The sequence below is a fragment of the Piliocolobus tephrosceles genome, chromosome 11 (assembly GCF_002776525.5).
Source record: "Piliocolobus tephrosceles isolate RC106 chromosome 11, ASM277652v3, whole genome shotgun sequence".
Taxonomy (NCBI): domain Eukaryota; kingdom Metazoa; phylum Chordata; class Mammalia; order Primates; family Cercopithecidae; genus Piliocolobus; species Piliocolobus tephrosceles.
The window spans coordinates 50249866-50321954 of NC_045444.1; positions in this window are offsets into that span (position 1 = coordinate 50249866).

Here is a 72089-nt window from a genome sequence, read left to right on the forward strand (position 1 = left end):
TTCCTATATAGGACCGACTAACAGCTGGTATCCTACTGAATGGGGAAAGATCTGGAAGATCTGGAACACAACAAAGATGCCCACTTTCACCCCTGTTATTTAATATAATATTGGAATTCCTAGCTAGAGCAATCAAACAAGAGACAGAAATAAAATGCATTTAAATTAGAATGGAAGAAGTCAAATTATCCTTGTTTATAGTTAATATGATTCTATATTTGGAAAACTCTAAAGACACCACTAAAAAACTATGAGAACTCATAAACAAATTCAGTAAAGTTGCAAGATACAAACACAACATTAAAAAAAAAAAAAACAGTAGTATATCTATATGCCAAAAGTGAAAAATCTGAAAAAAAATTAAAGTAATCCCATTTACAATAGCCACAAATAAAATTCAATACCGAGAAACTAACTTAACCAAATAAGTGAAAGATCTCTATAATGGAAACTATAAAAACTGATGAAAGAAATTGAACAAGACACCAAAAATTGGAAAGATATTTCATGTTCATGGATTGGAAGAATCAGGATTGTTGAAATGTTGATACTACCTGATATGATTTGGCTGTATCTCCACCCAAACCTCATCTTGAACTGTAGTTTCCATTATCCATACGTGTCATGAGAGGGACCCAGTGGGAGGTAATTGAATCATGGGAGCAGTCACCCTCATGCTGTTCTCGTGATAGTGAGTTCTCACAAGATCTGGTGGTTTTATAAGGGGCTTTCCCCTCACTTCACTGGGCACTTCTCCTTGCTGCTGCCACCTGAAGAAGGATGTGTTTACTTTTTCTTCTGCCATGAGTAAGTTTCCTGAAGCCTCCTCAGACATGCTGAACTGTGAATCAATTAAACCTCTTTCCTTATAATTTACCAGTCTTGGGTATGTCCTTATTAGCAGCATGACAATGAACTAATACACTACCCAAAGCAATCTACAGATTCAATATAATCCCTATCAAAATAACAATAACATTCTTCACAGAAATAGGAAACACAATCCTAAAATTTATATGGGACCATAAAAGACCCAGTATAGCCAAAATCACCCTAAGCAAAAGAACAAAACTGGAGGAATCATAGTACCTGACTTAAAATTATACTGTAGAGCTATAGTAACCAAATCAGCATGGTACTGGCATAAAAACAGATACATAGACCAGTGGAACAGAATATAGAACCCGGAAACAAATTGACACCTACAGTGAACTCATTTTTGACAAAGGTTCCAAGAATATATACTGGGGAAAATACAGTCTCTTCAATAAATGGTGCTGAGAAAATTGAATATTCATAGGCAGAAGAATAAAACTAGACCTCTCTATCTTGCTATATACAAAAATCAAAATAGAAAGGATTAAAGTATTAAATCTAAGACCTCAAACTATGAAACGACTACAATAAAACATTAAGGAAAATCCCCAGGACATTGGTCTGGGCAAAGATTTCTTGAGCAATACCCCAGAAGCACAGTCAACTAAAGGAAAAATGAACAAATGGGATCACATCCAGCTAAAAAGCTTCTATAGCTTCTATACAGCAGACCACGGTGGCTCATGCCTATAATCCCAGCACTTTGGGAGGCCAAGGTGAGCAGATCACTTGAGCTCAGGAGTTAGAGACCAGTCTGGGCAACATGGTAAGACTCCATCTCTGCTAAAAATACAAAAAAATTAACCAGGTGTGGTGGTGCACACCAGTGATCCCAGCTACTTGGGAGGCTGAAGTGGGAGGATCACTTGAGCCCACGAGGCAAATGGTGCAGTGAGCTGAAATCATACCACTGTACTTCAACCTCGGTGACAGAGTGAGACCCATCAAAAAAGTGAAGACAATCCACAGAATCAGAGAAAATATTTGCAAACTACCCACCTGACAAGGCATGAATAACCAGAATATGTAAGGAACTCAGACAACTCTATAGGAAAAAAGCTAATAATCTGATCAAAAAATGGGCAAAAGACTGGAATAGACATTTCTTAAAAGAAGACATACAGGCAAGCTGGCATATGAAAAGGTGCTCAACATCATCATTGATCATCAGACAAATGCAAATCAAAACGACAATGAAATATCATCCCACCAAAGTTAAAATGGCTTATATCCAAAAGGCAAGCAATAATAAATGATGGCCAGAATGTGGAGAAAATGGAACCTTTGTACACTGTTAGTGGGGATGTACATTAGTACAAACACTATGGAGAACAATTTGGAGGCACTTCAAAATGCTAGAAACTGAGCTACCATATGATCCAGCAATCCCACTGCTGGGTATATAGCCAAAAGAAAATAAATTAGTATATCAAAGGAATATCCACATTCCCATGTTTGTTGAAGCTCTGTTTACAATAGCTAAGATTTAGAAGTAACTTAAGTGTCTATCAACCGATAAATGAGTAAAAAAAATGTGGTAGATATACAAAATGCTGAAGCATTTGTATATCTTAAAATAAAATAATAAATGAGATTCAGTCATTTGCAAAAACATGGATGGAACTGGAGATCATTATGTTAAGTACAATAAACCAGGCACAGAAAGACAAACATCACATGTTCTCACTTATCTGTGGGATCTAAAAATCAAAACAAATTAACTTATGGACAGAGAGTAGAAGGATGGTTACCAGAGACTGGAAAGGGTAGTGGAGGGCTGGGAGGTAGGTTGGGATCATTAGTGAATACAAAAAAATAGTTAGAATGAATAAATGCAACCTACTATTTGATAGCACATCAGGGTGACTATAATCAATAATAACTTACTTGTACATTTTTAAATAACTTAAAGAGTGTAATTAGATGGTTTGCAACTCAAGGGATACATGCTTGAGGCAATGGATACTCCATTCTCCATCATGTGCTTATTTCACATTGCATGGTTGTATCAAAACGTCTCCTATACCCCATAATAATCTACACCTACTATGCACCCACAAAAATTAAAAGTAAAACAAATTCTTTTTTAAAATCTCACATGAATTAAGCCATCTAGCCATCCCTGTTTAGGCACCAGTCAAAAGTATGTGAAGTCATCTTGACCCTTCAGACCGTCCTTCCACCAGCTGAATCCTGCCAAATGGCATCATTCAACATCACACAGAGCAAAAGCATGGGCTAGCTGAGCCTTGCCCAATTTACTAACTCACAAAATTATGAGATATAATACATTGCGGGGTTTTTTGCTTTAGGCTTTAAGTTCTGGGATAATTTGTTATGTAGCAATAGATAACTGGGACAGAATTTGGCACCTAGATGTGTGGTGTTGTGATAACAAATAATATAAAAGCTATAGTATTGGCTGATACGAGGTGGAGAGCAGGAACTGCAAGGAACTATCCATGAAACCTTATATGGCCTCAGGGAAGATATTAGGGCATCAAGAACAATGAGGAAAATGTTATTGGAGGCTGGTGAAAAGGGCCGCTGAGTTATATACAGACAGAACAGTTAGCAAAACTGTTGCCTGAAGCAATATGGAAAATAGAATAGCAACCTAATAGTCTCAAAAGTCTTGCTAAGGAATTCATAGGCACAGATTATTCTAGCTCCCTATGACAAAATAAAAGATGGGAGAACGAACTAAAGAAGAAATCTTTCAGTTTTCTAGCATAATTTGGAGGAAATACTAAGAGCTCAGGACAGTCTTTCCAAGCCAACAAAAGCTGTTAAAAGTAAGAAATAGCCTCATAGAAAAGATCAAATCTAGGTCCTTCTTAGAAAGCAAGGTCTGAGGGTAAAGATGAAGTAAAGGATGAAAGTGTGAAACCTTTTTTTAAGACCTCAGAGAGATGTAAGGTGGTGTTTTATGAACACTTTCAGCTGGACAAAATAACTTCTAAGGATAAAAATCCTTCTTAGGCAAGCCCTGTAGACTCTCTTCTTTAAAAATATTGGGCTTCAGAGAAGCTTGGAGGCATTGTCTTAGCCTCACAGAGTACCCTATGTATAGAAATGCCTATTTTGAAGATGTTTTTGGTTGTGGTGTTATCTACCGGCATGAATTATAAATTAATATACATGAAATCTACAAAGTTTTTTTTTTAATTGTATCAGTTGGACAGAAAAATACAGTGATATTACAGAATACAAAAGGCATTTGGGTTCCTAATTTTCATTAGGCAAAAAAGAAAAAGCTGAGAAACTATTCATCTAGAAACATATGCTATTTCTTATAGAAAGGAAAGATGAGTTCAATGTCAGAACAAAGTGCTCAGAGGGAGAAGCAAATAGGCACAGAGAATTATTTCCATGGAACAGGACTGAGCTCTAATTTTTTTAATGGCAACATCTGTTTGATTGGATTTCAGAATTGCTATGGACCAGAGATTGCCATAAGTCTCCTGCTTTCCCCCTTTTTGAACAGGATAGTCTATTGCTGTCATCCTATGCCTATCTCACCATTATATATTGTGTGTGGAGAACAGATAACTTATCTTTTGTTCACAAGTTAACATCAAGAGAAAGTATAAATGAAGGAGCCTAATATATAACATAACTTGTTTTAAAGGAATGAGATCTTAGACTTCATGATAATATTACAATAAGATAAGAGTTTGTGGGATTTGGAGGAAGTGAGTGTATTTTCCATGTGGAAGAAATATAAGCAATTTATGCCTCAAAGCAAACCATGATGGATTAAAAATACTTGGGTACAAATTTAAAAACTATAACAAGGCATGTATGTAGAAAACTACAAAACACTTTTAGTTTGTATCACAGAAGTATCCTTGATAAGCATGTATACAAAGAAATGTGTCAAAGAAAGTCCAAAAAATGGAAAGACATTCCATGTTCAGAGATTAGAAGACTCAATATTGTTAAGATGTCATTCTTCAAAACTTGACCTGTAGGGTCATCAAAATCCCCATAATAATCCAAGGAAGATATTTTGTAGATATCAACAAAACTGACTTTTAATTTCATATGCAAAGACAAAAGATCCAAAATAGCCAATATAATACTGAAGCAAAAAAATGGCACTTACCAATTTCAATATTTACTGAAAAGCAAAGTACTCAATACAACATGGTATTGGCAAAATTATAAACATAGAGCAATATAACAGAATATAGAACATACAAGTAGACCCCCCAAGTATAGTCAATTGATTTTTTATAAAGTCTCAACAACAGTTCAATAAAGAAATGATAGACTTTTCAACAAATTATACTGAAAGAATTAGACATCCATATGCAAAAAAATGAATTCAGACACAGACCTTACACTAAAGCTAACTCAAAATGGATTTTACAGCTAAATGTAAAGTTAGAGACAAACAACCAAAAAACCTACAAGAAGAAAGCATAGGAGAAAAATTTATGTGACCTTTAGTTTTCTGATAAGTTCATAGCCACTATACCAAAATCATGACCCATGAAAGAAAAATATTGATAAATTAGACTTAATTAAATGAAAATCTTCTACTTTACGATGTTAAGAGGAATATAAAGCAAGCCATGGGTGGGAGAAAATATTTGTCAAATACTTATCTAATAAAGGAATCGTATCCAAAATATTAAAGAACCCATAAAACTCAACAATAAGAACATAAACAACCCAATTAAAAATGAGCAAGAGATCTGGACAGATACTTGCCAAAGGAGATATACAGATGGCACAGAAGGTTATGAAAAGATGCTCAACATGATTTCTCATTAGGAAAATGCAAATTAAAACAACCGTGAGATATCACTGTATACCTTGTAGAATGACTAACCTCCAATGGTCTGAAAATAGCAATTGATATTTAGGGTGCAGACCTACAGGACTCTTATTCATTGTTGGCGGGGAGACAAAGTGGCACAGCCACTTTGGAAGACAGAGTGGCAGTTTCTGACAAAGTTAACTGTAGTTTTATCACATGTTCCAGCAATCACGCCCTGAGGTATTTACCCAACTAATTTGAAAACTTACATTCACACAAAAGTGTGCATGTAAACATTTGTAGAAAGTTTATTTACAATTATCCAATTGGAAGCAACCAATAGGGGACCTTCAATAAGGGAATGGATAAACAATTTTTAGATATCCATGCAATGGAATACTATTGCTAGCATTTGAATGTTTGTGTCCACACAAAAGTCATATGTTGAAATCCTAACCCCAAGGTGATAGTATTAGAAAATGGGGCCTTTGGAAGGTAATTAGGTCATGAAAATGAAGTTCTTAAGAATGGGACTGATGCACTTATAAAAGAGGTCTGAGAGAGCTCCTTGCTCCTTCTGCCATGTGAGGTTGTAATGAAAGATGGCCATCTAGGAAGCAGACACTTGCAAGAAATCGAATCTGCTGGCACCTTGATCTTAAAATTTCCAGCCACCAGAACTTTGAGAAAAAAAATTCTGTTGTGTATAAGTCACCCCATTAATGGATTTCATTACAGCAGTGTTAACATACTAAAAAAATTCTGTTGTGTATAAGTCACCCCATTAATGGCATTTCATTACAGCAGTGTTAACATACTAAAAAAATTCTGTTGTGTATAAGTCACCCCGTTAATGGCATTTCATTACAGCAGTGTTAACATACTAAGACAACTATCCAGTGATAAGGAATGTGCTCTCAAGCCATTCAGAGACATGGGTTAATCTTAAATGTGTGTTGCTAAGTGAAAGAAGCCAGACTGAAAAAGCTACATGCTGTATGATTCCAACTGTATGGCAATCTGGCAAAAACAAAAATGTAAGGTAGAAAACTGATCCACTGATCACTGTACCAGGGTTTGGGGATAGAGGGTAATATAGGGGAAACTCGGGGATATTTTTGGATAGCAAATTTATTCTGTGTAATAGAGTAGTGGTGGATACATACAATGCAATTTTCAAAACTAAAAGAACTTTATAGCACAAAGAGTGAAGCTTAACATATGCAAATTAAAAAATAAGAGGTCACAGGGCTCCAAGATAGAATGGAGAATGTGACGATCTAATTATATTACACATATATGAAACAAACTCACTGAAAGGGATGAGGGAGAACTCTTCTGACTTTAGAAATGAGTGGAATCTGTAAGACAAACTGCAGAAGGAACCATGCATAAGCACTGTACTTTAGTTGACAAAGTTGTTTCTCTAGAGATAACAATTCTAAAACTACTACACATTTATACCGCAGTTAAACACACAAGTAAATGGATGGAAGGCAACAGTAGCCACTTTTCTTATTGCTGGAGTAGAAGATCACAGATAGCAAGGGGAGGGAGTGAAAATGAATGGTGTAAAAATGGATTACAGTTGAAGACATCAGTATGCAAACTCATGTTTAGCTTAATAAAGACACAGATGCTTACATATAAAAATATTTATAGATATGTGTACACATATGTATGTCTCCTTCCTCTGTCAGCTGGGAGGGCCTGGTAGCAATAATGCCACTATAGCAACAAACACACTTAGGTCCCAGATCTTGATTTCAAAAATGATTCTCTAGTAAAAGGAATCTGGGATTCTTAGAGAAATGGCTGAATTTAGGACTGGGAAGTCCCAAATTCTGGAGAATCCTGTAGTGAACTAAAGTAAGAAAGTACTCAACACAAATAAACAAAGGGATCCCACGATATTAGGTATGTCAAAGGGTACAGAAGCCAACTGAAAGAGTTCCCAATGGCCAAAGCTGAAACAATTTGAGAAACAAAATAAACAAATTAGTATTTGATTATTAACAAAATTATAAAATAAATATCCATAAATCCATACTGATATAGATAAATAACTTTATAAATGAATAAATAGAGGAGAACATCCTGTGTAGAAAATTCCAAACAATTTATATAAATACGCTGCTGTTAAGGAGGTAGAGCATACTTCAAATCAGGTAATTAAGGTTAACGTCAATTGTGGCAAGTCATTACATTACAGTACCTACTCTTGACATACATCAAGGTATGTATGGTACATACGTATCACATACCCCTGATATGATGAAAATAGTTCTTTACCTCTGTGTATTCCTACTAAAAACACATTTCTTCAATTTAACCATTAGAAAAACATCAAACACATTCCAGTTGTGACATATTCTACAAAACATACATGGGGAGGGGGGAGGGGGGAGGGATTGCATTGGGGAGTTATACCTGATATAAATGATGAATTGATGGGTGCTGACGAGTTGATGGGTGCAGCACACCAACATGGCACAAGTATACATATGTAACAAACCTGCACGTTATGCACATGTACCCTAGAACTTAAAGTATAATAAAATAAAAATAAAAAAAAGAAAAAGTGAAGGAACAACATTTATATTGATATATTTTTAAATTCATTCCTATTTTCAGCCACTTAAAAAATAGTAAAAATAATTATCAGTTTCTGAATATTTGTTAGCTATTATGTGGCCTGGATTTGTTCCAAGCACCTTACCTGTATTAACTCAGTTAATCCTAATAAAAATCATGTGATACTAAAAAAAAAAAAAAAAAAAAAAACATACAATGAGTACTCCTCAAAACTGTCAAGGTCATTGCAAATAGAAAAGTTTGGGCAACTGTCATTTATAGCCAAGAGAAGCCTAAGAAGACATGATTGCTAAATGTTATATAATTTCCTGAATGGTATCCTATAACCAGAAAAATGAACATTAAGAGAAAACTGAACAAATCTGAATGAAGTATGTATATTATTTAATACCAATTTAACAATGTTATTTCATTAATTGGGACAAATATACCATACCAATGTCAAATGCTAATAATGGGGAAAACTGAATGTGGAGTGTATAGGAACGCTCTGCACTATTCTCTCAATAATTCAGTAAATCTAAAACTGCTTTAAAATAAAAAGTATATTTGGCTAGGCGTGGTGGCTCATGCCTGTAATCCCAGCACTTTGCGAGACTGCAAAGGCGGATCATGAGGTCAGGGGATCAAGACCACCCTGGCCAATATGGTGAAACCCCATCTCTACTAAAATATAAAAAATTAGTTGGGCATGGTGGTGAGTGCCTGTAGTCCCCGCTACTCGGGAGGCTGAGGCAGGGGAATCGTGTGAACTGGAGAGGCAGAGATTGCAGTGAGCTGAGGTCGCACCACTGCACTCCAGCCTGGCGGAAGAGCAAGACTCTATCTAAAAAATAATGATAATAAATAAATAAATAAATAATAAAAAGTGTGTTTATAAAAAGAGCAAGTGTGGAGAACTTACAATATGCAAAGTGAAGCTAATGTAGACTATAAAGCTGTATTAATCAAGACAATGTGGTATTGGAAGTAAGATAGACACACAGAACAATTGAACAAAATAGAGTCTAGAAATACACTCACACTAATATAGTCCATTGATTTTTTAGCAAAGGTGATAAGGTAATTCAATGAGAAAAAAAGTCATTCAATGAGAAAAGAGTCATTCAATGAGAAAAAAAATCTTTCAACAAATGATGATGAAAAAATTGGATATCTATGGGCACAAAAATGAACCTCTTGTCTCACACCTCACAAAAAAGTTAACCTGAAATGGATCATAGACCTAAACACATAAATTTAAATTAGAATTTAAATTACTCAAATTCTAAGATATAATACAGAAAAATATTTTAAGTGTGCATAGAAAAGTGGATTGATACTCATAAATACCTCTATAGAGAGAGATTTAAAGAAAGAGAAATGAAATGTCACAAAATGGTAACAATTGAAGAATTTATGTGAAAACTATATCAGTATTCTATTCACTATTCTTGAAACATTTTGTCACCTGATAATTTTAAAAATTAAAAGTTTTGGGAAACAAGATAATAGAGTCAAATAGAAACTAAAAATGGAGATACCACATTAGAGGACTGCTCCAAACACCTTGAAATAATTAAATTGTACTATATTATTCTAGTTATAGCAACAAATGGCTTTAAAATAAAATAAAAGGCAGTGGTAAACAATGACAAAGACACAAGACATTCACATAAGTTGAAGACAATAGAAATTCATTGATGTTAGCAACATGAAAGTCATCAGTGACTTAAATGAAAGTAATTTCAATGGGGTACTAGGAACGAGAACCAAATTTAAGTTGAGTGAGGGTCAAATAAGCATTGAAATAAAACAAAGCCTGCTAATCAACTTTTTTTGAGAAGATAAACGAAACTGCTTCCTTTATGATAGGACTTAAATAGAAGGAAATGGGTGCAAAAGTAAGTAGGGTTTTACATTGTGGTGGGAAGGTCACAGATTTTGGCATCTCTTGGTTTCTGTATTGTCAATTAATAATGAAGTGAATAAAGATCTACATCTGAAATTTAATGTGGGGAAATTAAGGGACTTTCAGAGTTGGAAAGTTAGCTTCTTAGAGCATCATAGTAGGATTTCCATGCTATTGTGGAAATCCATTTAGAAATGAATTTGTATTCATACAATATTCATAGCTGTACATAAATTATTGTTAATTAGATAGCAGCATTATATTATTTACATTTATCTAAGAGAAATTAAAACTGTGTTCACTCAAAAAACTGTACAGAAATCATTACAGTAGGTTTATTTCTAATTACTAAAACTTGGAAAGAACTCAAATGTCCTTCAACAGGTCACTGAGATATATCCATACAATGCAATACTACTCAACATCAAAGAGAAAACACACACTAATGATAGGTGCCGCAACATGGAATCTCAGATGCACTATGCTAAGTGGAAGAGGCCATATCTAAAAGAATGGATAATTATGATTCAATTTATATCATATTCAGGAAAAGGTAAATCTATAGCCTGGTAGTTTCTTAGGTCCCCATGGTGAGGGGGAGTAGACTACAAAGGCATGCAAAGGAATTGTTGTACTGATGGACTTATTTTATATTTTTATTGTGGTAGTGGTTACAGGACTCTGTGTTAGTTATATCTCATACAGCTGTACCCTAAGAAGGAAGAATGTGAATATATGTAAATTAGGTCTTAATAATTATTTTTAATTTAGTTGATAAGTGTGGAGGCTTAGACTTCTAACTTTGACTGAGTCAAACAATTATGTGAAGCATGATGAAAGTGGTCTTAACAGTCTCTAAAAGTAGAAATTCCCAAATGGTCTTCCAAGAATAAGTTACAGGTGGACCAGGGATACTGCTCTCCTTTAGTTGCAAGGACAGGGAGCAGGCCCTAGGCCCCAGAGCTCCTAAATTAGGCATTTTAGCTGGAAGCAACTTCAACCATTTACCCCATTGGGCTATACACATGTTATTGTCTGTGTTAGCGATATGTGAGAAGCATGGGAAGCACTGTCTTAAAAGGAGATGGGCCCTTCTTGGAAGGAGATAGTGCTGTAATTCTTACTACTTCACTCATTCCTGCAAGCGCTTCAGAGAGGGTAGCACCACAGTGATTAGGGCATGCTTCCTGCTCCAGGCTGTTACTGGAAAGATAGTCCAGACAACAGAAGAAAGCACAATTGCTATTGTCTCTACAGTAAGACAAAAAAACTGAAGCCAAATCTATGGTTAAAGAAAATTAAGAATCCTAAAATGCTCTCATTATTTAATAAGGAAGAATAAAATTCAATGAACTTAACATGTCATTGAATAGCTTGGGGAGAAAAGTTGAAGACAAAATAAATTTAATTTTAAAAATAAACAAATGAAAGTAATAAATTAAGGGCAGGAAATAATACATTTTTAAAAAGGAAGTTTGATATTGAAGATTCTGTACACACACAAATAATATATCTGCAAGTATTAAAAATTCCAAAGAAAAATCAGAAAATAAATTAACTTATAGTTACAGCAATAATTAAAAATATAAAAATGTCAGTAAAAACAATAGACTTCTAAGAAGACAAAAAAAATTACCAAATTGATTGTGTAAAAATTACTAAAATTGATTCAGAAAACCTGAATAAACCATTAACCCATAAAGAAATGGGAAAAGGTATCAAATATTAAACTTAACTTTTCCATGCTATATAAACTTTTCAAGAACATAAAAAAATTCTATCAGGTCTATCTAGTGATAAATGGTAACTTTCTTTTTCTTTTCCATATTTCCTAAATATTATAAGCAATACGCATCATTTTTATAATCAGAAACAAAACAGTAAATTTTATTTTTAAACCAAATAGTCCCAACCAAGCTTCTGTTACTATTATTAATTTGTTATGAATTTGGCCTTTGCAATCCTGCCACCTCAACACAAGTTTTAAAAAATTATCTTCAGTCATCCAAAAAGTATTTAAGTTTTGCATCTTCTCAGTGAATATATGTCACAATTGATTAAAGAAAGTATACTTGCTTGGGAGTAGAGAACTAGTTTAAGAACATTTTAAACTAATCAATCTTCCAGAAGCCTGAATGATTATATGTGAACATGAACCACAGGAATTGTCAAATGAATCTGTTCAAAGAGCCTACCTCCAAGTCCTCCCTCATGACTTAACTGTTCTATGAAAAGAAGAAATATCAGATGACTTGAAGTGTTGAAATATAAACTCCCTCTGAAATCTAAGTTGTTTTTTTGTCTGTCCTAAATAGTTTCCCACATTTATGACAAAGTAATAGGAAATTCATTTACTCTCTAAACATAATGAAAGTTTAAAGCAAAGGTGCTGCCATATTTGCCCCCTATATGCTGACAGACAAGCCTCTAGTTGTCATCGATGGGAGACACGAGAACATACATGGCAGAAAAAATACTCTTGTAAGGATTTGAACAGTATTGCAAAATAACAGTGAGGGAGGTGAGAAGTCACTTTCTTAGCAGAGGAAAAAGCTAGGAAGAAAAATACAATAGCATGAAAAAAAAAAAAAGAAAGAAAATGATGGAATCACCTAAAAGCACTCTCACTTTTTATTTCCTTCCTTCTCTATTAAAAATTTTAAAACTGAAAGACAGATTTCAAAATTACCTAAGACAACAAACACATTGGATTCAAGATAGACTCTAAAGATACCTGCAGCCATTGAAAAAGTGGAGGTGAGAACCATAGCAAACAAAGTGAGGAAGTAATAACAAGAGAACTCCTTATGTCTTTAGCAAATGTGAATAAATTAAGATACATACTAGGAAGTGAAGCTTCAGGGGCATGAGGAACTTCAGTATCCATATACTATTCACTGAATAAGTATTGACCATATATTCTTTAGGTAAACTAAGTTTCTTTTCTATAAGACAAAAGTAATGTCAATGGGAAATATGTAACTCGTTGTATATTTTTCAAATAGCTCTAGATTTTCTAAGAGTTGGGGTTGGAATTGAGGAAATTAATAAAAGAAAAGGTAGCTAACTTTGTTCCTTGAAATTATGATGGGACTAATAATGGAGTAATGGACTAATAATTATGAAATTTGATTTTTATCGCATATTGTATTAAATTGTGTACTATATATGCATTGTTTAAAAACATTAAGAGGAAAATGTATTGGAATAACATGGGGAAAACAAAAAGCAACAGAATAGCCAGCCATTACACACAGAAGGAGGCCATTTAAAAGTGGGTGGGCCCATAAATTTTCAGATAAGACCCATATGGGATGAAATTTAGTCATATTCTATTTCAGGATAATGATAAAATTCAAAATATATGAGCAATGTATGAGAAATCACAGAATGCAAAGAAGTATCAAAAAACGGAAATAGGCAGGTTTCTAATTTTTAAATCAGGGCAAAATATGGGCTTGTTCACTCACTAAATATTTACTCAGCACATGATACATATTACTTCATATATGTGGCAAAGAAAAATAAAGTTTATTATCTTATCGTTTGACAGTAGGTACCATGGTTAGGAGAAAATAAGACAATTAACTAGGTTGGTATATTACTCTGTTCTCACACTGCTATGAAGAAATACATGAGACTGGGTAATTTATAAAGGAAAGAGGTTTAATTTACTCAGTTTCACATTGCTGGGGAGGCCTCAGGAAACTTACAATCATGGTTGAAGGCAAAGCAGAAGCAGGAACCTTCTACAGAGGGTGGAGGGATGGAGTGAGTGCAAGCAGGGGAAATGCCAGATGCTTATAAAACTGTCAGATCTAGTAAGAACTCACTCACTATCATGAGAACAGCACAGGAGAAACAGCCCCCAATATTCAATTACCTCCACCTGGTCCCACCCTTGGCACCTGAAGATTGTGGGATTATAATTCAAGGTGAGATTTGGGTGGGGACACGGAGCCAAGCCAATCATTCCACCCTGGGCCCCTTCTGAATCTCATGTCCCTTTCACATTTCAAAACCAATTATGCCTTCTCAAAAATCACCCAAAGTCTTAACTGATTCCAGCATTAACCCAAAAGTCTAAGTTCAAAGACTTATCTGAAAAAGGCAAGTCTGTTCTGCCTATGATCCTGAAAAATCAAGTTAGTTACTTTCTAGATATAATGAGGGTACAGGCATTGGGTAAATATATCCATTCCAAATGGGAGAAATTGGCCGAAATGAATGGGCTACAGGCCCCATGTGAGTCTGAAAGTCAGGGGGGCAGTCAAATCTTAAATCTCAAAAATGATCTCCTTTGACTCTATGTCTCATATCCAGGTGATGCTGATGTAAGAGGTGGGCTCCCATGGCCTTGGGCAGCTCCACCCCTGTGGCTTTGCAGGGTACAGCCCTGCTCCTGGCTGCTTTCATGGGCTGGTATTGAGTGTCTGTGGCTTTTCCAGGTTCAGGATGCAAGCTGTCAGTAGATTTAACATTCTGGGGTCTGGAGGATGGTGGCCCTCTTCTTACAGCTTCACTAGGCAGTGCCCCAGTGGGGACTCTGTATAGAGGCTCCAACCCCACATTTCCCTTCCACACTGCCCTAACAGAGGGTCTCCATAAGGGCTCCACCCCGGCAGCAAACTTCTGCCTGGACATCCAGGCATTTCCATATATCCTCTGAAATCAAGGCAGAAGTTCACAAACCTCAATTCTTGACTTCTGTGCACTTGCAGTTCTAAAACCATGTGTAAACTGCCAAGGCTTGGGACTTGCACCCTCTGAAGCAGTGACCTGAGCTGTACCTTGGCTCCTTTTAGCCACAGCTGGGGTGCAGGGCACCAGTTCTTGAGACTGCTCATGCACAGAGCAGCAGGCTCCTGGACTCAGCTCATAAAACCATTTTTCCCTCCTAGGCCTGTGATGGAAGGTGCTGCCATGAATGCCTCCCAGGAGGCATTTTTTTCCATTGTCTTGGTGATTAACATTTGACTCCTTCTTACTTATGCAAATTTCTGCAACTGGCTTGAATTTTTCCCTACAAAATGAGTTTTTGTTTTCTACTGCCTCATCAGGCTGCAAATTTTCCAAACATTTATGCTCTGCTTCTTTTTTAAACTCAGTTCCAATTTCAAACCATCTCTCTCCAGTTCAAAGCTCCACAGATCTCTAGGGCAGAGGAAAAATGCCTCTTGTCTCTTTTCTAAAGAATAGCAAGAGTAACCTCTTTTCCACTCCCCAACAAGTTCCTCATCTCCATCTGAGACCACCTCAGTCTGGACTTCATTGTCCATATCACTATCAGCATTTTGGTCAAAATCATTCAACAAATCTCTAGGAAGTTCCAAACTTTCCCACATTTTCCTGTCTTCTCTGAGTCCTCCAAACCATTCCAACCTCTGCCCATTACCCAGTTCCAAAGTCACCTCCACATTTCAAGGTATTTTATATCAATACCCCACTCTTGTTACCCATTTACCATATTAGTTCATTCTCACATTGCTATGAAGAAATACCCAAGACTGGGTAACTTATAAAGGAAAGAAGTTTAATTGACTCATAGTTCTGCATTGCTAAGGAGGCCTCAAGAAACTTATAATCATAGCAGAAGGCAAAGGGGAAGGAAGAACCTTCTTCACAGGGCAGCAGGACAGAGTGAGTGCAAGCAGGGGAAATGCCAGACACTTATAAAACCATCAGATCTCATGAGAACTCACTCACTATCACAAGAACAGCATGGGGGAAACCATCCCTATGATTCAGTTACCTCCACCTGGTCCCACCCTTGACATGTGGGAATTATGGGGATTACAATTTGAGGTAAGATTTGGGTGGGGACACAGAGCCAACCAAATTAGTTGGCAATAAAATATTAGACTTTATCTTAGTATTTTTATCCTAAAAATAAAAAAGACATGAAGCTATACTAATATTTAATATACAAATTGGCAAAGACATCCGCATTGAGCCCAAATGTGAGACCATCATACACGCTGTATAGTTTATTGAAGCATCCTAATGGAACAGTAGGAGTTCAATAAGACAGGTGGCCTTTGCTCATATTTGAACTATTGTAATTTAAGCACACCAGTTAAGTCGATTTACAGATTACATTGTCTAGTTTTAATGAAATTCACCCTCACAAAATGAACAAGAAATTTAAAAAGACTCTCACAAAGGAGCCACAGATCAAAGGCAATTCTATTAACACAAATACCACTGAACAATTAGAAAATGGCAATGCTAAGATCTCTATTCTTACTTGACCACATTTCTCATCAGACACTTATGAGTTAAAGGTCAATGATAGTCTCATCAGATCTAATGCAGTCAGGAGACTTTCACTAAAATACTAAAAATAGAAGTAATATTAATACTGACTAAAATATAATTACTAAAATCTAATGAGAAGAAAAGATTTTCACACTGAAAAAATAAATAATGTTGCATTCTAGTTACCTTTATACTTTTTCAATTCCTATAATTGGTCAAGTTTTATAGTACATCTGTCATATTTGCATTATGTTTATATTTTAGTACAAGCACATAATTAGACATATATTGGAGTGAAAATGCATAAAAATATTTTACTGAAAGGGGTGCACTATCAAAAACATTTGGAAATCACTGATCTGGAAGACGTATTATCTAAATAAAAGTTCTATTAGGCTAACATCAATAATCAGGAACATGCTGAAAGAGATTTTATAAAGAAATACAAATATAATTTTTAAAGTGTAATGATCAGAAACCAACATGACTTAAAAAAACAAGGCACGCAATTGACCTCATTTGTCTTTTTAATATTATTACTCTAACATTAAGATAATAGAGTATATACAACTATTTTGAACTGAGCAAAGTACTTAGAAAATATCAGAATGTAAATAAAATAGAAAACTTAGATGGCACACTCTAGGAGGAATAGTAAATATTATAGACAACCAGAACAATCTTTCCAGCTCACTTCCTTTAGTACCACCAGTTCAAAGTCTTTTGGTCACTCTGATAACGAGTCCTAATGTCCATTGTTCTATCACCCTTCACTGATCTCCCAGCCCCTGATGCCTTCACTACCCTCTTTAGCCACTTTAAATTCCATGGTCCTGTCATTATAACCATTGTCTTACACAGGCTCTTAGATAGCTCCCTTGGCTCTCCCTTGCTTTTCCATTGAACTTCCACCTGCTGCATCTAAGTCTATGCTTGAATCTAAACATGAATGCAACTAAACTAGTCATAACCATGCTCTCTAGTATAACTTTAAATTCAGGAAGAAGTAACTTTCAATAACACCAAGAATTATGTGATATTTCCCTGGACTGTTCACATCTTCACTCTCCTAAACAATTGTTTCACACATTTTTTGTCTTTTTAAGACATAAACACTTTCTTTTGTCCCCAGTATGTTCTAATGGTCTTACTTCCAATTTCGCTGAAAAAAATGAAGTCATCACAGCCAACCACCAGCATCTATGTCCATAAACTCTATCCACCCTTCTGTACCCTTCTATTAGTGTGGAGAATGGCCCAGTTTCCTAGCTGTGACCTGTCAAGATAGGAAGGGTCTGAGATTTTACTCCACTTTCAACCTAAAAAGTTCGCTTACCACATTTTTGTGAATAACACCAAAAGCCATGACACTCCTGGGATGTGTACAAAGGACAGTTTACTACTCACAGAAATTGTAGTAGCTAGAGTGTCATCATTTGCTTGTGGTGGTTCCTATGAGGGTTGATTTTATGTGTCAACTTGAGGAGGCCACAGGTGCCCAGCTATTTGGTCAACCATTCTTTCTGGATGTGTTTGTAAGGAGGTTAATATTTGAATCTGTAGACTGAGTAAAGCAGATTTTCCTTCCTAATGTAGGTGGGCCTCATCAAACCCATTGAATGCCTGCACCTGAATAAAATAAAGCGTTGAGTAAGAAAGAGTTTTCTCTCTATGCCGACTGGCTTTGGACTTCTCCTGACTTTGAACTACAGCTATACTATCAGCTCCCCTTGGTGTCTAGTTTGCCAGCTACAAATCTTAGACTTCTCAATCTCCATAATTGTGTGAGCCAATTCCTCAGAATAATTTTATTCTTATATATCATATATAACAATATATAATATATATGTGTATGTGTATAAAATCTCCTATTGGTTCTGATCCTCTGGAGAACCCAAATACAGTTCCCTCGATCTCAGTTCTCACAGGGCAATGTAATGAGGACCAAGTGAAATCTGCCTATGCAGTGGGTTGCATTATGGGTGACAAAATTTGAGCTTAGGGAATTTGAGTATTTTATAACCGGACATGAGCAAGCTCATCTGACTTTTCCTTAGAGGTAAACATTATCTTTATTACATTTGGCAGTAAGCAAACCTGCTTTCTCTCCAAATAGAGATAGATAATCTCTCTAACTTCCCAGGCTCCTTACTGTACAAACATCCTTGAAAAGGGAGTCTAGAACAAAAAGGCAATAAGTGATGTTGTTCACAAGACACATAAAGACATAATAATTTCATGGAGAATTATCTCCTAACATGGCCAACCCCTCCACTCATTGTACACTTTAGCTGATACCTTTTTGTCTACATCGCACCAGCTTTGATCTGTTCTCAACAGAGCAGCCAAAATGATCCTGTTCTAAGGTAAAACATATCATGTCATTGCTTCTCGCACACACTGCTTTAGTGATTTTCCCATCTCTCCTCTAAGTAACTGTTTTTCCTTCTCTATTGGCTCCTTCCCATGTACAGAAATTTCTCTCATCTTACAAACAAAATAGACTGATTTTCAGCTCATAATTACTGTCCCCATTTGTCTCCTATTCTTTATAGCAAATCTTGTGAGGAAAAAACAAACATAACAACAACAACAAAACTGCTTCTATTCACTGCACCTGAGTTGTCTTCTCCAATTGTCTCCACAACTCATTCTAATTAGACTCCTCCCTCCCATCAATCCAGCAGCCCTCCTCATGTCAAGATCACTGTCTTAGTCCATTTGGGCTGCTATAGCAAAGTACTCTAAGCCAAGTAGCCTATAAACAACAGAAATGTATTTCTCACAGTTCTGGAGGCTCAGAAGTCCAAGATTAAGGTACCAGGACATTCGGTGTCACAAAGGGCTACTTCCTGGTTCACAGACCGATGCCTTTTCCCTGTATCCTCACACGGTGGGAGGTGCTAGCTAGCTTTCTGGGATCTCTTTAAAAGGGCACTCATTCCAATCATAAGGGCTCCTCCTTAATGACTTAATCACCTTCCAAAAGGGCCCACCTCCTAATGCCATCACCTCAGGTGTTAAAATTTCAAAAAATGAGTTTCGCAGAGAAAGAAACATTATCAGAGCCATAGCAATCACCAGTGACTTATATGTTTCTAAATCCAATGGTCAATCATCAGTTCCCATCCTGACCTATTAGCAGCATTTGAGACAGCTGTGTTCCCTCTCCTTTTTCACCATGTTATTCACCTGGTTTTCAAGAAACCACTTTCAACATATTTTCCACTGGCCTCTCTGACTACTCCTTCTCGGTCTCCTTTGTCAGTTCCACCTCATCTCCCCAACCTCTAAATGTTGAAGTGCCCCAGGATTCAGTCCTGGTATTACTGCTATATTCTATCTCCACTCATTCTCTTGATAATTCATCTAGTTTTATTATTTTTAAATAGCATCTATTGTACTATATGCTGTTGACTCTTGAAGTTATGTTTCTGACCTGTACCTCTCCTGGAACCCTAGACTTACATGTCCAACTGCCTATTCAGCAGTTTTTCCTGGGAGAATCACTTGATCTCTCAAATTCATGAGCTCCTGATATTTCCTCCTTACCTCACTCCTTTTGTATTCTTCCCCCATTTAGGTAAATGGCAGCTCCATTCCTTTAGTTTTGGCTCGGGCCAAAAATTCTAAAGTTATTCGTGACTTCTCTAATATTCTTCATGCTATTCTTCAACTAATCCTGCCTGCTCTCTACCTTTAAAAAAATCCGAAAGAGAACAAATTTTCCTTATTTGCCTGCTACCGTCCTAGTCAAAGTCACACAAAGCTGCAATAGCAGCTTCCCTTGCTCCCATCCCACCTCCCATTGCCCCCAAAACCTGATGTCCTGCCTTTTGTTTATGGCCAGCTTTTGTCTGTTCTCAAGAGAGCAGCCAAAATGGTCCTGTTCTAAGGTAAGTCACATCATGTCATTTCTCTAGGCAAAATTCTCCAGGGTTTTTCCAAAGTAAGAGCTCAAATTTCTTGCAGTGACATACAAAACCAGCTTTTTTTTTCTCTGATCTCATCCTAACCTCCTCTTTGCTAATTCCACTTTAGTTACACTATCTTCCTTTTGTCCCTTGAACATACCAGGCATATTTTGCCCTCAAGACTTATCCCATTCTTCTACCTGGAATGATCAATTCCAAAAAACTAAACAGCTCACTATTTTGTTACCTTTACCTGGTGAGACTTCACTTGCTTACTCTATCTAAAATTCTAGCACCTTCCCTCTTTCCCTTTCCTTTACATGTTTTACTTAACATGTATTCAGTAATATTCTATAAATCTCATTTATTTATCCTACTTATTGCCTACCACTCCCACACTAGAATGTCAGCTTTATAAGAGCAAAGACGTGTGACTGTTTTGTTCATTGCACTATGCTCAACACCTACAATAGCACTTGGAATATGGTCGGTACTCAGTATTCATTTGTAGAGTGGGTTAATAAACCATTCAATGAGGAGACGTTTAACAAACAGAGATGAATTAGATTTAGATGCAAAAAGCATACATAACCTGACAGATATGCTAGGTGAGATAATACACTCACAGGATAAATACTGCATGATTCCATGTATATGGAGTATCTAAAATAGTCAAACTCACAGAAGCGGAGAGGAGAATGGTGGTTGTCAGGAGTTGGGGGAAAGGGGGATTGAGTAATTGCTGTTTAATGGGTATAAACTTTCAGTTAAACAAGCTGAGTAAGTTCTAGAGATCTGCTAGACCAATTGTCCCCAGACCTTTTTGGTACCATGGACTGGTTTCATGGAAGACAACTTTTCCACGGACTGGGAGGTTGCGGGAATGGTTTCAGGATTAAATTGTCCCACCTCAGATCATCAGGCATTAGTTAGATTCTCATAAGGAGTGGGCAACCTGCAACCTAGATCCCTCACATGTGCAATTCACAATAGGGTCCCTGTGCTCCTATGAGAGTCTGATGCTGCTGCTGATCTGACAGGAGGTAGAATTCAGGTGGTAATGCTCGCTTGTCCTTGCTCACCTCCTGCTGTGCGGCCTGGTTCCTAACCGGCCACAAACCAGTACTGGTCCACTGCCTGGGGGGGTTAGGGAGCCCTGTGCTATACAACATGGTACCTATAATTAACAGTGATGTCATTCATTTTGAAAATACATTAAGAAGGTAGATTTCATGTTAAGTGTTCTCACCACAAAAGAAAGGTCAGGTACAAGGGAACTCTTGGAACTGATAGATGTGTTTATTACTTTGATTGTGTCGCCATGGTTACAAGCTCACCAAATTGTAAACATTACATATGTACAGTTTTAAAAATATATCAAATGTACGTATTTCAATAAGGCCATTTTAAAAAATCAATTCTAAAAATAAAGAAGGGGGAACTTGATTTAGCTACTCTCTTGGAATTTCCTACACATATCTTGTTATTTGGACTCAGTGCCTTTGCATGTACTTTCTCTCGTGCCTTACATTCCCTTCCCCACACCATTCATCGCAGGTGTCAATTGCTCAGTGAAGTCTCTCTTGTTACAAGATGTCTCGTTATAAATCTATTAAATCCTGTTCTACCCTGCCTGTGTAGTATGTTGATACTTCTATTTTCACCTGTATTATACCATGTAGTAATTATTTGTTCTGAGTCTCCTTTTAAGTTATGCATTCCTACGTGTTAATTAAGACCATGTTTGTGATATTCTGTCTTTCACATGCACACATCCATGGTATATAACTGTTTTTCAAATGTAACTGAATTTCTCTTCTTTAAAAAAATATAGAATGACCAAATTTTCCAAAAGCTTTAGTATAAGCCAAAGTTGTCATTAGTAGATATACATTATTTGGGCTGTGAAAAGTGAATCCCAAAGTTTTGCTGAAAACACTCACAAGAGTGTGAGTTTCCCATCACTGGACGTAATTAGGTGGAGCCTAGAGAACAATGCTCAGGGATCCTTGGAAAAGAGATTCTTCAATCAAAAAGGAAGTTAAATTAGAAGAACCCTTATTTTTCTGCTTTTGTTTGTAATTTATTGTAGTCTGAGGTTTTTAGCATACTATACTATCCTGTCTAATTTATTACAATTTGGATACAATGTATAGATAAATAAAAATTTGGTATCAATGTAACGTGAATACATTTGCTCAGGTATCTGAATGATTTTGTAGGCAAAATATATTTTAGCTATAAAACTATCAATCTATTTTCATGTCAAATAAGTTACTTTTGATTTTAGTAAGTATAGCTTTCATGTTATAAACAATATTTTGCAATCTAAAATATGATTACTAGGAATATTATTCTTTGGCTCTTATTCATTTCTTTTCTCTCATCCTCCCCTCTTTTAAATTTTAAATGTGAATGCTTCCTGTATTTCTGTGTAGTTTTTTTATGATTTTAAGGTGTTTGGAATTTAGAAGCATCATTTAATATTGAGTGTTTTCTTTAAAAATAATAATATTTAATCATTTCAGTGTTAATGCTTCAATAGTAGCAAGTTTAAAATATCTTAGTGAATACTAAAGACATAAAAACGAAATTTCTACTGATGCTTAATCACTCATCATATTTTGCCAAGTAGTTATCATATTTCTTCAATTGATCTTACAAACAATACCAAATGTAGAAAAGGTAGATATTATTCTCTTCATCCTATAATGAATATTCTAGTACAGAATCACACAGCAAGTCATGGCAGGCATAGCAATAGAATCCTTTCCTGATTCTAGCCCAGAGTTCTCTGTACATTTCAATCTGTGTGTTTAACTTTCAGAGGCTGCTTGATGAATGGATACCTTTTTTTTGGAATTTTTTTTTGTTTAAAACAGAAACATTCAATTTTATTTTTTTCAAACAAAGCAAAAATATATTTCATGCTTTTGGAGTTGAAATTTTTAAATTTATTATTTATTCAAAAAAAATCTGACTAGATGCTTAGAATAAATATCCTGTACTTGAAACGCAGTACTCCACTATGTATTTCTTTCCTTCAAGTCTCCCTCACCTGCCCCTCATCTCTAGAAAGATGCCCTCACATAGGGATTCCCATCTGTCAGGAGACCTTTCCCTCTCCCTACTTTAAAAGAAATAGACATAATTTAAAATAATTCAAATTCCAAAAAGTACATTTAGCTTATTGGCCAAATATTTTGGCTTTTTATTATGCAAAAATGCAATGCCTTGTTTCTTTTAATATAAAGTAAGTCAAGCTACTTTCTGCACAGCAGTCACTATTATCAACAAATGCACAAAAATGCACAATAACTAGAAGTTGCTAGCACAATAAGTATTCTCTGAGGAGTCACTTTTGAAGTCCAGAAACCCGCAGAAACTGAGAAAATGTTCCTTAAAAGAACATGTCTTGTGAGTTCAGATTCCATTTGCTATGTCTGTGATTAATCCATACCTTTTTTACTAAGCTACTTGCATCACACTAGTAATATATTTTCTTTGTTAATGTCACAGTAGGAATAAAAATGGTGACAGTGGAAATAAAGATTTTGAACCTGATATCTGTATATATTGCCATTCAGTAAATCAAAATATCCTATGGTATATAAACAATTGTTTGAGGAAATAATTATAGGAAATTTGAATTAGCCTTAGTAAATTTGTAGGGCTATAGGGAAGTTGACAAACATATATTACTATTAGCATTTAGGTGCAAAAGTGATTGCGGTTCTTGCCATTATTTTCAGTAGCAAAAATCGCAATTGCTTTTGCACCATCTTCATACAAGATATAAATATTTATTTTACATATATATCACTCTACTAATCATTAATATATGTGTATATATGTACATATATATGTATATGTTACATATATATGTTTCTCCTAATCAGTAAAATCTATTCACTGTCAAGGACAAACACATGATTTCCTCAGCTTTTCCTTCTTTATTTTGAGTCTACATAAAAAAATTCTCCAGAAGGAAAATACCAATTTCCAAGAAAACAAAAATGTTAACCAATTGGTAGATATCTTAATCCCTGCTACGTTAGACCTTGGCCTCTAGGAGATAGATGAAGAGATAAATGTACATCAAAAACTGCCTCTTATTGGGAAAGTTTCTACTAAGATGTCCAATAGTTGCAATAAGTGATTAATCAGTTTCCTAAATGGTATCACCTATCCACAGGACAAGCCAGGTTGGAGCATATTACACAAATTATAAAGACATTACTAAATTGTCCAAACAAAGTCTTCATATCTTGAACCTGAAGGAGCAGTCAAGAATATATGTGCTGCTGACCATACCTACATAGCACGATGTGCTTTAGTAATACAAATTACCAAATATTCTAGAGCACCTCCAAAGATTATTTCAAAAAAATCTTGCCCTGATCTTCTCATCCCATGTTGTCGTAGATTCATATCCAGAATAAAATTCAATCCATCCAATGGGCAACCCATCCAAACAGGCCATGTTAGACATTTTAGAGGCCCTACATGTCCCAAAGATAGGGAGGGAAGAAAGAAGGAACAGAGGGAGGAAGGAAATGGCTGACAACAATCTTCCAACACTTCTATATGCCTGTCTAGAAAGATTATACACATGACAAGAATCAAGCTTGGGTATTCCTAAACTGAATTGTAATTTAAAAAATAGCATGTTCATCTAAGTAAGGTCTTATATGAAAAAATGCAACTCGAGAAAATGTCCTTCCTATAAGCTTTTATACACAGAGGTATATATATATTTATACATATATATGTGTATATATAAATATATATGCATAATCTTAAGTATCCACATATATTTAAATATTTATATATAATGTTAAAATATCAAGTTTAGAAAACCTGTACAACACAATTGTCTCAAAATCTTCTGAGAAATTCAACGTGCTTGTCTATTTAAAAAATGATTGTGTTCGAAATTCTTTGAGCTTAAAAACCTTCTTCCTGAAATTTTCACTAAGCACAGAACATGTGTAAGTCATGTACACAATATAAATTAGATGGAAATAGGCATATGGCAAGTTTATATATTTCATAAAGCATAATATATAGATAGTACATACTTTCAATTCCTCAGGTAACCACAGAAAAGAAATCTAGATTATCAAAGTGATATTTTTATGTTGTTTATGTCTCAATAATGATGATGGAAACTGAGAAAGACAGGACTCATTCCTTGGATGTTTAAATCAACCGAAACATTCTATTTTCATGGTGTATTGTGGCACAAGTGAGGATATATCCTTAGCTTCGTATATGTTTTGCTAATTTCCCTAGGCTTATTTCTTTCTGTTTTTTTTTTCTTACACTTCCTTTGCACTTTCTCTCTCTCCCTCTCCCTTTCCCTCTCCTGCTCCCTCTCTCTCCTTTTCCCTCTCTTCTAATTAGGCCACTTCTTTCTTCTATCATTCTTGCTCTAAATATACTTGCTAAGTCGATCGCTGCTATTGCCTCTTTTCCACGTTATCTTTTTTTAGGCACAATGCCAGTGCCATTTTTCTTGTGATTTGTGAAAGTCTTTCTTTCCTCTGTCCCTGCCCAGGCCTCCTACCCCCTGCCTAAGCTTTTCCTTTTTCCTCTATTATCTAGTATGCTCTCTGTTATATTTCTAGCCCTTAAAGTTCACAGGACTCGTGAGAAAAGAAAACTACAGCTGTGGTGAAACAACAGAGGTTTGTCCAAAAACTACCCTTGATTATTTGGATCTGGTTTACCGTGTTGCTTCTAAACAATAGCTTAATTGCACATCTTGAAAAACCCTGCAAAAATCAAGCCAAAGCCCTAGAGAAAGTACTTGTTGTAATATGTTTGCTCTCAAGTTTTAGAACCCTCCAATTTGCCCCCATTTCTGCATCCACATGATAAAACAAAGCATATTTACATTTTCTCTTGTTTACAAGAGAAGCAGAACAAAAAAAGCTTCTGTTCCCCCATTTATAATGCACTCTCAATACTAATATGACACACAATACATGCCATCTCAATAAGAAATATACATTTAATTTGGATAGGATGTTTGCAGTTTTATCCAGAACACTGGGAAAAAAGGTGATCAAGTACCTGATGCCTGAACTCTTAATGACATGCAGAGAATCTCATGAGCTGAAGAAATTCCCAGAGGAAAACTCTGGAACATAATAGCCAGTTTGGGTTTCTACATGTGGTTCACTTCTTTGCTTACATATACAATGATTTTAAAGTCTTTAATTGTATCAGTGTTGTGCTTTGTTTTACTATAACAACCTTTTAAGTTTATTTTTATTGCCGGTTTAGTTCCTAAAAGCATTCCCCTTACTCCACAGGCACAAGATGCCAGGTGAATTTGCTTCACTACCGATCAGCATTTTTACTTTCATTTCATTGATAAATAGTTTTTCACATGCTTTGAAAAAAGAATAAATATATTTAAAATCTTAATAGGGAAACTGATCATTGCAAACATAATTGGATCCCTTGACTTTCTTTCTTTACTACACATGCATCTGCAGTAGTGTACTGAGCTGCAGACCTACGGAGGGAAAAAAAACCTTTCTGATTACAACTGGAAATATTTTTAAATTCTATATTTGCAGAATCAAAATTACAAAAAACATGATAGCACTGGCAATAGCAAATTAAGTTCTCTGTAAGCTACAGCCAGAAGTTAACAGTATAGAGATAGTTAATGCAACTGAACTTCTCAACAAAATCCTTTCGCAAAACCACACCTGACTTAGTCTTATGGGAAAGAAGGGAAGTAGAAAACATTTGGATTCTAAATAGATTGTTAGGAAATTAAAGATGAATGGAATAGACAAAAAATAGAGAAAAAACAAAAACCAAAGATGCCACTATGTAATTAACACTGATGTGTAACCATGAATACAATATAGATAGAAATTCATACTCTTGAGTCTTTTAAAGAGAAATACTGCTGTGATAAGAGAAAAGGAAGCATTAACACTGACCAGCTTTTGAACAGTGATATTTTGCCCTATGAAGTTCTGTGAAAATTGCACTGTACCAGTAATATTTAATTGTAGCATAAAACTTAAACACCATTTACTTGATATAAAATAAGGATAGTATGTAAATTAAGTAAGTTTCAATTCATGTCTTCTTACTCACATCTGTTGGCAGTTTAAATAGTTTTAGTGTCATTAATTGTTATAAAAGTGCAAGATTTGCTGTATGCTTGCCACTTAGGACCAAAGGCACAAAAGTCTAATTGAACTAAGTAATTAGTAATTTGTCATTTCCTATTGTCAGCAATTACTTTCCATTAGAAATCCTCACTGAAAATTCTAATTTGAAGTGAGGTTTGCATTTTATTGCTGTCCATCCAAATTAGTTTAAAATTGACAGCTACATTTTCATTTAAAATTTTAAAGATATTAAATATGCTTGAAGAAACTGGAGCATACACAGATCCACATAAGTGCACACACATGCACACTCTCTCTCTCACACACACACACACACTCACATTCATTCAAAGGAAAAGACGGCAAACACCAAAGGAGGTGCCTTTTATTTCCCCAAAGATGAGTTGCTGTGCAAATATCACATCATCGTTGCTTCTACAAAATTCTAGGTTTCTGATTTTTACATTTACACACAGACCCCTGCAGTGGTGTTCTCACCTGAACACAGATGGACAAGGAAACAGCACACTATTAGACTTCTTTCTGGGGTTCCAAGCTCCCTCTGGGATATGGTTGTTGGATGGTTTTTTATTTTGCTCTTTCTTCACGCTCCACTAGCCAATCAACACTCTTCCTCTCCTAAGTTCTGAGTACTGTAAAAAGCTAAGGGGGAGCTTAGATCAGCCCTTAAAAATAATACTAAGGAGGTGACTTATAATTAGTATGGATCCACTGATCTACTTTAAGGGCAACTCGGAGAGTCAAGCTTATACTTAGCTCCCTTTGTAAAAGTCAGAGCACCACATGTTTTCCCAACTAGGTAATCTTCCTCTTTTAAAACTTAACAAGTCTGTTTCTCTTAAAGTAAAGCTGGGTTTCTTTAACAACTAAACTAGCTTTCTAATTTTCAAAATTAAAAATATAGAATTAAACGTCACACATTTTTCTCTCTACCCCATTGTTTAAGTCCTAAAACTGTGCAACAAATCTTTAGCTGGAACATTTGAGTTAATATACATGTACACAAATGTCCAGTTTCTTAGATGAAACTAACAAAAATTGCTTGAGGAAAAGCATATTTGTATATTTATTATGATAAAGTTGGCAATGTCCATAAATAACAGATCTGATTTATTAGCCTAGAGTTAGAATTACATTAAAGGGCAAAAGACAATGAAATTTTACAATTACATGTCTAATAATTGAAGAAGTAATAGGGTGGTGTTTAATGCATCTATGTATTAATTTAAATGATATGGTTTACGAATTTTTTCCTAAGTTGCATAAATGGTAAAATTGGCTTGTAGCACTGGAAATGGTAGTGAATTTCTCTTATTTTTTTAAATGACATTCTAATCATTACTCTAAATTAATATATTTTTACAGAACAAATTTTCTACAGTTACCCCTTTGTTAACTAACTACATAGAGCACACATCTGTAACACTTAAGTGAACATTAATTAGTGCTAATTTACAATCAAATTCCAATGGAGAGGCAAATTATGCTTTCTTGAACATCAAAAGTCTTTATCATGACCATTATGATGAAGAATGCCATAACATCTTAATTATTTCTGCTTATAAATAATGTTTTGCACAAACCTTAAAAATGCGGAGTACTTAGGAAAGAGAAAAAAAAGCTAGTCTCATTATAATTTAGTTTTTACTTAGGGCTAATCCAGTTCATTTCATTGAGTATCTTTCTCTTTCCTTCATTATAATAGGAAAAAGATTGCCTGAAAATTCAAGAGCAAATTTTTCCATTGGGCATACTGTTTGCAATCTATTGAAATAGCTTTAAGAATTACAACATTGCTACAAGATTTTGCTATGTAAATCTAAGGTTCTCCATAGTATTCAAGTTTTATGTGAACCAAAAATTATTTAAAGTGTAAAATATTTGCTTCCTTACATGTATCACATTTAAATAGATTCATAGTTCTAAAATAATATGCTTCACAGAAGAAAAATAAGTAACTGACACATAGAAACTCTTAATTGGCTCATTCTAAAAATGTGTGTAATTGCCAATAAGGCACTGAAGAGAAGAGACAATTAAATTAAAAGTTCAATAAACACTGATCAATATGCTTGTAAATACCAAGTCTATAAAATGATCTTCCCTTTAAATGTAGTTATACCACAGGTACATGTTCTGTATTTTGGAATTTGGCTGATCATTTTAAAATCTACTTAAATTTGTTTCTAATAGAAACATTCCAGAAATCTAGAAAGGCTGCCCAAGAGGATTTCTTTTTTAAAAAGGGAGAAAAAGAAAACAGCAGCCTGGATTCTCTAGCTATCGCTATCTCCTGGTTTAGCATTAGCTCACAATCAGCTGAATAAAGAAGTCATCTCTGTTTAAGATGTAAATAAATCACAAGCCTCAGTTACTTTACCACTAGCTGTTTGTCATTCAGGAAAATAATGGTTAATCAATGTCTAATCAATGAAGATGTGTAACATATTAGTTTGCAGTCCTTCATCATCCTATTTTCTTCAATTGCCTGGGGGTTTGTGTTCAGTACTTACAGAATCGATTACAATTGAGAATGATCATTCAGCTCATGTTGAGAGCTGTCAGCTGTGCTTTCCACGAGGCAGCTTTACTCTTGTGTTTAATATGAGATGCTAATATTTAGCTGCATCTGACAAACTAGGTTCCATGGTGGAACATTTTATGAGAAGTGCTTAAGTAACTAATTGTATCACTACATGTCACTTGATGAAACTAAACTTTTCCTGACTTCACAATAATCATAAGCATTACTGACTTGCTGTGGAAAATTAAAGAGAAATAGCTGCCTGCTTGAGTCTGATCATGCCTGCAGGGAAGGTCTAAGAAAGGCAACTACCAATGATGCCTTTATAAATAACTACAGGGGGTGAAGGGGGGTGATGATTCTACAATTTCATATAAAATAACATTTATAAGGATGCTGTATCCTCAAGTGCAAGCATCCTTGAATGTCCACAATACCTCACAAATACCATGAGAAAAGTTGGACCGCAGACTCTTGATACATTTCCTTTAAGAAAAAACCTTTTCTGACTCTGAGCATTTAAATTCCAAATAAAATGTTAATTGCCTGACAAGCCCGTTTTCCTTGTCATTTATAAAAATGTATACATCCTGAATAAAAAGTGGGAGAATACTTAAAAGGGTAGAAGAGGAGAATCTTGATTTTAACAACAAGTAATTGTCAAGCTATGGAGCTCTTTGCTTTAATTACTGTTTTTGTGATTTGTTTTGGAAGTTGGGCTGATGACAAGCACAGAGCCCAGTGTTAAAAACTAATAACGATATAGTATTTCATTCGAAACATTTTTGGATCTTGATAGTATTGATTTGAAAGAACAAGTTTAGCCTGCTCATTGTTAGTATTAGTTCCAAGAGCACCCTCTAGTGCCCACAGCTTTGAAGAACTTTGTGGAAGGCAGAAAAGTCATTTGTATGCAACTCAAGCTCATTGACACTTGCTTTATAGGCCAATATTAAGAACCTTTAAAAAGTATATCTGTCATCACAAGTGACCTAAATGTGCTCTTAAACTTAAAAATGTTTTAATATTATTCTGTGATCAAGCATACTGGAGAAATTTAAAATGATCTAAGATTTTCTTTAAGTTATAATAGTGCATTAACTTTATTAAAGTATTACTTCAGTGATACATTGTCAAATTTTATGGATATTTCAGGATATGTGTTAATTGTATAAATTGCTGGGATAACTGAGAAAAACTTAACTAATGACAACACCTTAAAGAAAAAGGTTACTTCACACCCAAAGCCATAATGTACAATGAAAGATTGAATTTACATTGTTTCCAGTAACAGTGAAAAAGAAAAAAAAAAAAAAACTTTATCTCTGAATTCAAATTTTTAATTAATCTGACTTGTTTTAATCAACACCAGTTTTAAAGGTGAGCAAAACAGACCCTGTCAAATGATTAAATGATCACTTTTGTTTGCTCTTAGTTTTAACTCCGTTCATTTCACAAATAAATCACATAATGAACCTGCATACATTGGACTACAGTGGGCCTGCTGAGAAAATGAAAGAGTATCTGTAAAACACTGGTTTTGTTTCTATTTTGAAATATAATTTCGTGGTCATAAATAACAAATACAGGAAAGACATGTGTATTCAATTTTAAATCACAGATATATCATTCCGGGTTGGTGTACTAAAGATGTAGTAGAGGAATTCAAAATTATGGATTTATAGTAATATTTTAGGCAATCATAAATGGTATTTATAGACACAAACTACTTAGCTAACCTGACCTAAAAAACAAAAATCTCAGCCTTTAAGTAAATCAAAACTGCCAAACCAAAACAGTTTCGTGCTTAAGCACACGATAAGGAAAGACTGAAGACAAAATTGCTGGAGGCACTGAATTCCAGAGAAATTTCCAACCCACAACATTGCTATAATTGTATCAAAATATACATGATAGTGTTTTCCTCTTTTGCAACCAAATTTCTTATGTAGAAACAGTTTATACATTGACATTCTGCTATTTTTCAGCAAACTTTGTTAGATTATTTCTTATGTATCTTTCTAGTGACAAATAGAATGGAAAGAAAATAAAGCTAACACGTGCACAATGCCTCATAGGTAACAGTCTCCAGACTGGGCATTAAAGTATGTGTTACCTCACATAGAATCAGATCAAGCTCTGAATTAAACTTGGTCAACATTTTCTAGAAGTTACTTTTTTGTCCTGTCATTCAGCAAAGGCTCAGAATATGGGAAAACCTGAGCCGGATGTCTTATCAGCTGGGTTCACATATCTGTGCAAATATTTATAGTCTTCTTAAATTACCTTTTTACCATCAGCAGTTCCTAAATCAAGCACATGCACTATAAAAGGCAAACCAACAAAGAAGTATGTAAAAGATCTTCATCTACCTCTGCACAGCTACCCAGTGAGGTGAGCTTGCCCCATGAATGTCTATACTTTGATAGGAGAGCTGTGATAATGATGAAAAGTTAATAGATTTTTATCTGTATCAACGTGATGATCATAGACCTTGTTATTTTTATTATTTTTAAGAAGGGAATTGGTGCTGCATGAATATGAAGGCATATATTCACAGAATTTCTTAGATTTATAGGTACAGGAGCTACAAAGCCTTCTCTTCTTTCTGAGATAGATAAATTGAGTTCCATGCAGTTTACTATGTAGGGGTCTTTCAAATGAGACCACAAAACCTCAAATCCTTCCTCTTCTGTGTGTACATTAAAGATCTCATAGCAATTTTCATAAGAGTAGGGGTTTGTCACCATGCCACTGGGCAAATTCCTAGGACTTACCTGAAAGTCAAGCAGCCAGCTTCTCTCCACAGGATTTTAGTGTATTAGATACCTTGAAAAGTTCAGTATATTTACTCAATTTATTTAAAATGTTCTCCTAATGGTTCTGAAATATATTTTTAAGCAAAAAGGAACCAAAGGTCTCTTTAGGTGAAGTTACAGTAATGTTTGTTACATGAAATCAAACTTCCTTCCAAAATATTTGATTAGTCCCTTTTGAACACAAATGCCTACAGTATTAATTTTATTTTAAAAACAAAAACAACCAGCATATAATAAAAAAATCTTATAATCCATGATCCATGCTTTCTGATACAGGTAATGTAAAATAAATGATATAATCTACAAAACAATGACAAATGAAAGACTTGGAAAAGGTTATGGTTTGACAAGGTAACATTTTTGAAATCTGGACACCAATCAAATTGATGTAACTATTGGTGATGCAACACTCTCTGACACTAAAGTCTTTACCACTGTCTAAAACATATAGAAGAGCCTATTGTGATTGCTTAATGTCAGCTTTTGTTCATAAGCTCTTTCATAAAATTGAAACCAGGAAAATGATTTAAAGCAGTTCAATTTGTCTATTTACCTTAATCTTTAACTATTCCCATATGGCCGGCTACATGATGTATGACTCTTCATAAACCAATTTTTCAAAGATATACACGACAGAAAAAAGTCAGGCTCCTAACCTTTTATGTGCTGAACTTTTATAGAGCTCTAGAAAACAAAATGCTTTTAAGTTTCAGAAAAGGGAACAAAATGAGAGAGAAAGATTATTTTCTTTTTCTCTCTTCTTAGTACATATTTGCATCAGTGAAAGTAGAGCATGCACTCATTTCTAAGTATGTGAAAAGTTCTTCCGGAGGTCTCATTCACACGCACCAATGTAAAGGTCTTTGTTTACAAGTACTACGTCATAAATGAGGATCTATAAATTAGGATCATTAAACCCTTACAGGTCCCATAGTTGAGGCAGGAATATTGTGCTAGGTATAATATCACTCAACAAGGGGGAGCAGAAAAAAAGAAATGCAGATTAGGGATTCCTCAGCCCAAGGAGCCTGAATCATAATCATAGTAGAACTGCTTTAGCTTCAGTCTTAGAAAAAAGCAATAATCATAACAATAATTTAACCAGAATTGAAATAGAATGTTCTGATTATTTTTAAAATACTACAAGATCATATAAACTTTTCATTTATTTACGTCTTTGTAAAGATAAAAACAAAGGGAAAATCTAGCATGTTGTTCATTCATGTAAAAAGATATTTGCTGGGCACCTATTTTGTGCTCGTTGCTGGATAAACAACTATGAACAGGACAAATTCACAGCCCTGTCCTCCTGGAACCTACTTAGTTGTAAACCTTAGTTGTAAAGGAGTATTGCTGTCAGGTTATGATTATGCGACAGTGTACGAGTGAAATTTTTCTAGTACTTTTAGTCCTTATACCCCCTTCAGCTCAGTCCTTATGCAAAGTTTGCATCAGGTCAGTCTTTATGCAAATTTTGTTCTGTAGGCTGTGTTATTTTCAATGTACACTGTAATTTCTCAGTTAGTTTGTCCAAATTAAAAAATGTAGTCTTCTCTCATTTAAAAAAAGGCACAAAAATGTAGAAGGCAGAACAGAGAGAGAGAGTTAGCATTTGTCACACATCTAACTATGTGCCTAGCCCAAAGCCAGGCACCTTGCATGTGTTACATATAGATGTTTTCATAAGATGCAAGTATAAACATTTCTACTGTGAATATTTACATCTTTCATAAGATTAAGATCAGATTTTATAGATTAGCGTAGTCTTCATCTTAAAATAGAAGAAATTCTAACAGAAAAACCAACGGTTCTTCACAACTAACTCTTATTTCAGTATGTGGATCAGTTAGCTTGTATTATACCACCATTTCTCCATCTGTAAGTAGGTAAACAGCACTTTTCTTATGCAGATTTTGTGAAGAGGTCTTAATGAACCACTGTATTAATTGATAAGCCATAAGATTTAATGCAACTTCCCAAAGTACTTTATATGCTGAAAAAAGGCAAGCCTGTCAACCAATACAGAAAAAAATTAGCATTCAAGTTATTATCATTATCAAGCACTTTCAAAATCTAACATATAAAAATTGCATGATAAAAATCAATGCGATACTGTCTAAAGCTCATCAGAAAATTGTGTTCACAGCACCAACACCACAGGATGATTTTATGATTTGTCCATGTCATTTGACCAAATAACCGTAAATGCCAAATTGAAATTTTAGTACCAGTTTCTAAAGTGTGTGAAATTTATGTCTTGTTTGTTTACTATCCCCAAGTGAAACACTGAACATATATCTTTACACATATGTATGTATACATAGACATTACTATAATACATTCAAGTATACTTACAGTTCATAAAAAGCAAATGGAGCTATCTTTATAATTTTGAAAATGAGAAACCTACAACTTCCAAAATAGGTGCTAAGATTCATCTGATGTCGTGTTATTTTAATGTACATTCTCAATTTATTAAAGCTCTGCAAAGGAACTCTGAGTAAATGAAGATAAGAAATTGTTATAAACCTATGAATATTGCAATTTCTGTTATTTTTTTTTCTTTTAGTAGGAATTCTAATTCCTAATCTTACTCCAACTTCACACTAACAAAAAAATTGTCATCTTAAAGCAATTTGGAATAACTACAAAAATGAAACCACTTAACAATTAGAAAATGTAAAATTGAAAATATGTGTTTAAATAAAAATTGCCAGTTTAAATACTGGCAATTCTCAGAATGTAGGAAAAAGCAAACACATTTGTGCGACATTAGGTAAATGACTCTAATCTGTTTACTTAGATATCTTGCTACTTATCTTGTTCTACTTATCAGTTCTCACTGATGAAATACAGGAAAAAATGTATAGAAATCAGATACACATCACAAAGGTGTGTTTATGTGTGACCATTTGCTGCTTGATAATCAGATTTTAGAAGGGTGAAGTAGATGAATTATACATATAAAAAGAGAAATATTTGTATGCAACTTTACATTTTTTAATTATTTTATTAAATTATTTTTAAAGTAAAATAATTTTAGATCCACTTAAAATACAAATGATTAGATTTTGCTATTCTCCTCATTTGAACTAATACATTTAAAACTATTTCAACAATAAAACTCATTTAAAATCGATTTTTGTTTAATTCCTAGCTCTTTTTCTTAATGGCTCTGTTTAAAACTTCAAGAATGCTTGAGAAACTAACTGTGGATCATGTATACAACATAGGGTCAATGCTGTATTGAATTTCCAGACCATTTTCAGACTACCTTCTGGCAATGGAAGCATTTTGACCACTGACACTCCCTATGGGTATATCTGACTATCCTGGTACAATGCACCATTCCCCATTATTGAATCTACAACAAACTGCTGTAGGTTATTCATTGATTGAGTGTTTAAGTATATTCTTTAGGAGCAAATAGAGAACTAATCTGTAAGCAATCACATAAAATAATAATTAAAAAAAGCAGAATTTCCGTGTCAAAGATGCTTCAAGCTATAGCACTTAATTATGTGCATTCTTTGATTATATTGTGTCACATTCAATAAAGATATATAGGAATTCTATTTCTTTATATCACGCTAGATTCTTCTCAGCGCTTCATTGTACCGTACAATGAAGTTAAGAAAGCACCTGCCAAACCAACCACACCAATTTAAAGCACATCTACTCTCTTTTTATACTTATATTTTGGGGGGGAGGCCTGAATCAATCACAATATTCACCAGAATGTTTGTTTAACCAGTAAAGATCCAGGCAGCGATTCTATATTTTCCAATGCATGTAAAACCAAACATCAGGTAAACTGTTTCCAGCCTCGACATAAATGTACATGGGTGCTTGAGTCTTCATTCATCTTATCTAGACTGTATTTTAAGAATAAGCTTAACGACCACTCACACAGTCTTCTTAAACAATGCGGAACCTGAGAGTGTGTGGTGGCATGTGTGAGAGAGCAGACAGCTCTCCATCCCTTCACAGGGTCCCTGTGTCAGTGTGTATTTAGGACAGCTTTCTAACATGAAATCAGCTCAGCTGCAGTGTCGATTTCAGAGGGTTCTGAGAGAGACAGAAAGGGAGAATGCTTCAACTCCTTAAAATGCATTTGCTATTTCTCTTCTCTGAAAGCCTGAGTGTATTTTCTGATTTTTGCAAAGAAATTACTTTCGAGAATAGTCTGCCATACCAAACTGATTTCTTTTGGTTTGCATTAGCTTGGTAGGTTTTGAATATTTTAACAAATATACATTTAGAAATGTTTAAGAACAGAGAACAACACATGTATGCTTTAAAAATATATATAAAATATGTATACCTTAATACTTGGCATTTTCAAAAAAAAGAAAGTAGGAAGAAAAATGGGGTGAAAACATTTTTTGCAATCTTATGTCACATAACGTTTTATCTTATTTTTTAAGTATTTTTTAGTTGCCTAGGTCTTCTTTGTTTTGTTGCGTTCTATTGTAAGCAAAGTACTCATTGAAGCCACCATTTGTGTAAAGGAGGGAAGAGAAGCTCAAAGTGTTAATATCAATAAATACAAAAATTAAAATTTTATCTGGATTATTTTTCTGAAATGCAGCTGTAGCACTGCTTTGATGTCCATGCTTTTTATTTACTGAATTATTTTCATTTTAATGGCAACATAGAAAGCATATGGAAGAAGATGTCACTTTGCAGCCTTACTAATATAAGAGTTCAGTGAAACCTGGAGTTTATTCCAGCTAATGAAATGCTTCAGTATTTTGAGAGATTGCTAAATGTGGAAGTAGTTTATTTCTAATAAAACATTTCAGTAATATTGTTCTTCAAGTGGAAAATAACCAGGGAATAGAAAACAATTTTAAAATACAAGCTAACAAATAACAAAGAAAAGAAAATGCCACGGTCAATGTCACACTCCTACTCACCTCTCTGATCAAGTTTGTGGAGTTCTTCAAGTGTTACAATTAACGATCCAAGTCAGTTAATCTATGTGATTATGCTGTAGGGACTTGAATGAGTAAAAAATGTGGCTCATTCACAAAGGACTTCACACTATAGAACAAGAACATAGAAAGTAAGTCAGTTCCTTATAAAATAGTAAAGAAAATATACTTATGATGTGGGAGGTTAAAAAAATGATTTCATACTATTTATTAGCAATGTTTCCTCAAAGTTATGGACAGTTTTTAAAGTCTTTTTTTTTTTTTAAGTGAGGAGTAAGTGTAGTGCAAGTATTTTTTACAATTCTTTTTACAATAAATATATAAAGTTTAATTTTATTCTTTGGTAAGTTATTCTTTTGGTTGTTTAGGTTTTATGATGATACTGACTGTACTTTCAACTTGAGTTCAAGATTTTACTTATATATAATACTTTTATGGATTTATTACTACATATTTTATATTATTAAAAATGCATATATTTAAGGAAGATACTCACTCAGAAAAGCATTGAGGCACTCTCCAATAATTTTTAATAGAGTCATTTTGATTCCTCCAAGGAAATGTCTTTCTTCAATTTAAGAAAGACTCTTTCTCTGCAAAAGGTTAACACATTAAAAAAGTCCATTATCAAACAAAATTTTTAAAATTCAGGATACCAAGGAATCCCAACTAACATTGTCCTACCAGAAATTTTTGTTAAAACTATACTTATACACTCATTACACTGGATTATTATCTTTTATATATCTACAGAGAGAGAGAGAGCATCCTTAGACTATGACAGTTTTAAAGACTTCAGTCATTATTTCATTCAGATCCTAATTCAGAGAGGAACATGTAGCAAATTTCCAATCGGTATTTGTGGATGAAAAAAAAATGGAAGGAAAGAAAAAAAAGAAATATCAAAGAAAGGATGGACAGACTTGAATAAGGGAGCTAAATAACAGGAAAACCCAAAAGAAAAGTAGTAATATAAAATGTGTAACAATATTACACTAAACAGCCTTTACTGTCAGACGTGGAACAGCATTAATCCATAATTAAGTAAGACAAATGTAAATATACTTGCTGGGCTGATAATTTATCCATTATTAAAAATTTCAGCATCAAATCTGTTGTTAAATAAGGTAACCTTACTTCATTATAATTCCCCGAGGAAACATTTTAAGAAGGTAATTTATGTTTTTGTTTCAAATAAAGAGATTGCATTCCACCGATCCCTACCTCAGTTCTGAACCACATCATCATAATTTAGTTTTCCTCTGCAACAATCTCCCATAAACCGTAAACAAATCACCCCCTGGGAAACCACTGGACAGTAGCAGCCAACAGCAACACACCTAGGCTCAAAATCCTGTGATATAGTTTGCTATGTCCCCACCCAAATCTCATCTTGAACTGTAGTTCCCATAATCCCCATGTGTCCTGAGAGGGGCACTGTGGGGGCAATTTAATCATGGGGGCAGTTACTCTCAAGCTGTTCTCATGATATTAGTGAGTTTCTCATGAGATCTCATAGTTTTATAAGGGACTTTTCCTCCTTTTGCTGTGTCTTCTCTTTCCTGCCATCATGTGAAGAAGAATGTGCTTGCTTCCCCTTCCATGATTGTAAGTTTCCTGAGGCCACCCCAGCCATAAGGAACTGTAAGTCAATTAAACCTCTTTGCTTACAGATTACCCAGTCTCAAATATGTCTTTATTAGCAGGGTGAGAACAGACTAATACATCCTGTCACATGGGGAGATTCTATTAGCAAGAGTCTCAGACTGACCTCAAGTCTAACGGAGAGAGTTGAAACATCACCAATTTCTGCTAACAGAGTCGATCTACAACACAAGAACAATCCTCACATACGTACAGTATGGAAAGGATTACGCCCGATCACCTTAATAAATATATTCTTTTTCATGCACTCATTTTTGAACTACAAAGATTAGCAGTGTCTTCCTAAAGTGCCTTTGAAATTTTAAAATTCTTAAACATCATTCAGTTGGAAATGGAAGTTCTATGTACTAAACTTTTCTGGTAAAAAACAATATATTTTCTTCTCAAAGCTAGTAGGGATTTTAACTCTACCAACCATATAACATGGTTCACATTATGGTCTAGAGCAACCATCTTTCCTTTGGCATAGGTTCTGAATGCATTGCCTGAATTTGCATGATGTAGCTCTCTTGAGCTTTGAAAGTTAATAAATAATGAATTCCAGCATCCTATTATACAGTGAACCTATTATTATTGTAAAAAGTAAAGACACTACAATTATAGAAAATAAAGGCTTGGAAAACAATTTGGGGATAATTCTACAAAATCAGAGAAGGAAGAAAAGACACCTAACATGTTTACTTCTATGAAAAAAGCAGAGTGGAATTTAATTGTATATCTGAAAAGAGAGGCAGAGTATTTAATTTCTCTTGAATCTGTCTATCAGCACATTTTTAAACAAATTTGATAATTTATAATATAAAATCATTTATTAACCTCTATTATTTATGTAAGTCGATTATATTTGCCTTGAGAACTGGGCATATCTTTTTTTTTCTCAGTATAAGGGCCCAATGCCATGTACATACACACACTATATCTTCCTGAATTTGTTGCATTTGTTTGAGTTGAATGAGACATTGTATAGCTTTCATCTAGTTCACAAATGATGATAATGCTAGCTAAAAAGAGTGAACAAGATTTTGAGAATTTGTTCGTGAAAAGAGAGAGAGATTGAAAGAAAATGACTAGCCAGTTAAGCTTTAAGCTGAGAGAACCTCAGTAAAAGAATTCATGCAGGTTTATTTGGTATTGACATATACATGTATTTCCCTCTCAGCTGGAATGACTCCAAAAGGGTTGTCATGGTTGGTTGAGTAAATAATACATGCTTTAAAAACAATTATAAATCTGTATTCACCTGATGGACTTTGTATTCATTCCAGTCAATTGGGCATATAATACTCGTTTAAAAAATAAGTACATATAATGCATTAAAAACTGCTTAAACGCCCATTTAACCGGAGGGGCCAAAACAGCTCTAAAATGGAGCATGTGATTAACGCTAATGGAAGTTATGCATATGTAATGAAAGGAGAACCCCAAACCCTTTTAAAGAGGGCTATGACAGGAGAATGACAGCTGGGAAACACCATGATTTAAGGCTTCTATTGCTTTGTAAAGCAGTCTCTGCCCTCATAGCAACCAACAACTCCCAGAGTGGTGAATCTTGGGGTCTAAGGCAATAAATGTACCGATATTTAAGGTAAAACAACGCTAAGGGGAATGGCAGTAACAGCCTGATGATAAATAATACAGAGCTGTAATTGGATTGCATCTCCATACTTAAACAGCTATTCACTGATGATGGCTCCCATCCCACTCAAAGGTCTTACCCAAGATTCCTTCTTTATAATGTCAAACACAAGAAGGACATATTTTATGTTTTTAATGAGTGCAATTTGGAAATAATCTCCCAATATTTTAGGTTCACAATATTTTCCTTTTATAAAGGATGAAGGAAATAAGCAACAGTTGGCATAAAAGAATAGAATTCTGTCTTATTTCCCTTTTGATCAGAGTTTCAAGAAAGTATTTTTCAATTGTTCACATAGATGGTGAGATTTGGGAAGCAAATAAAAGTCTGCCTGTCAACCAAATTGTTTCTCCATTAACCCTCCCCACAATGCCCACCCCCACCAAAAAAAAAAAAAAGTTTGAAATTATCAATGGAAGTGCTTTGTAGGGGGTTGGGTTCAGATGATAGAAACTCACTGCTGAAAGTGCAAATACATTACCTCGACAAAATATGCATCAATTCATGAGTGCTCCCTTGCCCATAAATTAACTTTGCAGGTGAACTCTTCATGACCTAGGGAAACTGGTCCTGTATCACAACAAGGCACAGAAAAGAGCAGTTCCGTTGGGACAAAAGGAACAAGGAATATATATTGTACTTTGAGGTAACACAAAAGAATAGACTATAAGCAATCAATGGGAAGAAGGAAAGCACTGGGCTGTGTCAAGGAACCCTGAAAACAGACCTCCATGCTCTCACCCATTGCTTTGCTGATCTCTTTCAAAGTAAGATCACACTGGTAACTACTAGAGTTCCACCTCAAGTCTCAGTCTCTTTTCAATTTTCAGTGTTAATTGCAGTAGTTTGAATGTTGCTATGATGTGAGTATCTTGAGGGCAGGGACTTTGATGTGTAGAGCATCTAAGGTGGTCGTAGTACTAGTAATGATAGTAGTCGTAGTAGGAGGAGTAGTAGTAGTAGTAGTAGTAGCATACAGGTATAATTAGTAGTACCAAGAAGAATATCTGAAATGTAAGAGATGCTCACTATGTATCTACTGAATGAATGGAGTGAATAAATAAGTAAATATAATAAAGCTTTCCACGAGCACAGGATTAGAAATTAATTTCAAAGTCAAATGATGAGCTGGTTTCTTACTTCATCTTCTAAGGCATAATGAAGACAATTTCACCTCTAAATAGATGATTTGACTAAGTAAAAGCTTCCACATACAAAAAGGGAAACATATAGTAGAATGTGAGTAAACTAGCTAGCAGCAAGAAGGGAAAAGAGAAGACCAAAAGGAAACAAAAAACCCTAAGAATGTCTTACAGTGCCATTGACAACATAGAAATGACCCATAAAACACAAATCCCTTAGAGTTCCTTGAATCCAAGTCTGTTCTCTGCAAAGAGTGGCAGAGTATGTTTACTAGTTTTGTATTCCCATGAGATAAATGCTGCCTTCCTAACTGTCAAATATAGTCTTAAAATAAATCCCTATAATCTGACCCTGGGCAAACTCAAGGTCTCAGTCCTCTGAGAGTCACAAAACACTGAGTCCCATGCAGAGGGCAGAAGTGTTTCCTTCCAAACTCTTTGCCCAAGTTATCACCTAGGTACAGTGCAGCCTTGAAGAATCCCACCACTTCTGCCTCTTTCTCTATAGTCGTCTAAAGCTAGGCCCCAAAATATGAGTTGGTGGTGGGTTGGAAAGGTGATTACATTTTATCTCCCATCCTGCACTATCCTCCCTACATCATACACCAAATCTCTCCTCTCTAGTGATAAAATAAAACTCTCAAATGAAAGGAAACAAACCAATACTATGGAAGTGGATGGTGAGGGGAAGCACAGTCATCTAAGAGTAACCTGCCAAAAAGTCCTACTCTACATGTGTTATTTCATGTAGTTCTCACCGCCTCACTATGAAGGTATCTTCATCTTTGATATGTGGAAACTGAGGCTAACTCGAGAGATTAAGTAACTTGCCCAAGAAAGTATTATCTCCCATGAGTTAGCACTAGAAACCCAAGGTTCAACCAGAAAGACATAGCTCTTGCCTTCATGAAGCATATTAAGTAGACAAATGGAAAAGTAAATAAGAAATTAAATTAAATATGCTACAGAAGTACCTAAGAGAACTTCTAACTCACACCTGGAGAGGCAGATAAAGTGTTGGCTACACTGAGATCTAAAAGATCAACTGGATTAAGCCAAGAAAAGAGGCAGTGAAGACAATCCATGTAGAAGAAATGATATATACAAAAGAGCAGATATATACAACCTAGAAAAACGGCAAGGATGAAAAGTTGCAAAAAGTGCTACTGAAGAAATCAGTAGAGACAAGCTCGTGCAGGACCTTGTAGGTCACAAAGAGGAATTTGGACCCTATCCTGGGAACAATGTAAAACTGTTAAAGGGGATGAACAGGGGTGAGATACCCTTAGATTTGTGTTTTGGGAAGACTTCTCTGGCTGCAGTGTGAAACAAATGGATTTTTAAAAGAGAAAGGAAAATAATTTAGGTTGAATTGAATAAGTGTCAATATCTGAGTATTTTTGTCTGACAATATTGACAATTTCATATGGTTCAGTCTAATGGTTACACAGCTGTTGTTTACACTAAAGCAATGGTAGGGAGAATAAAAAGATGTAGATGCCTTTCATACCTTCCGTAGCTATTTATGAGAAGACAGCACTCAAAGATTGATTGAATACGGCTAAGGGAGGGAAAACGGAGTACCAAGAATGACCCCCAAAAAAGCTTCTAAATAGAACGACTGAATAGATAATGATGTCAACCACTTATGTAGAAAAAGAGGTGAAAGAATTAGGAGGAGAACATAAAGAAGTCGAATGGTTGGAGGAGGTTACTTATCGCAAGAACTCTACACACGAAGAGTAGAAAAAAATGCCTTAAAATGAAAAATTCTGAATTAACAAAATAAAACTGGTTTAAAATAGGTAATATTGTTAAACGGTCTATCAATGCTTATATTAATAAATAAAAACCCTTAAGCTAAACTGCCAATCTCCATCTTTCATAAAATAGGCATCCTTCTTAACTGATAAAAATATAGGCTTTTATTTTTGCATAGATTCATAATCTGACCTTCTCCAGATTGTCAAAGCCTAAGAAATAGCTTCAAGACTATAGATTAACCTTTATAGGGTATACTTGACATGAATTTTTAAGAGATATAGTGTCTTCAACTAAATGATCTCAATATAAATTTAAGATTCAATCAGCATTAATGGTGGTATTAGAAATGCTAACTTCAATTATAAGCATAATGCATTTTCCTTTGGGATATTAATTTATGTAGAGTACTCAGAGTTTGCCCTGGTATAGTCATACTTCAAACCTCCTTGTCACCAAGAAAAGGCATTTGTGCTAGTTTGATTATCTAGTTTGATTATGCTAGACAAAATATAATATTTTAGATGATTAATTTAGATAATAGCAAATGTTTAAAAAATAATGTTATGTAACTCATTTTCCAGAAAGTTATTTTTTCTAATTATCTGAGAAAAAGGGTATAGGTTGAAATTAAAACAGATAAGATACGGAATTCATAAAAGAAATCTATGATTTGGTCCTCATGTGAATTTTATATTCTATTCAATCTATAACTTTAAAGGAATAGCTATAAGAATATTGTGTTACATGAGAACAAAATAAGCAATTTCCCTGAGTATTCTCTATCATCATTTCACTTTTCAAAAGAAAAAAGTGCTCTAAGGAGACATGTGACTAAATCTATAAAGTAACTTTTAAGAATATTGACAACTATTTTTAAAATGAGAACATTAAGCATTCTCTTGAAAGTGAAAGTGAAAGTATCTATAATATCAAAATTATCTAAGCTGAAAACTCATATGTAAAATGTTCTTCTCTTGGTAATTTAGAAAAAAAATGTATATTATTAAAAGAAATTTCCCTGGGGACCTTGTCAAGGTATACTCTAGAGTACCCTATAGCCTATAGTATACAATAAAATATATGGATTGATATCCATATATAATATCTCTAAAAACACATTAAATTAACATAATTAAAAGTTATTTTAAAACTTTAGAGCCTAGAGTGTTAATAATTACATGTGCTAATCGATTTTTATATGCCGTGCAAAATATATCTGATGCTCTGGTACTTAGATGTAGGTACAATTATAAGTCCCATTTTACAGATGAATAAACAAAGCTTGAGGTTTAAGTTACTCATCTGAGTTCTCCCAGCTAAGGAGTGGCAAATGCCATTTGCGAGCCTCTAAAGCATGAGCTTAACTCTAGCATGCTATATATTAACTCTCTAGGAAGATGTAAAGTGACCTCCCTCTTATCATTATATTTATTTTAGATTAGCCTGTCTTTTCATTGGTAACATTTAACTAATGGGGAAGAGAGTGGTAGTCAAAGGTGAAAAATAGGGTAATAGAGTACACTTCTGGCTTGATCACTGAATCACTGAGTTTATACCAATTGGATCTTTTTTTTTTTTTTTTTTTTTTTTGAGTCGGAGTCTTGCTCTGTCGCCAGGCTGGAGTGTAATGGTGCAATCTCTGCTCACTGCAACCTCCGCCTCCCGGGTTCAAGTGATTGCCTGCCTCAGCCTCCCAAGTAACTGGGACTACAGGCACTCGCCACCATGCCCAACTAATTTCTGTATTTTTAGTAGAGACGAGATTTCACCATGTTAGCCAGAATTCTCTCGATCTCCTTGTGATCTGTGACCTTGTGATCTGCCTGCCTCGGCTCCCAACATGCTGGGATTACAGGCATGAGCCACCGCGCCCAGCCTGCATCATTAATCTATTCAGTTTTTCTATCTGCAAAATGAGAATTCAACTGGATTAAACAAGTGTACCATTCTAAGTAATGGTATTTCTGATGTTGGTATTGGTGGTTATGTAAAGTTATTATATAATTTTAAGCATTTAAATTGAAAGCCCCTCATTAAAACTTATTTTAAAATAGTTCAATATAATATTCTTACATCCAAAACACTTTGGTGGGTACTTCGAGAAAAACAGAAACCAAGGGCAGTCTATGCTTTCCGTGATATAACAATCTACTTGGAAAGATACAAAACACATGCAATTGGTATAAAACTGCTAAGCAAAATATACAAATCAGTACAAAACAATGTAGTAAAAAATATCCACCCAAGAAATGAAGGCTAAGGAATAAAGCAACAGGTATGGCTTGGAAAGAGAAAATGAAGGATGTGTTTTAAGCCAAAGAATTAAGACAGTGATGAAAATGATGTTCAAAATGAAAAGGTAAGTAAACATGAAAATTTATATTGGGGGCTAAGAAAAGTGTACAAGAAACAAGAGCTGGAAAGTTGAGCGAGGGAAATTGACAGATGGCCTGGAATATCACACAGCAGATTTAAATGAAATAAAAACAACTTTGTTTTGATTTGGTTCATCAACTTACTTTTATAATTCAGGGAAACACAAATTCTAATCTGATATGCCATTTGCCCAAAGTGTTTGCCATGAGTACCTGTCAAATTAATATTTTTATAAGTTACTCTATGAATTATACTCTACAATTAAATAGGAGGACCAAACCCAAATATTTCCTATACAAGTTGAAAGGTGGGTTTTCTTAGCCCAAAGATTTCTTTAAAAAAGATACATATATATATATACACACAAAAGCTTTTAAACAAAAGGTACATATGTATAAATGTATCTTTTGATGTTTAGAGCCTAAAAGATACATTTTTCTCCAACTCTCTTCAATGAGGTCTTAACGGTAGTTGTATCTTTTGTTTTAATTTAATCCCCCTTGTGTAACTTTTAATGCTTTTTGCAAAATTCAACAGTTCAGTCTGGAGCCAAAGAAATAAAATCTTGATGACTCTTAAAGAGTTTAAGATTAATTCAGGAAGAAATTACCTTGGTTAGTCATGCCCATTCTTATTAGTATCCTGAAGTTTGCTTTTGCTGAAGAAGTGGTGACAGTTTGATGTGAAGCCAGGACTTAGTGCACAATGCACACTTTGTTTCTAATCACTGAATGCAAGAAGATAGAATAGCATTTTGAATGATGATATTATTGTACATGCTATCAAATAATAGTAAATGAGATAAGACATTAATGTGCATGATAAACAGAAATGAATATCATTCTTCCTGGTTAGATTATGTCAACGAAACAAGTGAATATTCTATGGTTCAGAAACAATATAAGTAAATTTTTAATGGAAGCCTACATATAACTGTCATAAATGTCTTTCTAAGTCAGGATATCGTGGGCAACTATTCAAAATCAAAACATCTATTACGTTGGGGAACTTGTAATTGTTCTTCCAGAATATGCTATGAACACTGCAGTGTTTATCAATTAATCATGCAGTTACTGTTATGCAAACCCTCTGCCAGGTGAGCTGTGAGTGTATCTGCATACTGCACATGAACTAAGAATGAGAACACACAAAAAAAATGGTCTTTTTTTAACCTGCTTCCTCTTGTTCAAAGGAAAAGGCACCCAAGTCAGTTGAAACTCTGAATTAGGAATATTCACATGTGTATGGAGAGAGAGATTGGCATCTCCTAATATCTGCTTTAATTATATCAAATAAAAAATGCATCTCACATTTTTATAAATGGGTATAAATAACAACAAATATCTATTGAGCAATTATTATATGCCAGATACTATGCCGAGTGCTTTGCATACAACCTCATTATTTCTACCCTAAAACTATTGTAGTTGTTTTCAGTGGTGTCCATACTGCCCAATGGGGATATCTGGCACTTCTGGAGTCGTGTTTGTTTTGTTTTGTTTTGTTTTGGACGTCAGAACTTGTGGGCCGTGGTTTTCCTGTTGACAATTGAGAGGTAGAAGCCAGGGATGCTGATAAACGTTCTTCAATGCACAGGACAGCCCCTACATTGAATTGGGGGCTTTTAAATTATCCAGTCCAACATGTCAATAGTGTTGAGGTTGAGAAATCCTGCCCTATTTTAATCTTCATTTAACAGATGAGAAAAATGAGGTTTAAAGTGGTTAAGTAAACTGCTCAAAGTCACAGGGCTAATGAGTGGCTGAGTCGGAACTCAAACTCAGTACTGTCTAACTACAAAAGCCCAGATCCTCGCCACTATCTCACACTCTTGCTGCTTTGCACCTCAGTGTAAAATTATTTGTTTCACTGTACACATTTCAGAGTGCAGCAAACCTGGTGCCTTGAATCAGAGGCCCTCCATTTTGGTGTAAGTAGAGCTGCTATCTACCTCTTTGATCTTCACAAGTCATTCAAATTCTTATCAGTAAGCAAGGAACCTACAGCTAGAGGTTTCCTATATTTTCTTTCTATAATTTTAACCATGAGCCATCTAGAAAGGCTACCTGATTGCCTCTCCTTTCCTCCACTGGGTGTTAGCTTAGGCCTCCCTAAGGCTTTGCTCTTATTCTGTTCTCTGCTTCTTAGCAAGTAGCAAAGGAGTCCCTGGAGTCGCCCCCTGCTGACTTTTCCATCTGTTCTGTAGAATAGAATCCCATCTTCAGTTGTGCCAGCAGTGACTGTTTCTTCCTCCAAGGAACAATCCAAACTCCTCTGGGGCAGTAAGGGGGATTTGGCACTGCCCTTTCCCTCCAACTGTCTGTGGAGCATCAGCTGTTCTGTAGGGAAGCCACTAAGAGTTCACTCTCTCCTACTCTGCAGTAGTAAAGATTCCTAGGGGAGGGGTTCCACAGCCTGACCTCCAACCCAAATAGCTGAGGACTCAAGGTATGTTGCTCAGTTACCTGTATGCACCCTGGAGACCAATCTAAAGCACCCAACCAACATTAACTGTCAGCTAGCTTTGGGGGATTCTCATGACCCCAAAATAGCCATTCGGCTAAACCACAGCATAAGGAGCTATAATTTGTTTCTAAATATAAATTTCAAGTAAAAGAAGCAATATTTTCTATTATATGTCCTTTTAAGGGATCAGACTTGTTTCTGTAGAAAATGGGATAGAGAACATGCAAGAATTGCAGTCAGATATCAAGCAGAACCAAACCCACTAATGAGGATTCCACTGCCTCCTTTTATTGCCAGAAAAGGATTTCTGGCCATTGAAACCTGCCTATGCGATCCAGACGTGATACCCCAGTTGGAACACATCACTCTCACACAAAGATCTCAGTTTTGCAAATAATAGGAGATCGGTAGAATGTGGATTCATCATCATAACCAGGTAATTGAAACTGAAGACAGAATCTAAACTTTAGTAATTTCTTCTTAACCTTCCTCTCCAAAGCATCTCTCAGTTGTGCCCATAAAGATCAAAATTACTCAACATCAGCTACTTTTCCCTTATCTCCATCAGACCAGCTTCTCCCTGCTGATGGTTCCAATCATGATTAAATTCCACGTAGCAGAATGAGAGAAAAACAAGAACACTACAATATCAAGAAACTTGAAATATCTTGTGAATAATTGTAAATAAACTGCATTTTAACTACCCGTGTCATGAAATTAGGCTTACCTTACTCCTACCCCCACCCAATTCTGCCTGGTTTGGCACAGTTTCTGCTTCAGTCCCTTCTGGGGGAAGCAAGGGATTGCTTGTTGGAAAGGTCAGCACAGTTCAGAAATACGGGCATACTCCCCATCAGAAAAACAATCAAAGATGATGAGGTGATAAGAACCCCATTTCTGGCCCTGTTGCTTATGGCACTTGAAGCAATGAAATTCTCTGCATCCCACAGACCAGATGGTAGTTAGTGTTGAGTGTAGCACAACTGGTTAGATTCAAAGTGGCATTCCCATCATCTGAAAGCAAACCAAAGGTCTTATCACAGTACCTTTCTACTCTTTGAGATTCAAATACTGTAGAAATGAAATCAGCTGCTTCTAACGGAGATTTAACCTAATTTGATTTTAAGTCATTTTCTGTTTTTCTGGTCACCACTATCCAACATCCTACCTGAATACACACACACACACACACACACAAACATGTACACACATACACACTGTTTATTCCATGTTTTTCCAAAGATTTAAGCGGGGTGAAAGTGAGAGAGCTAAGCCCGGCTAGAGCTAGAGCAGCTGAAGCTGTCACGGAGCTCTCTCCCCCTGACATATAAGTCTGCCAAATTGAACAGCCAACTAGCAATCATTTGTCTTTTCCCTCATCTCCTCAGAGCAGAAGCTGATGTTCAGGGTAGTTTCAGAATATGGACAGGGGTCTCCACGGCCAAGAAAAGACATCTGACGCTTCCCCCTCCCCTCCCCCAAGCCCTGCTCAGCGGATGTAACTCCTCTAAGGCTTGGATGCAGGTCTCCAGAGGTGAAAGGAGCATGGACCAGCCCACTATGCTGCCTTGCCCACAGCATAGTATAATATTAATTAGTCACCTTCCTTATTATTCAGTCAAAATATGCCAGACTGAAATAAATTACATTCTTAGCACATATTTCACACCCCTGGATCAAGTCTTGCAAGGTTTTTCTTTTATTATTTATAAGATCATGTGCTGTCTTCCTGCAGAAAATGAGATGGTCTGCATGAGGAAAAAGGTAAAAGAAATGCAGAGAAATGAAACAATCAGATAGTCCCTAATGATATTTAAAAATAGAAAATTTGCTACTGTTACATACAGCAGGTTCCATCTTTTGAGATTTAATGGCTCTCTTGTGGTTTAATGGAGAATTACTTTCAGTAATTGATTATTAAAATTTAAAATTGCTAACCATCTTCATTATTAGATGAGCGAACATGTTATCCTTGTAATTAAAAAAGCCCGAGACTCACTTTCATCCTGTTGACAGAGCGGGAGCGGGCAGACTGTCTCCACACTCAGACTTGATGGTTTCAGGCTTCTTGTTTGACAAAAATAGCCAGCCAGTCATTTGATGATGAAAATGCAGAACATCCACAGAGACTGAGCAGAAAATATAATGAACAAAAAATAAAATAATAAAAAGCCCTACAAGCAAATTAAAGTTTTCAGTCCCGACTCATTAAATGCTATGCATCACTTATGTGATATTTCAATGTGCCGGTGCTCAGGTAACACAGAGCACTGTCAGGTTTTTCTTCAGCCTCAGTCAACGTGCCCGTTGAAAGCAGCACAGTCTCCCAGCACTTTGGGAGGCGAGGCGGGCAGATCATGAGGTCAAGAGACCGAGACCATCCTGGCCAACATGGTGAAACCCCGTCTCTACTGAAAATACAAAAATTAGCTGGGCGTAGTGGCACGTGTCTGTAGTCCCAGCTACTGGGGAGGCTGAGGCAGGAGAATCACTTGAACCTGGGAGGCGGAGGTTGCAGTGAGCTGAGATGGTGCTACTGCACTCCAGCCTGGTGACAGAGTGAGACTCCGTCTCAAAAAAGAAAGAGAGAGAGAGAGAGAAAGAAAGAAAGAAAGAAAGAAAGAAAGAAAGAAAGAAAGAAAGAAAGAAAGAAAGAAAGAAAGAAAGAAAGAAAGAAAGAAAGAAAGAAAGAAAGAAAGATGGAAGGGAGGAAGGGAGGGAGGGAAAGAAAGAAAGAAAGAAAGGAAGAAAGAAAGAAAGAAAGAGAGAGAGAGAAAGAAAGAAAGAAAGAAAGAAAGAAAGAAAGAAAGAAAGGAGGGAGGGAGGAAAGAAAACAGCACATCTTTCCTTCTCCACCTGCAACAGCATTTCCCCTTTGACATTTCGCCTCGGATATTTACCATTACAAATTTTTGGTTTTGGCAACATATTACACAAAGTTGGCACTGGAAAAATGCAGTGTGGTTCCCTGTTCTCTTGAATGTGTATAGGACGTCTCTAGTTTCTTGCATGGAGGACTCCAAGGAGTAAGCCCCCTGCAGAGTAAAAAGAGCCATTCCTCAAAATCTCTCACCATGTCCACATCCTGAGAGACACAGCTTTATCAGTCAGTGAGCCACACACGGGGGGTGAGGGATTTGTCTGTGTGGGATCGTGCATTTCCTTGAATATTTTCATCATATTAGACTATTCATTTTGTGAAGGCAGCACTCAGTGCTTTCCAAAAGGAAATTTTATAACTGTCAATGAAAAGAGCCTATCAAAAGGGACATTGTTCACAACTCAAGTATTAGACAGATGTCAGCCTTCAGGAAAGGAAAACCCTGCAGACTCTGGGAGTACAAACATAAATGAAGCGAAGATCTTTGTACATGAAGATTTCTTCAAAAAATTAAGGAAAGTCATCTGTGTATCAGCATTCCCATAAAATCTCAATTGTTTAGCTCATAAAATCTCTGCTCAAATGTCAATTTTTAAAAATTGACTAATCAATGACTTGCCAGTATTTCCTTAAGATCTAGATTCTCAAGGATGTCCTCCCTAATTTAGCCCAGCCAACCTTCATTATTCCTTAATGCAAATTAGCACCCTATACTTTGTACACATTCAAAGACTATGATATCACTGGGCAGTATTTAGATCATGCTGTAAAACTGTTCTTACGTATTCGTCCTTGTGTTTGCCTTCCCAATTAGATTACATGACCCTCAAGGGTAAGAACAATTCCTTTTATTTCTTTTGTTATTTTACCTTACCTACAGCCTCTCACCCAATGTCAAGTTCAACAGACATCAGGCCTACCACCATCTTATTTGCTTATGGAGTTAGATATGGAGGTTTGACAAGGAGTTGAACTCTTCTATTCTAGTTAAATATAACCTTGAATTTAAGTTATACATAAATATCACCTTGAATTTAGGACTTGTAGGGACTAGATTAGTCTTTCTCAAGCATGGAAAAATTTTCCTAATCTTCCCAAGGATGGCATATAACTAATTCCATTCTAGCTACATATAAGTAAATGTGCTACATACAATGAGCATTAGGACTTAATTCTCAGAACTTCTTGGAGTCTCATCTAGATTGTTCTTTCAAATTACTTTCAACAATCTCACAAAGTCATTAACAGACAAGAAGCTGTCTTTCCTCTTTCATGGTCTTTCTGGCTTTGGTGATGTGGCAACCTTCATCCAGGATTATAAAATGTCAAACCATTTTTAAGGTCATCTCATAGGGTACCACTCCCCATAGTCACTTGCCTATATCCAACTGTCATGGTACCTTACCTGTTTTAACGAATCACCTTTCTACCCTCTATCAGGTACTACTAATAAATTATATGTGTGCTGACAACATAATTCACATTTGAACAATTTTCTATGTCTCCCAGCACCTAGCAGGGTGATTTTAATGTGTAAGAGATTGCAGTACATATTAACTAAATGAATAAATGAATGCATGAATGAAATTAAAAGAATGGCTGAGTCTTAGATTTTTTTTCCCATTTCTAAGTTTCCTTTCTAAATTTAAATATGAATGAAAATAATTACTCAATACAGGTTTACTGAGTAAGAATTTAAGAAACATTTCTTCCTCATCCAGGCATCAAAAGCATATCTGAAGACAAATTCTTCATTTTCTCATCTCAGTTGATAATAATTCCATAGTTTTAACTTCTCAAGCCATAACCTCCAAGTCATCTTGGGCTTCTCTCTTTCTCTCATATTCCAATTTATCAGCAAATCATGTTAGCTCTTCTGTCAAAGTGGATCCAGACCACTTATCAACACTCTACCATTACCACTTTGTTCCAAGATATCATTATCCATCCCCGGGATTATTCTTATTGTCTCTTAGCTGCACTCCCCATTTATTGCCAGAAATATCCTATTGCAACAACACTTAGAAATCATTCCTCTGGCAAAACCCAAATGATTCCCCATTTCATTAATGCCTACAAAGTCCTACAAAACCTGCCTCCCCCTCTTCATCTTCAGCCATCCTCTCCTACTTTTTCTCTCTTTCTCTTTGACACCAGGAATACTGGCCTTTTTGTTATTCCTGCAACCAGACACTCTCCTGCCTCAAAAAATGCCTCTAGACTTCTGCACTTGCTCTTCGCTCAGCCTGATGCTCTTGCCCAACATAGATAGGAATAAAGTCTTGCTTCCTCAACTTTCTTCACATTACTGTTCAGGTATCACCTTATTATTCAGACCTTCAGAGATGTAGAAATTTATATTTTCTCCAACTAACTTAAACCAGTTAATTTATCAAAGCAGTTTTAAAACGATCCCATTTTTCTCCAAGGAATAGGGCTCAGGTGGTAAGGTAGAAAGGAAAGGGGAAGACAAAGCTGAAAGAAAGAAAAAAAAACTTTCATTTACCACTTCTTTGTAGTCAGATAAATCAGACCAAAAACAAGATTCATTGAGCACCAAAAGATTTTCCCCCAAGCTTTTGTTTTTATGGGTTTTTTTTACTGGTTGTTCCCACACATTATAATGTCTTGCCAGCAACACAGATAACAGCCTGTTGGCATTAAAACAATTTCTGGAAAATATTCGAGTTTTCTGAAATTCTGACAACCTAACCTGTTATACAATGTTACACGAGCTGATCCCATCTAATTTTTGTGGTTAAAGCAATGACTTTGCATTAGGAACTTTCCCTGATGAGAGTTTTCCAAAAAAAAAAAACCACAAATCTCTGAAAATTGGAGCTGGATGTAGCATTGGCTGATTCACTTTCTCATTTTACAGATGAAGACTCAAAGACCCAGGGATATTAAATGATTTGCCCAAGGCACGTGGATTGTTACCAGCAGAGCTGGGAATAAAATTCAAGCTCCTTGGCTTCCAATTCACCGTTCCTTCTGCTTTGCTGTGTGATGTGCCTTGTTCATGATTGTGCCATTTAACTACTCACAGTGAAAATCCAAATAATGTCAGCCTTACTCCCTGGGAATTTGTAATCCAGGCTGTGAAACCAAATGGATAACATGAAAATAATCATAATCATAATTATGATGAACTGTATCTTCCAGTTTCCAATCCTCAAAGTGTTTTCATATCTATCTCCTCATTTTATCCTCAAAAGAATACTCTACAAATTATATAATGTGAAACATTGCATAAATATTAACAGGTAATATTTAAGTAATCCAATGTGCTCTCAGGGGGATGATCAGGAAAGAAAAGTAACTACAGGTTTTTACACGTATGAATGAGATGGCATTCTCACCACCTATGCTAGATTCCTCTAAGTTGGTTTGATGGACGAACATTTACATAAGTATATATGTTTATACATTTATATGTAATTTTATATCTATGCACATATAGATAATTTCTCTTCTCTGTTATCATATTCATACTTGGAATCCACTAATGCTCTTCACGATATTCCATGTGTCAGCACAGACAAAAGCCATCTCAGGTCTCTGGAAATGGCAGAGAGTGAATAATTAAGATCAGGCATCAAGACATTGACATGTCATTCTCTGATAACATGGGCAGACGGGATGCCAATATTACTTTCTAAACATGCCACCGAGGGAAGTATTTCCTAGATCCTTAATAAAATTGGCCCCCATACATAATGGATACTCCCAGTCAGTACCTGCTTTCCACTGCATAGTTTATGTCAAAATTATGAAGGGAAAAAAGAAGAAAAGGATATTGTCCATTTGCTTATGGAGTAGACAACTGTCTGTTTTGTGAAATGTGAATGGTGTCAGGCAAGGCCTCTGGCCAACAGTATATCCCCCTCAATACCTGTCACACTGCCTGAAATCCCAACCTTACTGATTCCAGTCCTTTGTGTCTTGAATCTTTTTTAGGCCCTGAGCAAACCCATTAAAAGGCATATGCCCCTAAAAGGAACACGGTCTTCTCACAGATCAGCCCCTTAATTAATGGAACCCAGGATAAATCAGGGATAAAGAGAGTGATAGTAAAGGAGCATTTTTAAAACAATGCAGGGGCTGCATGCAGTGGCTCATGCCTGTAACCCAAGCACTCTGGGAGGCCAAGGCAGGAGGATATCTTGAGCCTAGGAATTCACAACCAGCCTGGGCAACACAGGGAGACCCCTGTCTCCACGAGTAGAAAAGAAATTAGCCTGTCATTGTGGTGGGTGCCTGAGCTCCCAGCTACTCAGGATGTTGAGGCAGGAGAATTGCTTGGACCTAGGAGTTTGAGGCTGCAGTGAGCTATGATCACACCACTGCACTACAGCCTAAGCAATAGAGTGAGATCCTGTTTCAAAAATTTAAAAAAAAAAAAAAATTAAGCTAGTTTACCCTTGCTGGTTAGGGGTAGGTTGTGATTCTTTTTCTATTTGACTTCCTATTTGAGATCCTGCATACCTACCAACAAGTTTTAAGAGCCAATTATGCAATTACGTATATCCCTATTTTTTTCTTATAAAAGTCAAATGTTACGATAGGCTCACCAGCAGGGAAAACTTAACTCTAGCTGACCCAGTATCATTAAGGCTCACATTCTAAAATCTACTAGGTTTAAGTAACACATGAGAGCTTAGACAGTAGTCAATTAAATCATTTAGTATGAGTTTAAGAAGGTAGAGTGGAAAAACACAGCACTACTGTGGGAAAACTTCCTGAGCAGGAAGTGGCAGCAAAGTGATCACGAGAACTGCTATGACCACCAGCCATCTCACACTATCCAACCAAACTCCCACGTGCCTCCTGAGGCCACAGTCTGAGGGGTTTGTGCAAGAGGACTGCAGAGGACGGGGGATACTAGTAGCCTACTGTGCATGCCAAGAAAAAGCCAAGGAATAGACTTTTCCACATTTTGTTGTATCTCTTCGTTTGTCCACCAGTAAATGTGGAGGAAAAAGTTGTCCCAGATCCTCCATAGGAAACTCTTACTTATAATTGGATTAAACCTTAACTAAGTTTGAGAACGACTCACAGTATTGCAGAGGAAGAGGGAAAAGGTAGTAAAACTTCAAAATGCAATGGAGCCTAATATATACTCTTTCTTGCCAAACGCCATTAGTCATACTGAACTAGGATGCATCCCAGGAAGTAGCAGCTCGTTTGGAGAAAGGATATTCTATGACCCCCAAGGGGACAGTGCTAACACCAGGGACAGATTCTACAAACCTCTGTAGGCAGAGTGAGGAAAGGCTCTATTCACTCACTGAAATTTCCTGGCACTTCCATAAATGTCAATAAACACTGGTCTAAGGGGCATATGATGTTCCAATATATTTTGACATAAAAGTTGTAACCAGGAGAGCCTTAAAATAAAAGTACTGGAGGGAAATGTGTGAGTCAGTTGGGGAAGGCTAGGCCATTCTCAAAGGTAGTATATGACTGCAGAGGGGGACTACAGTCCCCCGAAGCCAATTGAATAATCTGTTTCATTGACACAATTATTAAATCATTGATTAGTGTGCTGAGTGGTCGGTATCGGTTGTCTTTATTACAGGTGAATTGTAGCTATTGCCAGCTGTTTCTGTGGCAAGTTCTTCAGCTGCAGAAAAGCTGGCATTGTGCCCAGATGCAGCCTGGGAGTCCCACCGCTTCAAAGTGCTTTTTTTCCCCCCAGTGAGTGCTTCTCCCTGTCATTACATGGTTTCCCTGTGCTCTCATCATTACAACAATAGAATCCATAAAACCAAACGCAGAAACAAAAGGATAACTTATTGGCAACTAATGAAACACAGAGAGACTGTTCAAGCGGTGTAAATGTGAAAGGGCTTTGAACCAGTTTAAACAATCTACGTGTATTCCATCGCCCCATTGTTAACACAGGCATGAAGGCAAGTGTCTCAGCTTCATAGAAATTACACCATCTTTGCCTTAAAGATCTGCTCTCTTGTTGCCTCTGCCTCTGGCGTTCTTTTTAGAGGGCTGGTTTGCTTTTTGTCCACTTATTCAAATTCTGCCCATCCATCAGGACTGGTTCATCTTCCAAGTTTTCTGAAAAATTTTCCGGGAACACTGGAGACTCAATGAGATTTCCTTGCTTTTCTTTTCTCCAATAACTTAGGTGTGTGCCACTTATTTAGCCAGCCAGAGCTAAGGCAAGTATAGGCAATATTGAGAATCCATGTTACATCACAAGTGAACCAAGGAACCTCCCTCTGATCCCAGAGGTGCACTGAGAAACATTCTCAACCAGCACGCCAAGTAGAGCTCCATCAATGACTCAGTTTTGACAGATGGGATGGGATGAAATGCGTATGTCATCCCAAGTGCTGTTGGAATGAGACAGATCTTGGTGTCAGATCAACCAGGATTCAAACTTCAGATCAACAGCTTACTAGATATGCCTCCATGGTTTTTGTTGTTTCCTTTTTTAGCTCCCTCGACTCGGGATTTTAATCTATAGAACAAAAATGAGGCCACCTACCTCAGATTGTGAAGTCTGCCCAGTTCCTGATACACAGAAAGCATCTAATATATGGACATTTCTCATTCCCTGGGCCCCTACTAAGAGTGCTTATTGTTGAAGTCTTATCTGCCCAAGCAAATTATAAGTTTCTGGAGGATAAGTCTACAGAAGGTGATTCATGCTAAGGCTAAAACTGTACCCATCTAATGCAACATTTGTAACCTTTTTCCTGAAACACTAGGTATAGACTGAAAGAAACTTAGGTGATGTTATGAATGGAAATAGGGAATTAATGAACTAACACTTTCAGGTAGTTGATTCCAGCAGTATGCTCATTCTCTATAGATGCTATGATATGAAAAAACTACAGAATAAAATAGAGCCCTGCTCATTTGTGGCCCAAATATATAACAGCCTTAATAATCTGCTTAATAATCTGTCTGAAAGGATTCTGATTCATTCTTTTACTGTCTGTAAAGCCTGCTCAAGTCTACAGATAAACATTCTGATTTGGTCAGGCACAGCTTTGACAAATGGCAAGTGAGAACCACATCTGCCATATTAGCTTGATGTGTTCCTGCCAAATTGTGTTTGAGAAGCATTTTGAAAGAGGATTGGAGTTAGCACAGATATCAGGTTATTTTCCTTGGTAACATATCATGAATATTGAATTGCACCTCTAACCCAAGCCAAAGAGGTTTTTGAATGCTTTCATGCTCCCCACGACCTCCTCTAGATGCTACTAGATGGACAGGTGACTATATGTAGTCTAAAATATAGTGGACATCAATTTCTTGAATTCAAACATCTCCTTCAAAATCAAGCATGTGATGCAAATAAAATTTCAAACTTTCCAAGGTAGGTTTCCTTTGTTTCATTTCTACATATGGTAAATGCAAAACTTCCAGTCACTAGGAAATACATTAAATAATCATAGAATCATAGAATTTTCAGTGCTGGAAGGGACCTTAGAGATCATCTAGTCCAACCCCCTCATTTTCACAGATGAGGAGACTGATGTCTGTGGAGGATTATAGCCTCAGGGGGAAACCAGAGTTCATTAACTCATCTCTGGAAGAACTTGGTTCTTTTTTTTTTTTTTTTTTTTTTTTTTTTTGGTTAGAATAAATGATTAAATGATTCCAATTTCATGCTATCTCCTTTATTCAGAAAGTTTACATTCGCTTTCTCCTTTTGTCCATGTAACCATGACAATAGTGGGGAATAATAGAGCTATCAGTATAAAAATAGCCTCATTAGCATCAAGAAGGGGCTCGCCAATCAGCTTGGACCTACGAAAGGGCTGATAACTACCTCCCCTGCCTTCCAGTTTGCAACAACACTCTCTGGACTCCTCCCACAGGCTGGCTCTTTCCTCCTCTGAAGCTGTGTCCCTCACAGTTTGACAGCTGGTATTTACAAGTGGAATCCTACCTGAGAAAGCCCTGTTCTCAAGCAGGCTCAGCTGGATCTGCCTGAGATTTCCAACCTGCCTCTGCTTTCCAGAACCCCTATTGTCATGTCTAAAACAAAAGTGAACATATTTCTCTCTGTGTATATAACAAAGGACAGAGAAAACTTAGGTAAAATTTACAAACGGACAAATTTATTAGCAGGAATCTTTTCAAGAGGGTTTAGTGTTTGTTTGGGGTTCTTTATTTGATTTTTCCACTGCCACTCCCCACGCCACCATGAGCAATTTGAAGATTCTATAAGTTTATATATGATAGAAAGCAGTTTGTCAAGCTATTTATATCATATCTCCACCTTACGCCCCCCCCCCCCCATTCCCCGGCCATAAAAGCACAAAAACTAAAAAATGAAATAAAAATGAATAGTGGAAAACAGAACTGACAAAAGGTAAAGAGAGTCTTCAGACCAATTTTACATTATTGGCTAAATTCACTTTGTCTAAATTTCACTAAAATAGAAAATTATACAGAGTTGTCAAATTGAGATACATGGAAGGAGAGAGAGTGATGGAATGACACTCAACAAACTGTCTCAAGAATTAAAAGTTTTCAAACTATACCATGGCCTCAAAAATAGACAAATAGAATAATGGAGCAGAATTGAGGAGAGTCCATAAATAAATCCATACATATATGATCAACTGATTTTTGACAAAGGCGCAAAGGCAATTCAGTGCACAAAGAAGAGTGTTTTCAACAAGTGGTACACAGACAATTGAAGATCTATATATTAAAAAAATGACATTGAGTTATACCTTTCACCATATGAAAAAGTTTACTGGAAGTGGATCATAGATCTAAATATAAAATCTGAATCTATAAAACTTCTCAAAGGAAACAGGAGAAAATTTGGTAATCTTGGTTTAGGAAGAGATCTCTAAAAGATAAAATGATAAATTGAATGTCATCAAATTAAGAACTTCTCTTTAACAGATGCAATAAAGTACATGAAAACACAGTCACAAATGGGGGGAAAATTGCATATTATATACTTTGGATACAAATCTTTTATCAGGATTTGTATATATTTTGGATACAAATATATAAATAACACTAAAAATTCAATAAGAAAGCATTCTAATTTTTAAAGCAGAGCAAAAAATTTGAATAGCCACTTTATCAAAGAGGATATAAGGATTGGGAAGAAGTACATGACAGCCATTAGGGAAATTAAAAATAAAATCACAATGAGATACCATTACATCACTCTTAAAATAGCTGAAATTAAAAAGATCAACCACACCCAGTGTTGGTAAGAAAACAGAGGAACTGAGACTCTCAAATGGTGGTGGAGAGAGTGTAAAGTGGCACAACCACTTTGAAAAACAATTTAATGACTACTTTAAAAGTTAAACATACACTCACTGCATGATCTAGCCATTCCACTCCTAGGTATTTCCCTAAAGGAAATGAAAAAATGTCCATACCGAGACTTGTATTTGAGTGCTCGTGGAAAATTTATTAACTCCAGTTTAGTAACCCCAAACTGAAAACAATCCAGCTGTCTATCAACAGGTTGAATGGATAAAGAGTTAGTGGTGTAGCTCTACAATGAACTAGTACTTAGCGAGAAAAAGGAATAAATCACTGATACATGCAACCAAATGGATGCTGCTGAGGCAGAAATGATGCCTCACTGGGGTCAAAATGTTTATCTTAACAATAAACCTAGAAGTAATTATGCTGAGTGAAAGAAGCCAGATCAAACCACCACTGACAAGAACAATAAAGAGCACATATGAATGGATATGATTCTATTTATATCAAATTCTGGAAAATGCAAACTAATCTGTAGGGACAGAAAGCAGATTAGTGGTTGCCTGGGGATGGGGAAGGGGCAGTGAAGATAGAGGGTGGAACAGTTAAGGTGAGGGGTAACAAAATTGCTCCAAGAAACATTTGGGGATAATGGATAAGTTTATTATTTTGATCGTAGTGAAGGTTTTATGGGTGCAAATATGTGTCAAAACTTACTCAATTTTATAGTTGTTAAAAAATGGGGGAGAAATAAAAATAAATATATCTTGGACCCATTTATTAATATGATCCACATTGATGACTCCAGAGTAGCATTTTTGAGGATGTGGGTCAAAGAGAAATAAAGTATGAGGGAAGCTTGAATAAAGAATATACAGCAAAGAAGTCGTACAATATTGCCAGCTTGGGTATCTGAGGTCCCTTATTTCAGCTTTGGGAAACATATTCTAGGGTACAGCTTCTGAGAGCAGCAATGTTTTCAAATGTTTGTTTATTTAATTTATCCTCACCACTTCAGATCTTATCTTCTACCAAGCATTTACCCTGTGCCAAGCATTTTACATGCATGTTCTCATTTAACCCTCCCAGTCCATGTTATTGTCCCCATATTACAGATGAAAAAGCAAAGGCTCAAAGAGATTAGATAATATGCATAAAGTCATACAACTAGTGTCAGGCTGAACCAGGGTTCACAAGTAGGTCTGACTGCAACCCCCATGCCCTAAAATGTGCAGTTCTTGTTGCTTATTCAGAAAATAAGAATGATATATTGCAAGTGCAATTAATAGCAAGTTCTTTTTACTTCATGAATGTATCCTCTGAAGGGGCTGCCCTGTTCAGGCACATGGTCTCCTCTTCATGCAGCTCAACAAAATGTATCCTACTCTAAAATGAATCCTTGTCAGAGTTTACTCTTCAGGGCATGGGTAGAATGGAAAAGCTTGCTTTTCCCTGGTAGTAAAATTTAAAGACATGAAATCATGGATGAAAATAAGTGGAGACAAGGTGAACACAGATAAGTAAGATGGAGCAATGAGACAGAGAGCCACTAAAGGATGCCGTGTATAGCTGTGCAATTTGTTCACTACACAGGGCAAGTGGCTGAAGGAGCAAGTGGAGTTTGTACCTAGACTCCATTTACTACTCCCAGGCTTATCCCCTTGCCCAGGGCTTCACTGACAGAGGACGCTTAAAAAAAGAAAAATGCACAAAGCTGCAGAATGAACTAGGGGTGGCCTCAATGAACAGATTTCCTTTGTTTGTCTTTTGTTCTTTTACTATCTTCCAAACTCACAGCATCACATTACCAAGCTGGATTCTGCATTATTCATGTCAAATAATCTGCTAAATAATGTGTCCTAGAAGGCACAATATGAACCAAGGTAGCTCACATAAAAAAGAAAAAATAGTGGCATAATGATAAATGAAATAAAGATTCTTAAAGAAATTTTATGGTATTTAATTAATCTACCAGTTTTACTAAGTTGCTTTCAAGTGAAATGGCTCTTTACCAGTGCCTTTTGAAAAGGTTAGAAGTGAATTCCCTGAGCTACAATCATTAGCATATAGATGTCTCTAAGTGTTAATTTCTGTTTTCACTGAATGAATGTAATTTAAAATGAGGCCCTTTCAAATCAGTTAACTTCGGCCATTTGAGAAAGATAAGAAAAATGGACTCAAGCATGAACCCCCAGCAGAACCTGCTTCTTCGGGATAAGTACTATATGCCACAGCCACACACTACTTTGGGAAATTACAGATCTTTTCAGAAAGAGAAAGAGAGTTTGAGGTGAGCAGGTTAAAAGGACCCTAAACATTTGCTTTCGATTTAGCTAATCATGAAAAGGAAATTGAAATTGAATGAAGAAATCAATTTTGAAAAATATGGCAGTTCTGTCCCCACAGAAAAGCCCAGTAATATTGTAGATCAAATCCTGCAACAATAACTTTCTGGTTTTGCACAATGCTTGCCACGTAGAAATTACTCAACCCTCTTTTGCAGAGCTGTATTATGTAAATAGAAAGATGAGTCTAACAGTGATCATTAAAGACAGTTAAAATTTTACTCATACTCTCTTTACCTACCGGTAGTCTTTGTTTGTTTGTGATGCTATAAGGAAACATCTGAGACTCAGTAATTTATGAAAAATAGAAATTTATTTCTCAAAGTTCTGGAGGCTGAGAAGTCCAAGATCAACGTGCTGGCAGGTCCAGTGTCTCTTGTGAAGACCCTTTCCTCACAGATGGGGCCACCTCGGTACCCTTACATGGTGGAAGGGCTCAAAAGGGCAAAAAAGGATAAATGCTGTGATGTCACATGGCAGAAGAACCTAAGCTAGTCCTTCCAGCCCTTTCATAGGGACTAAACTATTCATGACAGCCTAGCAACTTAATCAATTCCCAAAAGAATCCAATCCTTTTCTTTTTTAACTTGTGTTTTATGTTTAGGGATACATGTTCAGTTTTGTTACAAGGTAAACTTATGTCATAGGGGTTTGTTGTGTAGATTATTTCATCACCCAGGTATTAAGCCTAGTACCCATTAGTTATTTTTCCTGATCCTCTCCCTTCTGCCACCTTCCACCCTCCAATGGGCCTCAGTATGTGTTGTTCCCCTCTATGTGTCCATGTGTTCTCATCATTTAGCTCCCACTTATAAGTGAGAACATGCAGCATTTGGTTTTCTGTTTCTGTATTAGTTTGCTAAGGATAAGGACTGTTCTTTTTTATGACTGCATAGTATTCCTTGGTGTATATGTACCACATTTTCTTTATCCAAGACCCCAAATCTTAATACTGCCACAAAAGATATTAAGTTTCAACATATGAATTTTGGGGCACACTTTCAGACCATAGCACAATTCCTTCTCTTTACTTCTGAAGTAAACCTTTAATAATACAAATCAGAGCCTGTCAATCCCATGCTTACAATACTTCAACAACTTCTTCTTATCTTTCTTAGGATAAAATTTAGGATAAAATTCAAAGTCCTAAGCAAAGCCACAGGTCCAACGTGTTCTGCCGCATTGACCTCCTCTCATCCCCATCCCCACTAGGCTCAGCTACACTGACTTCCCACAGTCTTACACACACAGCTCTGTCCTGCCTCGAGCCCTGATTTTTGATGCTCTCTGAATGCAAGGCTCTTCCTGCAGCTCTCCTATGGGCAGCTCATGATCATCACTCATGCTTCAGGTCAGATGTCACCTTCCCTAAGGAAGTCTGTCCTCATCAGCATACCTAAAGTGATCCGCACCACGCCACTGGTTCTAAATCTCACCACTCTCTTTCCATCATAATACTTATCAAAATCTGACATTATCATTCTTATTTAACCTCTATCTTTCTCATGAATGTAAGGGCATTGTGACAACACAGAAGTTCTCTCTCTTGTTTATAGCAATATCTCTGGTACCTAGCACAATAGGCACAGTGCCTGTTCCTTTGTAGGAGACTGAAAAATATTTTCTGATATAATCAATAAGTGAATGGTGAACAGGTGGATTTGCCAGCTCCACTCTAGATTTTTTTCAATGGCATATAGACCCAAAGATACATAAGCCCATTGATTATACAGAATAGATTAAATCAGAGCATGAAATCACTGCCTTCAAAATACTATTTTAAAAAGCCAAATAGTGTCTATGTTCCCCCACAGCACTTATAGCACCCAGTAACACAACAGCACTTAACACAAAGTGCTGGCCTGTCTACCACATTCATGCTATACTTATCTACTTATAGGACAACTCTAACGCCCTAAACTGTAAGATGAGTCAGGAAAGAGATCACAACTTCTTTTTTTTTTTTTTTTGAGACGGAGTTTCGCTCTTGTTGCCCAGGCTGGAGTGCAGTAGCGCAATCTTGGCTCACTGCAACCTCTGCCTCCCAGGTGTAAGCGATTCTCCTGCCTTAGCCTTCCAAGTAGTTGGGATTACAGGCACCCACCACCACACCCGGCTAATTTTTTGTATTTTTAATAGAGATGGGGTTTCACCGTGTTGGCCAGGCTGGTCTCAAACTCCTGACCTCAGATCTGCCCGCTTCAGCCTCCCAAAGTGCTGGGATTACAGGCGTGAGCCACCGTGCCCAGCCAAGATCACATCTTGTTCAACTTTTTATTCCCTAAATTCCCTTGAACATAACAAATACATATGAAATATTCAGTTTGTTCTTACCTTCTCTAGAATTCAGACACACTGCCAGGTGAAATCCTTCTCTAAATTGGCTTCACACTCACAGTTCTGCCATAGCAAAGAGAAAAAGTCAGGGCCATTCATTGTTTGATCCTCATGAACATAAGAAGCTCTTGGATTAGGGCTCCATTCATGTGACTGACTCATGGAACTATCCATGTATTCGCCCATTCTTCAGTCAACAAATGCTACAGAATACCTACCCAATGCAGATTAGGGTCCCTCTTAGAGCTTACAGCCTAGTAGAGAAGAAAAACGATAAGCAAGTATAAACAAACTAACAAAAATCTATAATTGAAATTGCAAAGTGTTTTATGAAGGTATGAATAGAGCTAATGATAAAGAATAGAAGGTGCAGGGGTTAGGTGGCCAGGAAAGGCCTCACTGAGATGGTATTTAAAAGGAGACTTTAAATATGAGAAAGAGGCTGGGCATGGTGGCTCATGACTGTAACCCCAGCACTTTGGGAGGCCGAGGCGGGTGGATCACCTGAGGTCAGGAATTCGAGACCAGCCTGACCAACATGGTGAAACCCCGTGTCTGCTAAATGCAAAAAATTAGCTGAGTGTGGTGGTGTATTCCTATAATCCCAGCTACTTGGGAAGCTGAGGCAGGAGTGTATGTATGTACATACTGGTGAGTCCCTTGTGCTTTGACATTGGATCTATAGTGGGTTTCCTCCTGAGGGGCTTTATTCTTTTGAGAGAAAGTCATTTCTTCATGCTTATTTGTCTGCCTCTTGCTATTTGTTTGTTTGTCTATATGATCTCCAGTGTTACAAGTATAAGGCCATATTTTTAAACGCAGATATTTCAGGTGCTATGACTCCTCCCTCCTACTGTGGTTCTAAGCCAGCAATCCCTATCCTTATCAACAAAGACAGTGTGCGGGTCACACTTCTGCACACACAGATGTACACAGGGGGGCCTATGGATGAAGAAAGCCAAGAGTTTTGTGTTTTGTTTTCCTTTTTTCAAGGGCAAAAGTAGAATAAAACCTTGCAGGTCACGCAGCAACTTAGTGGCTCAGATCGCTACAATAGCTCCTTCCATCTCCTTTAGGAGCTATTTAAAAGACTTGATTCTTCAATGCCCATCCTTCTTCAGTACAGGAAACACCAATGCATAAAATCATATCCATTCCCTGTGCTCTAAATAATATCCTAGGTAGCCTGAGTTGATGTGTCAGCTAAGATGGCAAAGGGAGGACCGTAAACTGCAAGATAGCATAGTTAAATGAAGTCTATTTCTGTATATTGAAGGTTAATCTTCAGAGTTCATGAAACATATGTGTAACTAGTTAGTAAATTCAGAATACAAGCTGGTTTATCTATGTCCCTTATAGCCCTAAATGCCAAAAAAAAAAAACAAAAATTGCATCTACCACTATGACAGTACTCAACTTAGAAAATACAGATAATAATTATAATAGCTAATTTACATTGAACAATTGTGTATTGTAATGCATTTAATTCTTCTAATACAACGTTATAAAGAAGCAAATATTATCTCCATTTTACAGGTGATAAAAATGGAGCTTCAATAGGTTAAGTAATTTGCCAAGTGACACTTTGAATAAGTGACAGACCTGGGATTCAAATCCAGGTCTAGTCCAATCCCAGGTCCAAACTCTTAATCCTATATAATGTTGCTTTTTGCTTTCAAGATGCTCACAGTAGGAGAGACAATAATGAAATCTATTAATTATTCATCATGGAAAGTGCTATGTGTAGTGATCTTGTGGATACTCAGGAAAGAGACTCCCTGAGTGGGAGAAGATTTGCAAAAAACAAGTGAAGTTTGGCTTGAATCCTATGTGGTGCCGGTCTAACACAGTGGTCAAAATATCCTGCCCTGAAGATATAGTTCAGGTTTTAATCTGGTAATCTGGCCTCTCCTTCTTTAACAGTTTACATAATATTTCAGTGTTTCAGTTTTTCCATCTGTCAAACGGTGTTACGTACTTTGACAGATCAACATCAGGATTTAATGAGTTAAGTCATGTCATGGGCTTAAAACAGTGCTTGGTATGTAGTAAACATGCAATAAATGTCCCTAATTCTTGTTTTTAGTAAAGAAAATTTAGGAGGTTATCAGGGTGGATTAGATGGTGGCAGGAATGGCATTCTAAGCTGAAGGAACATTTTCAAAAGCTAGTAAGCAAGAGAGTGTGACAAAGACAAAGAGTTTTCAGACATTCTGCAGGTTGGAGTTTTTGGGTTTTCATGCATAGATGAAGGAGGTAGCACCATATGACAGGAGAGTGAAGCAGCACCTTGACATTAAAATGATTTTGTATGTAACCTTTGAATTATAGAAGACTTCTTACTTGGTTCTTAGCAATAAAATTGCAGAATTTGATGAAACAATATAGCCCCTTGAGGTTCTAATGATTACCAAAATCTACAAATCCTATCATCTCCATTATCAATTTCTTACAGAATTTATGCTTGGGTCTTTTAAATTTAACTGTTCACTTGGCATTCTTATTACAGATTCCCTAATCAGTTGATGTAAATGCTTGACTTACATTTAATGACATCATTTTTAGTAGGGATAATATTCCTGTAAGTAGACAATCTTGAAATTCTGATGACTTGTGTATTTTTGTCAAATATCTGGTAATTAAATATGCTTTCATTTAAACAAGTCTTTGATAAAACACAAGTTCTTCAGAAATGATATTAAAGAGGAACACTAGGGACACAAATATTAATATTAGTTAACGCCAAACAGTAATGTTTATCTAACAAATATGTGCAATGCGCTTGACATTTCTCCTGGTATCAATTTGTTTTATTTAGGATTTTTTTTTCACTTATGGAAGCACAAGTACATTTAAATAGTAAGTTTGCCTTTTACCTAAAATGTTCACAGTCATCATAAAATTATATACATCTTGTTTTAATAGCTTGTTGATACATTTTTTTTAGAGAGGAATCCAGCACCTATATCCATCCAAAACCCACTATTAGGGAAATCATTTGTTTCCAACCAGTCCAATCACTGCAGAAATAGGAATTGCCATTGTACTGTATCTACTGTGCAATGTTATTTATAAAGTGCTGCAGTGGAGCACAGCAATGCCATTCATCAGTATCCAATCAACAACAAAGCTGACAGGGAAGTGGGGTGTACAAGAATGCATCGGCACAGACCATTTAAACCAGCAGATTCTGCAGCTTGAACTTGGCAATAGTTATTGAAACTAATTTATTTGTTATTTGTGGGAAGTGGTTGCTACTTTGAAACACACTCGAAAAGTTTCCAATTTCAGGACACTGAAGGGTCCAAAATGCAACTAGCATTCTTGTGTGATTTCCTCCCAGCACTCCCTTCCCCCATCCACACACCTCATGTAATTTCATTCTCTGCCATGGTCACATTTCTTTTTTTTTTTTTTTTTTTTTTTTTTTTTGCTCATTTCCTATTTCTGTTTTTAAAATTGAATCCTCTCCAAATTCTTTTCCATTTTTAAACACCACCTGCTCTTCTTTCTAAAGTACCTCCAACACAGGTTCACATTTCTTGAGAGTCCCATTAGACTCAGAAGTGATACATAAATGCTGTTTGTTGCTTAGCATTAAGGGCTAGAGTATGGATTAATTATTTATTCACATATATTCGTATTATGTAGATGAGTTAAAATGCCATGATCGTCTATAAATACAATGAAATTCAAATCCAAAACACAATAGGATTTTTCATACACCTTGACAAACCCATTCTTAGCTCTACGTAGAAGAACAAAGCTCTAAGACTAGTCAAACATTTTTTAAAGAAGTACAAGCAGTAAAGAGGTCTTGCTTCACTAGAAATGAAGATTTGTGTGGAAAACCGTGTTAATTAATACAATGTGGCTATAGAACACAAAAAGACAAATTGATCACTGGAACTAAATAAGAATCTCAGAAATAGAAGTATGCATAGAGGTAAACTTGTTAAATAATAAAAGAGAGGCATTGAAAATGTTATTAGCAAACTACTCAAAAATGGCATTGGGATGTTAGTTTCTCATACTAAACAATAATAATAATAATAAAACTCAACAGTATACACATACATAAATTCTAAGAGGATTAAAGCTTACATATAAAAAGACAAAAATGGCCCAGTACAGTGACTCACGCCTGTAATCCCAGCACTTTGGGAGGCCAAGGCAGGCAGATCACGAGGTCAAGAGATCGAACCATCCTGGCTAACACGGTGAAACCCTGTCTATACTAAAAATACAAAAAAAAATCAGCCATGCGTGGTGGCGGGCGCCTGTAGTCCCAGCTACTCAGGAGGCTGAGGCAGGAGAATAGCGTGAATCCAGGAGGCGGAGATTGCAGTGAGCCAAGATTGCACCCCTGCACTCCAGCCTGAGCATCAGAGCGAGACTCCATCTCAAACAAAAAGATAAAAATATAAAATGTCTGTGGCCTTCGGATGTCAAACACTTATAAGTTATTAAGGAAAGGATGATGTAATTGGGCCAGATCAAAATGAAAGCCTCTGCACTAAAGACACTATAAACAATGTTTAAGACAAGCCGTATCCTGAGAGAAGACATTTGAAACACATATGACCATGAATTAGAATTTTAAAAACTTATTTAAACTCCTCTAAGTGATACAAATACGACCAAATAGTAAAATGTGCAAAAAATGTGAACAAATATCAGAAGAGGAAACTTAAATTTTTAATTAACACAATCCCATGAAAATAAATTCACATCCATTAGTATTATTAAAATATAATTTCATAACAATCCAACTGGCAAAAAAAAAAAAAAAAAATGTCTGTAACAGCAAGTGTTGATGAGGATGTAGGTAATCCCCATACCTAAGTTCTCATACCCCTGCGGGTAGGGGTATAAAGTATCAGGACCTACTACAAAAGCATTTTGGCAGGACCTGTAATATAGAAAATTTACAAAATCTACAATCCAGCAATTCAATTCCTAGGTAGATAGTCTAACAACAGAAACAAAAACAACATAAACAACACAAGCAAAAACTCTCATAAGAAGATACAACTTAGAATATTTTTGTAGAATTATTTGTAATAATGCAAACCTCATAAAAACACAAATAAAAACATACAGGAAATAAATAAACTTTGATATAACCTTAAAGAACAGCAAAAGTGAAATACACACACACACACACACACACACATAGCTAGATAGAATTATATAACAACAGATGATAGAAAGATAGATAGCTAGCTAGCTAGCTAGATAGATGATAGACAGATACATAGACACCAGCATGGATAAACTTCAAAAATACATTTATTTTGTTGTTTTTAAAGCAAGTTATAGAACAATATATATAGGATAATAACTGCATTTAATACACAGAAAATAACGTATATCATTTTCGGATAGTTACATACATGATAGAAGTACAAAAATAGACATAAAATTTGTGAATGGCATTACCTTTGGAAAGGAAAGAAGGGAGAAGGCTATAAAATTTTGCTTCTTTAAAAAACAGCATGAATTAAATATGACAAAATATTACTTATTAATTTTTGAGAGTGTGTAAAATGTCTGCTGTGGAAAATAAAACTGAGGAGAGGAAGTATGTAATATTTCTGCCTGTTACATACTCAAGAAGTTAATGTCTTATCTCATTTCTCACATGTTTTACGTTCCTGAACTAGAGCTATGGTTATTTTTCACATTAACCCTTGAATAAATTTAACTTTAAAAATTATCTACCCTTTAAGAAGCAACTGATTTCTGAGCTCAGATGCACACGAGCTAATGGAGAAGGTGTAGGTGTTCAGGAAGCACTAGCCCTTTATTGGAACCACAGACAGAAATAAAGATGGGCTTTCACTCTGAATTACGTTCCCCTATCAGTCAGCTGTAGCGCTACAACATTCCGCCAACAGTTGCTTCCTTGGGTAACAACATTGTCACTTCACCCTTATCTTTGGCTTCTCATCACTTCTTTCCTACCACCAAGGGGTATCTGTATCTATGAATATTTTCGTATAAGTGAGATTTTTAAACACCTTTCTAATCTAGTAGAACAGCTAAGACAAAAACAGTTTTCATAGGAAGAGAGAGAGTGGAAAATATCCTGTGTAAAGACGTTTATTAATTTGGTTGGACTAGGTTTTGGTTGGCAGAAAAGAACCCTAAAACAACTCCAAAAATCCAATTTGTTTAACCTAAAAACGTTTCTTTCTCAGTCATATAATATGTACAAAGTGGACTGGGGGAGGGCTCTTTTACACCCAGGAACCCAGGTGATATATATAGGCTTACTGTCATATACTATCAGCTATACTATCTGGAAGATGTCATCTTCTCAGTAGCTTTGTCAGGTCCACAGCAACTGGAAAAAAGCACACAAGCTTTTCACCTCCGTACTTTGTCTTTTGGCCAGAAAAAGTTCCAGGGCCCTTTCACCCTGGGAATCTGTCTTCCATATGCCTGACATTAGAGAAAATTGAATGTTAGTGACCACTAGTAATATCTACTAAGGTGTAGAACTAGGGT